Source organism: Schistocerca americana, chromosome 4, assembly GCF_021461395.2.
Source record: "Schistocerca americana isolate TAMUIC-IGC-003095 chromosome 4, iqSchAmer2.1, whole genome shotgun sequence".
Lineage (NCBI taxonomy): Eukaryota > Metazoa > Arthropoda > Insecta > Orthoptera > Acrididae > Schistocerca > Schistocerca americana.
In genome coordinates, this window is record NC_060122.1 from 98,002,819 (window position 1) to 98,074,907 (window position 72,089).

Here is a 72,089-nt window from a genome sequence, read left to right on the forward strand (position 1 = left end):
TGGGAGACAATCTGAGCAGCCGACTTCCGTTGTTTACAGATGACGCTGTCGTTTATCGACTAATAAAGTCATCAGAAGATCAAAACAAACTGCAAAACGGTTTAGAAAAGACATCGGTATGGTGTGAAAATTGGCAGTTGACCCTAACTAACGAAAAGTGTGGGGTGCTAAAAGGAATTCATTAATCTTCGGTTATACGATAAACCAGTCTAATCTAAAGGCCGGCCGGTGTGGCCGAGCTGTTCTAGGCGCTTCAGTCTGGAACCGCACGACCGCTACGGTCGCAGGTTCGGTCCTTAGGTTAGTTAGGTTTAAGTAGTTCTAAGTTCTAGGGGACTGATGACCTCAGATACTAAGTCCCATAGTGTTCAGAGTCATTTTTCTAATCAAAAGGCCGTAATTTCAACAAAATACCGAAGAATTACAATTATGAACAACTTAAATTGGAAGGAACACATAGAAAATGTTGTGGGGAAGGCTAACCAAAGACTGCGTTTTACTGGCAGGACACTCAGAAAATATAACAGACCTACTAAGGAGATTGCCTACACTACGCTTATCCGTCCTCTTATAGAATACTTCTGTGCGGTGTGGGATCCTTACCGGAAAGGACTGACGGAGTACATTGATAAAGTTCAAAGAAAGGCAGCACGTTGTGTATTATCGCGAAATATGAGAGAGAGTGTCACAGAAATGATACACGATTTGAGGTGGACATCATTCAAACAAAGACGTTTTTCCTTGCGGCGGAATCTTCTCACTAAATTCCAATCACCAACTTTCTCCTCCGAATGCAAAAACATCTTGTTGACACCGACTTACATAGAGAGAAACGGTCATCATAATAAAGTAAGGGAAATCAGAGCTTGTACAGATAGATATAGGTGTTCGTTCTTTCCGCGCGCTATACGAGACTGGAATAACAGAGAATTGTGAAGGTGGTCCTATGGACCCTCTGCCAGGCACTTAAATGTGATTTGTAGGGACCCACATAGATGTAGTTGTAAACTGTCGTACGGAACGACCTTCACACTGGGCGAGAAAACGCTCGTGCGCGAGGAGCTACTTGAGTTTTTTGACGTCACAGTGTGGAATTTGTACTTCCGCAGCGTTCCGTAGCGTGAAAGACTGAATAGGCCGAGTCGTATTTTCACTTCTCGGAGAGGAAAGTGGCCAATGAGGTGCAAGTTGGCGTTCTACGTCACAAGCAGAACTTGGGAGAAGCCTGACGGATTTCGTCGTTTTCAGCTGAAGCCCATGTTTGGTGAGCTTAATATTATTATTTGGAAATTTGTGGTAAGTTCCTATTGGACCAAACTGCTGAGGTCATCGGTCCCTAGGCTTACACACTACTTAATCTAACTTAAATTAACCTACGCTAAGCACAAGACACACACCCCTGTCTGAGGGAGGACTCGAACCTCCGACGGGGAGAGCCCCGCGAACCTTGGCAAGGCGCCCGTAGACCGCGCGAATCATGGCAAGGCGCTCGAGACTGCGCGGCTGTCCCGCGCGGCTTATATTATAACTTACGTCTTATGACTACATGCTGTTTCAAAGTACCATTCCACGGAAGATCCCTAAAACACGCGTGTGATTTGTTGTAATGAAATGACGGGAAACGTCATATTATTGATTAAGGAATTTTCATTTTTGGTTGATTTCGTACGGAGTTACAGAGTAACATATAGCTGGTTCACGTCCGGTTATATCTAAAATTTTCTTTCATCTTCACATTTTCTAAAAGTTTCTGGGTCTTCGGTATTAATTTAATAGAGGCAAGTTCGGTAATATTCCATATTACGTACATTTTAACAGCACTCTGTCTCAGGATTGAGCGTGTTTGATTTTTTGGACATGCTAGGGAACATGGAGTAACGAGTTGAAAGAGTGATTCCACGTCTCTGATTGATTAGATCGCAATCCTCTATCTATTTATTGATCCAAAAAACGTCCTTTATTTTGGGGTACGTAATTCCATTATAAATATTGTTCTTCATTGAGCACACAGTCTCACGCACAAACACACAAAAACTTGCATGGAGTATAGAAAATGTAACAATAATATTGCACTAAATAAATAATAATAATAATAATAAATTTTTAACCAGACATAACGTCTGAGAAAGGTTTTCTCATAATAATAATAATAATAATGATTGTTATATTTTTTGCACTTCTTGCAGTAGATACTTTGCAGTTTCTTGTTTCAAGTCTTGCACTTCACGTGTTCTAAAAACTCTGTAACGGAATAGAAGCCGTGATCTTACGGTTTAATTAAAACGTGAGAACGACGACCTAATTTTTATCTTAAATAGGCTGAGTATTGTATATCTCTATCACACTGTCTGTAATGGAACTTTGATAAGCTGATGTCCTTACTGACTGGACATGGGACTTCATGTTTGCCTTGTAACATTTTAATGGGTGTCCCAACTACTTATGTCAAAGTAATTTATAAGCACTGTATTCCAGTTAGATGATAAGATTTCCTCTAACGTGTGTCGTAATGAACACAAAGTAAAATATGTAGAATGCCTAGTTAGATGTAAGAGACGGTTTAATGGTCTTAATCCTGCAACGATAAATGAGTAAGTAAGTAAATAAATAAATAAAATTTGATGATGTGCACAGTCACGATTGGCGCCATTTCTATAGCATTCACTAAGGGAGTAACTGATTTCTTCATCGATGCTATCTGCGGAAATAGGTGAACAGCAACGACATTTTTAACTATATAGCTGGCATTCCTTGTGAAATTTCGACTACGTCACTCAATAGTCTGCCTAAGGAGGAGGAGGATATTAGTGTTTAACGTCCCGTCGACAACGAGGGCATTAGAGACGGAGCGCAAGCTCGGGTTAGGGAAGGATCGGGAAGGAAATCGGCCGTGCCCTTTCAAAGGAACCATCCCGGCATTTGCCTGAAGCGATTTAGGGAAATTACGGAAAACCTAAATCAGGATGGCCAGAGACGGGATTGAACCGTCGTCCTCCCGAATGCGAGTCCAGTGTGCTAACCACTGCGCCACCTCGCCCGGTAGTCTGCCTAAGCCTGGATGTCCAAGCCACGTATAGAGGCAGACCATTCCAGACGCCAGTGTCTGATCAAGAACCAGCGTGTCGCATATCACTGCGCTGGACAAACTGTTTGAGGTGAAGACGGCAGGTTAACACAGCTTCCAGGATTCCACGAGCGTGTCCGCTGCGATAACGTCCAACTGAGGAGGCCACACAGGCTGCAATTTCAGTACCGTGGACACGACGGTAACATTTGGGAGGGGAGGTCTTTCCTGACAAGTAAATCAAACCGTCGTAACTTCCTAGATTCCAGTGCTAGGCAAGTGCCCAGATGGGACATACTAAAAGTGTATAGTGAACACGCCCGCCTTTCCTTGCTCATAATGAAAATTTTCAAAATTAAAAAGCTGTTTTACTCTGAGTATTTATTTTCCGTTTCATTGTTTCGTTTAGACTGTTCTTTCGCGTTTTCTTTTTGTAAGTTCTGTGTGTGTGTATGGTTTACTTCATGACTCTGCGTCACTGACACTAATTTGTTTTATAGTTTACTTGAGATGATCAGATTAGAGACTTCAAGTCCTCTCTCACGTATGACAAGCGTTTTACACATACGAGACTTCTCATTACACTTTACTTTAACATAATATCTCAAATAATAATAACAGTATCAGTACCAGTGAAGAGATTACTGGAAACAGTTTACGGCTCACCTAAGGCAAAACACAATTCTTGTTATTTTACTGTCAATGCAATCAGTAACCCAGTCTGGAATAATAACACTAAGAACTTTTTCTTGTCTTTTCTGATTTTTTCCTTTGGCCACCTGTGGACGATTCAGTTTAAGTCAGCTTCTAAAACCAAAACTAATAACAATAATTCAGTTCTCCAATTCAGCTCAACGAGTAAATAAACTAACATATTATTCACATTTTCACATAAAGTCTATCCCAAACGACAGAAAACCTTATTTTATTGTAATACTTGACTAGTAGTCTACTCTTGTGGAGGGGGAGCAACAAAAGGAAACCCTCACTTGTTAAGCTACTGTTGAACACTGACCCATATCGGCAAGAGATTATCAGCTCTCAATGTTGCAAGTAACTTGGCTGCAGTGTTGTTCTATAACATTGCACTGTGGCTCGCAAGCGGTACAAAAGACATTTCGTGTCTACAGTGTTTCCCAGAAAGATCTCTGAAGATACACGGTGATTCAGTTGCCCCTCCCTATGAATTTTATGCAACCTGCAAGTTCAAAAGAGAGATTTTCGTATTCTCTCGCTCACTATGTGCAAATTATTAGTACCACAGAGAAAATGAACAGAACCTTTTTGTAGGAAACTTGATGTACACTACTGGCCACTAAAATTATTACACCAAGAAGAAATGCAGATGACAAACGGGTATTCATTGGAGAAATATGTTATACTAGAACTGACATGTGATTACATTTTCACGCAATTTGGGTGCATAGATCCTGAGAAGTCAGTACCCAGAACAACCACCTCTGGCCGTAATAACGCCCTTGATATGCCTCGTCATTGAGTCAAACAGAGCTTGGATGGCGTGTACAGGTACAGTTGCCCATGCAACTTCAACATGATACCACAGTTCATCAAGAGTAGCGACTGACGCATTGTGACGAGTCAGTTGCTCGGTCACCATTGACCAGACGTTTTCAATTGGTGAGAGATCTGGAGAATGTGCTGGCCAGGGCAGCAGTCGAACATTTTCAGTACCCAGAAAGGCCCGTACAGGACCTGCAACATGCGGTCGTGCGTTATACTGCTAAAATGTAGGGTCTCGCAGGGATCGAATGAAGGGTAGAGACACGGGTCGGTGGCCGTGCGGTTCTGGGCGCTACAGCCTGGAGCCGAAGTGACCGCTACGGTCGCAGGTTCGAATCCTGCCTCGGGCATGGATGTGTGCGATGTCCTTAGGTTAGGTAGGTTTAATTAGTTCTTTCTAGGCGACTGATGACCTCAGAAGTTAAGTCGCATAGTGCTCAGAGCCATTTGAACCATTTGAGCCACGGGTCGTAACACATCTGAAATGTAACGTCCACTGTGCAAAGTGTCGTCAATGCGAACAAGAGGTGACCGAGAAGTGTAACCAGTGACACCCCATACCATCTCGCCGGGTGATACGCCAGTATGGCGATGACGAATACACGCTTCCAATGTGTGTTCACTGCGATGTCGCCAAACATGGATGCGACCATCACGATGCTGTAAACAGAACCTGGATTCATCCGAAAGAATGACGTTTTGCCATTCGTGCACCCAGGTTCGTCGTTGACTACACCATCGCAGGCGCTCCTGTCTGTGATGCAGGGTCAAGGGTAACCGCAGCCGTGGTCTCCGAGCTGATGCTGCAAACGTCGCGTCGAACTGTTCGTGCAGATGGTTGGCGTCGTGCAAACGTCCCCATCTGTTGACTCAGGGATCGAGGCGTGGCTGCACGATCCGTTACAGCCATGCGGATAAGATGCCTGTCATCTCGACTGCTAGTGATACGAGGCCATTGGGATCCAGCACGGTGTTCCGTATTACCCTCCTGAATCCACCGATTCCATATTCTGCTAAAAGTCATTGGATCTCGACTAATTCGAGCAGCCATGTCGCGATACGATAAACTGCAATCGCGATAGGCTACAATCTGACTTTTATCAAAGTCGGAAGCCTGATGGTACGCATTTCTCCTGCTTACACGAGGTATCACAACAACGTTTCACACGGCAATGCCGGTCAACTGCTGTTTGTGTATGAGAAATCGGTTGGAAACTTTTCTCATGTCAGCACATTGTAGGCGTTGCCACCGGCGCCAGCCTTGTGTGAATGCTCTGAAAAGCTGATCATTTGTATATCACAGTATCTTCTTCCTGTCGGTTAAATTTCGCGTCTGTAGCACGTCATCTTCGTGGTGTAGCAATTTTAATGGCAAGTAGTGCAGTTACATTTTGTACTGGGATACGTTTCTGTTGGAGTCCACAGTTTTCGAGCTATTCGAGAAAAACGCATTTGATGGTCAGTTTTGAAGGGTTTTCTTAAGTAATTCGAAAACTGCAGCTTCTACGAAAACGTATTAAAGTTCAAAATTAGTTACATTAAATTTCGTACAAAAAGCTCCTGCTCATTTTTTCTGAAGGACTGATAGTTTACATGTAGCATAGGGGAACTGAATCACCGTGTATATTCAATATGACAAAATCCAAGAGAAATTGAAGGGTTTGAAACAGAGCATAAAGACGAAAATATCCAGACGAATACACGTTGAATACTTGTCGCTACAGATTGCAGTGTTTCTTATGCGACTCTTAAGGAGGTAAGCGCTTGTTTTCCTTGAGAAAACATGCAAATTGCCGTTCTGAAAAAGAAATAACTTTTAGCTACACCTAGAAATTCTTGGCCTCGGTATTTCGTGGAAGATAGCTGTCGAAGACACTGATTCAATCTTGATGGCAGGCGTGAGAATTACGACAAAATTACTAGGTTTCGCGAAGTTCGTGACGTACCTCATTATTTCAGAACCATAGTCACAACATGCTGCAAGTGACTACTGACAGGATGGCAGAGGGTTCTGGTGGAAGAGCTAATACAACCAAGTTTTACCATCCAATTTACTGGTCTCTTAATTTGTCCAAGTTTACAGGAATCATAAACTTCACCTTACGAAAGAATGGGCACCGTGTATTTAACCAATGCAATTTCCTTGCTTCACTGGATGAAACCATTTTAGTTCACAGTTCCTCTCACAGACAAATTGTTCAAAATAAAAGGAATAATTATAAGCGTTTAACATCTGTCGATTCTCACTTGAGAAAGAACACGATCTCAAGCATAATGGAGGGAAGCGGCCGTCTGCGTTTTCCATTGGAACGACCTGGCATTATCTTTAAGCAGTTGAGGGAAACCACAGAAAACACAAATCCGGATTTCTAGACGAGGTGTTGAAGCTGTCTCCTCCTATCCCGAGTCCAGCTCTTCACCATCGCACCAAATCTGTCGGTGAAGACAGTTCTCACAACATTCACTGGGCCTGCGGAAGTCATTAACTGCAATGTGTTCCTCTAGCTGTGCTCGTAGGAGGTAAGCTTAATTTAAGGTAAATTAAAAAAAATTGCAGGATGATGGATGCGTCTAGGTGAAGCCCGCAGTCTACATTAAGTATGGACGGCGCCTTTCCCAGAGAAGGATGGAAATTTCCGATATTGATAACTCGTACTTTCGGAATCAGAGGTAGGAAAGTGGAAACTGTTGGATAAGAAACGGCAGAGATTCTGGTTTCATGCGTAAACCGGAAGTGGTCGACTTAAAGTTTTGTTGTCTGTGTCGTGTATCTGATATATACAGATTAAGCCCCAAACTGTATATTCCACACCAAACTCACAAAAGTATCATACGTGTATTGAAAAGCTTGTAGATATCAGAGTTTGACAGGAGCTGCTCGTATAGGTGTCTTCGCGGCCTTTGTAAATTCGACCACTGCTGCAAAACTACTGTCCTTCTGCTGCGGCCACATCAGTCTGAAACTTGTTTCCCCATAACATAAACCTGTTTGTCACAAATCGATTATTTGTTACGAGCACTGGTCAGCAAACCAAATAAGGTTCTTTTCCTTTCCCTTTTCGTTCTTTGACCCCTGGCAATGAATTGTACTTGTGGAAAATGGCAAGTTGCAGAATGGTACTCGAAAAAGTGAAACTTGGGGCGTTGGGCATAGCATGACATCTCTGTTCTCTTCTGGGAACTCTGCAGTAACTTACTTGAGTAGCGACTGACAGCTTTCCAGTTGTAACAGTACCAGAGCGTACGTGCTTTATAACACTGTCCCCCTTTTAAGTCGGAAGCGAACACGACGACACTTGGCTTTGACAAAGCCCCGTAAGTAACAGCTGATAAACGTGGCACTGGCAGGCACTTCTGGCGTATGCGTGAGTGAGTAGCGGGCTGCCTACATCGCGCTAGTTAGGGGCGCACGTGGACGACGCCGAGGAGCGATAAGTTACTGGCTCTTTCTGGACAAGCGGTGAACACGGCGAAAGCTACGACGACAACACTTCGATCCCGCCAGCGAAAACGAGCGTTGCACTCTCGACGACATACCGGCTTCGAGAGGCATTTGCTGTAACACTACCAGTCGACAGCCACACCAGTGAATAAACGAAATTGTACCTATAAGAAAAACTGCTGCGTGTGGAGTTAGGAGCTGCCTTACTAGAAATTAATCGTGAGACAGACGCGTATAAACACTTCCTGACCTATCGATTTCGACATGAATTCAGAGAGATACGTTTTACAAGTAATTGTGTTCGTAGGTGTAGCAGAAACTTGTACCTTTCTCGATAAATTGAGGTACACAAGTTACGATTAATACGACAAGGAATGGTACACGCACAAACGATTTAAGAGGCAGGGTGAGAAACATTCTCAAACTGTTCACTCTCAGAAAAAAAAGCATCCTGCAACGAGTCAAGGAAAAAAAGAACACCTAAGAAAGAAAATCCAGGGTCGAAGAGATGATTCAGCCCATACACTACTGGCCATTAAAATTGCTACACCACGAAGATGACGTCCTACAGACGCGAAATTTAACCGACAGGAAGAAGATACTGTGATATGCAAATGATTAGGTTTTCAGAGCATTCACACAAGGTTGGCGCCGGTGGCGACACCTACAACGTGCTGACATGAGGAAAGTTTCAAACAGATTTCTCATACACTAACAGCAGTTGACCGGCGTTGCCTGGTGAAACGTTGTTGTGATCCTCGTGTAAAGAGAAGAAATGCATACCATCACGTTTCCGGCTTTGATAAAGGTCGGGTTGTAGCTTATCGCGATTGCGGTTTACCGTATCGCGACATTGCTGCTGGCGTTGGTCGAGATCCAATGACTGTTAGCAGAATATGGGATCGGTAGGTTCAGGGGGTTAATACGGAACGCCGTGCTGGATCCCAACGGCCTCGTATCACTAGCAGTTGAGATGACAGGCATCTTATCAGCATGGCTGTAACGGATCGTGCAGCCATGTCTCGATCCCTGAGTAAACAGATGGGGACGTTTGCAAGACAACAACCATCTGCACGAACAGTTCGACGACGTTTGCAGCAGCATGGACTGTCAGCTCGGAGACCATGGCTGCAGTTACCCTTGACGCTGCATCACAGACAGGAGCGCCTTCGATGGTGTACTCAACGACGAACCTGGGTGCACGAATGGCAAAACGTCACTTTTTCGGATGAATCCAGGTTCTGTTTACAGCATCATGATGGTCGCATCCGTGTTTGGCGACATCGCGGTGGACGCATATTGGAAGCGTGTATTCGTCATCGCCATACTGGCGTATCACCCGGCGTGATGGTATGGGGTGCCATTGGTTACACGTCTCGGTCACCTCTTGTTCGCAATGACGGCACTTTGAGCAGTGGACGTTACATTTCAGATGTGTTACGACCCGTGGCTCTACCCTTCATTCGATCCCCTCGAAACTCTACATTTCAGCATGATAATGCACGACCGCATGTTGCAGGTCCTGTACGGGCCTTTCTGGATACAGAAAATGTTCGGATGCTGCCCTGGCCAGCACATTTTCCAGATCTATCACCAACTGAAAACATCTGGTCAATGGTGGCCGAGCAACTGGCTCGTCACAATACTCCAGTCACTACTCGTGATGAACTGTGGTATCGTGTTGAAGCTGCATGGGCAGCTGTACCTGTTCACGCCATCCAAGCTCTGTTTGACTCAATGCCCAGGCGTAGCAAGGCCGTTATTACGGCCAGAGGTAGTTATTCTGGGTACTGATTTCTCAGGATGTATGCACCGAAATTGCGTGAAAATGTAATCACATGTCAGTTCTAGTATAATATATTTATCCAATGAATACCCGTTTATCATCTGGATTTCGTCTTGGTGTATCAATTTTAATGGCCAGTAGTGTATTACGAGATGAGCTACTGAAAGGAAAATGATACCGACCCGCCGAGATATTAGTAAACTTGAAATATTTATTTGAAACCACAAACGGTCGTTAGGCCAATGATACTAAAACAACCAAAATTTTAAAGCTTACATTTCTAGTTTCGACACACTCAGTCGTCGTTTTCAAATGTAATCACAAACCTGGAAAACTGCTTTAATAACTGAAACCACACTTCTTTCAAATATTACGAAAACTACACTAAAAGCAGACACTCAAGCAAAGGCAGCAAAACGCGCCACAAGACGTCATGATAATTTTTAGTTGATCAGTCTTCTCACACCTTAATGCGGTGTAGATGAAAACTGTATCGGGATGAAATATGTTGTATACTCTTGCATTACGTCCTGCAGTGATGCAACGATCATTTTGCAATGAGAGACGGGCACGCCGCAATCTTTTAACGTGCAGAAAGCCCAAACCTTGAACACAGCATGCAATCGTAAAGTGCCCTGCTAATGAAATCTTACAAAAACGTTGCACTGTCATTCGGAGCTAACACAAGACTATTAAGTTTTAGTGACAATGGATTGACGACTGTTTGTGATGTCCAACAGTTTAAATTTCATTCAGTCACACTCCTTGATGACAGTTATGTCGAAATACAAAATTTTAGTATAAATACTGCGGCAGAAACGATTCGACCCTTTCTCATAATTTTTATTGTAAGTTACTGTACTGGGCCAAGTTGCCGTCAGCGCTAGGAAGCGAGTCATTTAAAAACAGCGCACAGGACGAGCTGCCGATGCCAGTGTAATGGCAGGTAGCAGTGGCTGGGGTGGCAGATGGCCCATGACATAACGAACGTTGAGAAAATAAGCGCTCATCGTAACGTACGCAGTAGCCTCAGCCGCCGAATAGTGAACTGCAAGATCACTCTCAAAAAGTTCACATTTTAAACACTCAAAAGTCAGGGAATGTCTCAGCAGCCTTAAAAAAGATACGACAGTAACAGAGAAATTGATACAAGTCATAATTAGTGGTCACTGACGAGAGTTTATCAAGATGCACGAAACTCACTCCAGAATTAAGACGATATCAGTCTTAGGCCCTCGAGAGGTACCAGACGTAAGACGCTATGTATTCGAATTCAGACCTCCACAAGTAGCGAAAGTGTTAACTGAACTGTCGAACCGTAGTCAGTTTTGTCTGTAATAGGGGTGCAAGTATACTCACGCAAAGAAAATTCTACGTTATTTTGGTGCTACAATGATGCCGATACAGTGCATCTTGTGATTATCTGAATGCGTGGTGTCTGTTCCTACGAAAGTACAGACGCCACGCAGGTCGCGCAGCTGTGAAACACTACGTGTAACTTGAAGAGGGATCACTGCTGTCAGCTGCAGCGGGACATTACGCTGAATCAGCGGCGATGAGCGGAAATGTGTACCGGACCGGAATATGAAACCGGGATCTCCTCTTCTTTCGTAGGAACACACACCACGCATTCAAATAATTGATAAGCCTGGCTGGCCAACGGATCCGTTTCTTCAGTGCGAATGCACAAATGCGTCAGACCTCCAGTGGAAAGCTCAAAGTAGCGAACAGGAGTACAGATGCACAGAGACTACGGATACGTGAAAATTTCATTCTGGATTAATAATTTAAACGATTAACAATTTCACTGTCACGATAGATCAGCGTGTTCGGTCAGAGGGTTAGCTGCTGTCTGTAATAAAAAATCTGAGTTAATGGATCAACGATGAAGTGTCATAGGACGTCCGCCCCGAACAAATACAACGATTAACAGCGGACAAAATGAGATAAAAAAAGTAAGCAGGAGATCCTGGGTTCGAATCCTGGACGGTACACATTTTAGCTCGTCGTCGTTGATTTCGCTTAACGTCCCGCTACTGCTGACAGCAATGATCATCTTTCAGTTTACTTCTTGTGATTGTTCATCTATGTTGAGCGGCCTTCAGCTCTGGGCTCGAGGTTAAATATAAAAATGATATACAAATAAAGTGTTCTGTACTAAATGTGATAGTACCCCCGCTTATTCGATTACAATATTTCTCGTACATAGTTCGAAAACCGCAGCAGGTCATGGTACCACGAGACAGACGCAGCACGCTCGGTGGCAAGAAGCAGTGGAATGCTGCAGCTTTACCGGAAAGTGGCGACAGGTATGTGAAACGGTAAGACTTTCCTTTTGTGCCATACGTCGGTCGGTGCGGAATAAGTAAATCAGCGCATCGATGGAGTGTATTCTTGCTAGGTACTACGAAGTTTGGCCGTGCGGTTCTAGGCGCTACAGTCTGGAACCGCGCGACCGCTACGGTCGAAGGTTCAAATCCTGCCTCGGGCATGGATGTGTGTGATATCCTTAGGTTAGTTAGGTTTAAGTAGTTCTAAGTTCTAGGGGACTGATGACCTCAGAAGTTAAGTCCCATAGTGCTCAGAGCCATTTGAACCATTTGAACTACGAAGTTTATAGTGGTTTCCAATGGAGCCTGTAATGTTTCAACACGTAAACGTATATCAGCGGTTGTTATGAAATGACATGAGTAAACGGCAGGTGGGGGGGGGGGGGGGTTGGAGAACGGCGTCAGGCCAACCTTAGGATTGATGGACTACACCACAGAGAAAAACAGAATTAACTTTCAGTATCTTCCACCTACAGAGCAATCGCTGACGGCCGGTTCGTACAACTTAACGTGCAATGACAGACCGACAGGGGTGCGTCGAAAAGGGGTAAGGGGTTACGGCGATAATGCCCCACAAAACAAATTTATCAGAAGCGTTTGTAATTTTATATAGGAGGTGTGTTAGAAGATAAGGGGAAATTTTGTTTTTTGGGGAGAATTTTATGTATTCGTCTGCATCAGTATCAGTCCCTTCAAAAGAGCCAGCGCTTTTTTCAATGCCGGAAACACTTCTGGAGTTTGATCTCTGGGATAGAGTCTAGCTCTATTGGGTGAAGACGAAGAACAAGAAAAAGACTTTTCAAATGCAGCCGGAAACAGCTGAAATAAACGGTACTCTTCTCATTTACACACTGGTGCAGCCATAGTTTGTAGATCAGTGTTGACAATCGCAATATTAAGTGGAAAACTTATAACAATGAGTGCACACGTCGATTTCATATTGTGTAAATTATGACATTATTGAAGTTGTGGCAGCTTGTCGCTATTACAGCTCATACATTAATTGCGTGACGCTCGTAATTTTGAAATTTTTTACATATACTTCTCTGAATTTCCTTCACGTTATGTAACAGCAAGTGTTATTCACTAGTTTAAACAAATTATTACCATTATTACATTAAATCATTCGATATATTTTATGGTGAGTAATGAATTATTTATTATTATTATATTACAATGTTTAATGTATTTTATGATTATTAAAACTGTACACGTCTGTGGCACGCTGAAAATAAGGTCGGAAAATGGGGTGACACACAGAACGATTCGCTGAGAAATGGCGTACATGAGTTCCCTCCCGCCGATGGTCAGCGCAACAGGAAGAACATCCAGCCACAAAGTGCAATAAAATATGTCCAAATCGTGATAAATAGAGTGCGGCGCTGGACCGGATAAACGATAGGAACGAGAGACAGAAAGAGCGTGCAGCCATGCAGTAGCGTCGAGGGCAATGAACGAATGTTACGAGGTACGTAACGCGCACAACCAGTTGTTCGTTTAGGAGGGCTCTGTTCGTTGCGGTCTAAACCCGGCATTACACGACACTCGCCTAATGCGTACAAGTCAGGTGTAGACGACCTTGCCACCTAGCGGCAGAACGGGTGAAACTGCGATTTCAGCAGATGGTTTGTCCACTGGGGAGAAATAGGGAGAGTTGGTATGCCACGGATTCGCGCAAGCACAGGTGTGTGTGCATGCGCAGAACGAAGCACAACGAGCAGCGCGCCTTCTGCTTATTGTTTCCCCGTGTGCCCAGCAGACGTATATATAGACTACTGTCGACTCTTTTAGCTATTGCGTGAGATATTTTACACATTCTTCAGTGAGTAATTTTTTATAAATAGGGCAATGAGACAAAATTCTCTTCTTTGTATTGCCGTTGAGAAAAGCTTTATATCTGATGATAGTTTCCTATTGTTAAATGGTATGAAACACAGAAACTATAAGCTTCCTTATTGACGCGTACGGCAAGGAAATATGTCCATATGATCCTCTAGATACGCTACGCCATAATAATTTACGTCTACAAATGTTTAATTCTGAGTTTGTATGTTTTACGTAAATGTGCATTCAGTTTTACTTTCGATATGCATACATGTCATCTTAATCTGTGAAAGTACCTCACGCGTTTGATTTTCATGCATTTTTTGTATTATTTCAGCATGTCAGGAAGGGCGATGTTGAGAGAAAAGCCACAGGACTCAGAGCAGTTGTGCCGATCACCAACAGTGAGGTCCGTAGAAGCCGTTACACATCTTTCCGTTCGCACTATTGCGAAATAGCTTTCCTTATTACTGTGCCAATTGGACGAATCCCGTCTTGTACTATGGACAAGATGCATCCATTCTGACGAAGTTCCTAAATTCCTGAGAATCTTCGGGCCCCAGTTCGATAGGGAGTATATGTCCCTATCTTCACCCTTCTTCCGAGCCAGGATCGAACCCAAGTCCTACTCCTGGCATGACGTCATTGTTCTACCTTTTTCCTAACGATTATGGCGGACGCTGCCACAGGAAACGCTGTCAAGGCAAATGCTGCATAGAAGATTGCATCCTCCATGTCTAAAATGCGGCGTAACGTAAACATAGATAATCGTTTACTTGTACCAGCATGACATAAAACGAACGCTTTAGTCCACAATTCTACATAATCATAACGTAATTTCATGAAGCTGCACAAAATAACAATAAAAACTTACACTGAAGAGCCAAAGTAACTGGTACACCTGCCTAATGTCGTGCAGGTTGGTTGGTTGGTTTGTGGGGTTAAAGGGACCAGAAATGTCGTGCAGGGCTCCCGCGAGCACGCAGGAGTGTCGCATGGACTCGACTGACGTCTGAAGCAGTGCTGAAGGAAGCAGACACCATGAATTCTGCCGGGCTGTTCATAAATCCGTAAGAGTACGAGGGAGCGGAGTTCTCTTCTGAACAGTACGTTACAAGCCGTCCCAGATATGCTCAATATTGTTCCTGTTTGGGGAGTTTGGTGACCAGCGGAAGTGTTTAAACTCAGAAGAGTATTCCTGGAGCCACTCTGCAGCAATTATGTGGAATGTAGCATTGTCCTGCTGGAATTGCTTGAGTCCGCCGGAATGCACAATGGACATCAATGGATACAGGTGTTCGGACAGGATACTTACGTACGTGTCACCTGTCAGACTCGTATCTAGACGTATCAGGGGTCCCATTCACTCCAGATGGACACGCCCCACACGATTACAGAGCCTTAACCAGCTTGAACAGTCCCATATCGACATGCAGGGTCCATGGATTCATGAGGTTTTCTCCATACCCGTACACGTCCATCCGCTCGATACAATTTGAAACGAGACTCGTCCGACCAGGCAACATATTTGCAGTCATCAACAGTACAACGTCCGCTCCAAAAGCCCATATCGATGATGTTTCGTTGAATGGTTCGCACGCTGACACTTGTTGACGGTCGAGCATTCAAATCTGCAGCAATTTGCGGAAGGACTGCACTTCCGTCACGTTGAACGATTCTCTTCAGTAGTCGTTGGTCCCGTTCTTGCAGGATCTTTTTCCGCCCGCAGCGATGACGGAGATTTGATGTTTTACCGATTTCCTGTTATTCACGATACATTCATGAAATGGCCGTGCGAGAAAATCCCCACTTCATCGCTACGCTGTTTCCCGTCGCTCGTGCGTCGACTATAACACCCCGTTCAGACACACTTAAATCTTGATAACCTGCCGTTGTAGCAGCGAGTAAGCGGTCTAACAACTGCGCCAGGCACTTGTTATATGGACGTTACCGACCGCAGCGTCGTATTCTGCCTGTTTACATATCTCTGCATTTGAATATTCATGCCTATACCAGTTTCTTTGGCGCTTCGGTGTAATAAATGCGAAGCTAGGCCTGATAGAGGTTTTAATATAAATAAATGGCAGCTTTACAAAAATATCAGCTTTCACACTCAATAATGTAACCTACGTAAACAAGCCCGTATTTCCTCATAGCCGGCCGAAGTGGCCGTGCGGTTAAAGGCGCTACAATCTGGAACCGCAAGACCGCTACGGTCGCAGGTTCGAATCCTGCCTCGGGCATGGATGTTTGTGATGTCCTTAGGTTAGTTAGGTTTAACTAGTTCTAAGTTCTAGGGGACTAATGACCTCAGCAGTTGAGTCCCATAGTGCTCAGAGCCATTTGAACCAACCATTTCCTCATAGGCGCACGGAGTGGCCGCACGGTTTGAGGCGTCATGTCACGGATTGCGCGACCACTCCCGGCGGAGGTTCGAGTCCTCCCGCGGGCATGGGTGTAAGTGTGTTGTTCTTAGCATAAGTTAGTTTAAGTAGTGTGTAAGTCTAGGGGCCGATGACCTCAGCAGTTTGGTGCCTTAGGAACTCATACACATTTGAACATTTCCCCTATGTACCCTTGCTGCTCTGGTGCAGATTTACACGTTAGGTGCACAGTGTAATAGGGCTAACGAAAACGTTAGTTCACCTCGATACACTAGGGTTTCCGACTTGTGATTTAGTTTGCAGAGAGTTTTGTGCGTCCACTGCAACCACCGTTTCTTCAACATTATTTTACTTTAGCTAGTGTCGGAACACAGGACAATGAAACGTTTCTTCGCCTCACCCTCTGTCGTAACTCCAATCGCAGCGGCGACCAGAATGCATGCGGTCATTGGAGCACGAGACAAATTCCGCGACCGAACCACAGTGCAATGTGTTCAGAAACCGAAATGGAACAGTAAAATAAATATGCAAATACTGGAAATGATTGCTGAATAAACTAAGAAGTAACGGAGTCTTCTTTCTATGGGCCCCACCTCAGGTAGGATTGGTCTACAATGACAAAGTCGATGAATTCGCGGAGGAGGCCGGTGTTTTTGTCCCTGTAATGAACGGCAGTCTAGGATCCTCCAACAACCAGTTATGGATGCCGCAATTAGCTGAGGAAGAACGGCAAGAGCACTGGTGCCTTTCTGCCACAAAGGTCAACACTGCGCTGCGAGCCGATCAGTAATTAGAAGCACCCCCTGGTTCGAAAATTTCAGTTGAAGAGCAATCTGGTGACTATCTTGGCACGATTGTGTACCGAACATGGTTCTACTCCTTCCCGGTTACGGAGGGTAGGCATCAAGGATAAACGTTCCTGAGACTGTCAGAAGAAAGAACAAGAAGTCGTCAACCACTTGCTGTTTTCCTGCAGTGTTTCCGAAGCACAGTAAAACCGCTTACTGTAAAACGTAATTGAATTTTAGGTGCCCCTTCCAAAAAGAGCTCCTGTTTTATGACGTCATCAAGATCCTAAAAAACCCATTCTTGTTTTCTATGAAATTGTAAGGTCTGTGTACCAAACTTGGTGCTCCGTCTATGGTTCATCCCCATCTCTGTTGAGTTCTTTTTCCTTTGCGTTTTGTCTCTAGTTAACAAGTCAAGATCAAAAATGGTTCAAATGGCTCTGAGCACTATGGGACTTAACATCTGTGGTCATCAGTCCCCTAGAACTTAGAACTACTTAAACCTAACTAACCTAAGGACATCACACACATCCATGCCCGAGGCAGGATTCGAACCTGCGACCGTAGCAGTCCCGCGGTTCCGGACTGAGCGCCTGAACCGCTAGACCACCGCGCCCGGCAAGTCAAGATCCCTTGTACGTATGCAGACGTTGTAGAATAATTTTAAACAGTGGTTCAAACATTTTATGTTGGGATTTTTGTGTATATATGTTTTATATCTGTTCACAGCTGTTGGCAATAAGGTTTAATAAACCAAAGTCAAATAAAAAATAAAAAGCCCGCGACTGATCACTCTGTTGATGAACTAGGAAGCACTTGTTGGCGGAACCAGATTAAGTCACAGTACAGCTGATTAAAAACAAATCTTAATAACAATGGTCGAGAGCCTGACTTTGGCCACCGAGATATGCCCTGTAGCTGCCTAACTTCATTCAGAAATATTCCAAGGCCCGACCACTGGACTTGAAAACTGCTAACAATTTTAATTATTCGTCTGTTTTAAAATAAATGATGTGACGACAAAGTTGCTAAACGTGCGTGTTGTAATTGATCATACCTCAAAAGAAATGCTTTCGTTAGTTACAACACATGCTGAATGAAATAATTACTTAAATGTGATCACATCAGCGGACCCCGCCAGCACGCGGTACAAACGCTAAGGAAGAAGAAGAAGAAGAAGAAGAAGACTTAAATGTGATCACACTTATCGCATAATTCAGATATAAGTTTGCAACTCGAGGTTTTATAAACAGTATGACTGCTTAAGTAATTGAAATTTACCTATTCTACGAAACGTTTCAACACTTGTCAGCAAAAAACCGGAAAGCAGATAACTTCTCACTCGCAATCAGGAAACGCAGCTGCAGATTTTTCCAGTTTTCCACAGTGGGAGAAACGCTTGGTGCATTACTGTGGATCACCAACCTCCGAAACCAGAAATCGACAGTAGGCCGCTCCAGAATCTGCTCCTACCCACCGGGGAGCGCGCGATTCCAGTACCTAGTAGGGAGACTCCGCAATTTCGACAGATTCACAAGACTGTTGTAGCATTTGGGCTTTTCGGCCTGCCATTCCCAGAAAGAGAAGTTCTGGCATTTCCAGTGGCCATTTCCTCTCCGCGCCCACAGCACTCGTCTGGAAAGTGCTGAGTCCCTACAGTACTTCCGGAGATCAGCCTTCGCGTACAGAAAGAAAAACCGCGGCGGGAACTTTTATTTATAGTACGTACAGATACGCAACAATGTTCATTACTGGAGAAATATTTTTTTTTAATATAGGACAATTTTTTGCAGAGAAAGAACTGCGTGAAACGTTATAATTGAAAGATGTAAGAAATAGTAAATAAGAAAGCAAGAAGAATGAAGTTCTAAGTATCGTACGTCATACCGACGTGCCAAAACTATCATTACGTCTGCACTTTGCGTAAGACTGAGAGAGCATCTCCCGTTTGCGTCAGCCAAACTACCGACACAGCAGTCTACTTAACTCTTGCAATATCAAGGGCTGGCGGGGGAGGGGGGGGCGGAGAGGGGGAGGGGAGGGACCAAGGGCTGGCGGGGGGGGGGGACGACGGGGTGGGGCGGGGGCACTTCCAGCGAGCCTTTTCAAAATATTGCTTTCTACTTTGGAACTTTATATTTTGAAACGCTGAATGAAATATTTATTGTTTTTAATGATTTCTTATATCAGATTCCGTAACTCTTTTAAATTTGAAACTTCCTGCCAGATGAAAACTGTGTGCCGGACCGAGACTCGAACTCGGGACGTTTGCCTTTCGCGGGAAGTGCTCTACCGACTGAGCTCCCCAAGCATTTGTTAATAAAAAACCCAAAAGTTTAAGTGTTAGTAGTGAATGCGACTTTTCGCAACAGATGTCATATTCAGTCTTATAACTCTTCTTACACATCTACACTCATGCTCATAAATTAAGAATAACTGCAGAATGTGGTGCCACACAACGTGGCACTAAACAAAACTGGCGCTAATAGCATAGGCACATAGGGAACCCACACAACACAGACATGTAAGTCCACGATATTGGTGATAAGTTGAGAAAACCGTCCCAAAACACATGTGCTACAAAACGCCACTGTTTCCTCCGCATGTAACCCGACATCACTATGGGATATGATCACCATGCACACGTAAACAGGCCGCACAAAGGGTTGGCATACTCTGGATCAGGTGGTCGAGCAGCTGCTGGGGTATAGCCTCCCATTCTTGCACCAGTGCCTTTCGGGGCTCCTGAAGTGTCGTAGGGGTTTGAGGACGTGCAGCGATACGTCGACCGAGAGCATCCCATATGTGCTGGATGGGGTTTAGGCCTGGAGAACAGGCAGGCCACTCCATTCGCCTGATATCTTCTGTTTCAAGGTACTCCTCCACGATGGCAGCTCGGTAGGGCCGTTCGTTATCATCCATCAGGAGGAAGATGAGACCCACTGCACCCCTGAAAAGGCGGACATACTGGTACAAAATGACGTCCCGATACTCCTGACCTGTTACAGTTTCTCTGTCAAAGACATGGAGGGGTGTACGTGCACCAATCATAATCCCACCCCACACCGACAAACCAGGACCTCCACACATGTCCCCTTCAAGGACACTAAGGGGTTAGTATCTGGTTCCTTGTTAGCGCCAGATGAAAACCCGGAGAGAATCACTGTTCAGACTATACCTGGACTCGTCCGTGAATATAACCTGGGACCATTGTTCCAATGACCATGTACTGTGTTCTTGATACCAGGCTTTACGGGCTCTCCTGTGACGAGGGGTCAGTGGAATGCATCTTGCAGGTCTCCGGGCGAATGAACCGTGTCTGTTCAGTCGTCTATAGACTGTGTGTCTGCAGACAACTGTTCCATTGGCTGTGGTAAGGTCCCGAGCAAGGCTTCCTTCAGTACTCCGTGGCCGTCTGCGGGCAATGATGGTGAGATATCGGTCTTCTTGTGGTATTGTACACTGTGGACGTACCGTACTGTAGCGCCTAGACACGTTTCCTGTCTGCTAGAATCGTTGCCATAATCGTGAGATCTTACGTTGTGGCACACGGAGGGCCCGTGCCACAACCTGCCGTGTTTGACCAGCCTCCAGTCGCCCTAGTATTCTACCCCTCATAACGTCATCAACATGTGTTCTTGAGGCATTTTCACACACAGTCACAATTAGCACGTCTGAAAACGTCTCCACACTTACTCGCTGCACTGTAGTCTGACATGCACCAACACACCTCTGCGTATGTGGACTGCTGCCAGCGCCAACGTGCGACGACCTCAGATCAAATGCACCGCATGGTCATACCCCGAAGTGATTTAAACCCGCAAACCGGCCACCAGAGCGATGTTTCACCATGTATCAGCATTATCATTAATTTATGAGCATGAGTGTACTTAGCTTTAAAACGTATGATGTGAATGAAAATCAACGACTATTAACGGATTTCGCGTCTTTTTTTAAATTTCTTGTGGTGGTTGCAAACATTACGGAAAATGCGTTGGAATTGCTAAGATTGTGCTAAATGATATTTTCGGAATCTGGCCGGCCGAAGTGGCCGTGCGGTTAAAGGCGCTGCAGTCTGGAACCGCAAGACCGCTACGGTCGCAGGTTCGAATCCTGCCTCGGGCATGGATGTTTGTGATGTCCTTAGGTTAGTTAGGTTTAACTAGTTCTAAGTTCTAGGGGACTAATGACCTCAGCAGTTGAGTCCCATAGTGCTCAGAGCCATTTGAACCATTTTTTTTTTCGGAATCTGCACCCTACTTACGCATCAGTACCTATTTACAAAGTGTATTGTTAACAAAGTTTTTTTTTGGTGCTCAACTGTTGATACACTACACAATTAGAATGCAGACAATTGTACGTAGAAGCAGAGCTCTAGCAGAGACCAGTTTACAACTAAGAAAGAGACAGGCGATTCGTCTGTCATTCCGATGCCGCACTAAACCGATGGTTTGCAAAGGTGTTAATCACATGTTTGACTGCCATCCTATTTTCCGTAATTAATTTCCTAATTTATCAAAAAAATGGTTCAAATGGCTCTGAGCACTATGGGACTCAACTGCTGTGGTCATCAGTCCCCTAGAACTTAGAACTACTTAAACCTAACTAACCTAAGGACATCACACACATCCATGCCCGAGGCAGGATTCGAACCTGCGACCGGAGCAGCAGCGCGGCTCCGGACTGGAGCGCCTAGAACCGCACGGCCACCGCGGCCGGCTCCTAATTTATCATTTCTTGCTATGATTTAAGTTTGTATTTGTTTCTCTAGTGGGTATTTTTCACCAGTTCTTTTCAGTGAGTGATTCTTATCTCTTCTATGAGCATTACCCCTGATATCAGCGAATTCCCACAACAAAGTTTAGCACATAAATTAAATTTAGATAGAAAAAAATCCCAATGAAGAATAAATGGTATATCAGTTCAACATTAAAACAAACGAAACTTAGGTGATTTAATCAGAAGGAGCCAATGAGGCTGCTTGGCAAAGCTTAAATGACTCGTAACTATCTTTTATATACTCGGTTCGATGCTGATCAGTGTTCGTGATGAGTATTGCTTTAAAATCATATGCTTCACCGTTTTCGTTTTTATTGTTACCGTTCACGAAAATGTAGCTTCACACTAGCGAATGAAACTGATATTCTTAGGGCTTTTTGATAACAGTAGATACGTGCCAGGATCCTCTGCCAAAGCGCCGCCACTTCCATTTTCATCAAAATCTGTTTTCAGCATGTCGTCACAGGGTCCAAGACAAATAAAATGGTAAAAATGACTTTGAGCACGTTTGGTCAAGAAAGTCCAGAAGATAAGAAAAGCCTCATGTGCTGATGGCGTTATAAAAGATGCAGCGTCAGCGTAGACGAAATGATAGGAAAAGTTCAGGGGAATCCGTTTTCTAGCAGTGAATATCGAATGTGTTATGCTGAAGATAATGGTCTAATAAGTGTGAGAGTCTAAAGAAAGAGTCTTTTATAAAGAACAAATAATTTGTAGACGTGAATAAACGATATTCGAACTATTTTGTGTTTTTAACTCTCAGAAAATTCCGCTTTACCTTCGTGGAGGTACCGTAATTAAGACAGCTTGGGAACGATTGCTGTAAAGAGAATGAGAAAAGAAAGATGAGGTAGAGATGACACGAACAGATTTAAGCTTTGTTGATGTGGATAAAAGCAAGACAGTGCCCATAAGAATGAAATAGAACCATATAGTATGTAGAGTAATGGTGAACTCGGACCAGGTACATCGTTAAAGTAACTTGGGCTAACTGTACGCAGTGCGTCGGAAGTATTAAATTACTATCTGATCAGAAGTGTCCTGACACGTTTATACGGGGCGCCTTCACTTTCCGCCTTTATGATGGTTTGAGCTCTGCTGTGCTCGCTTCTAGTGCGTTCTCTGGATGTCTCTGGAGGAATGGCAGCCCATTCTTCTTCAAGAGTCGAAACCAGAGAAGGTAGTGGTGCTGGATGCTGGGGCCTGGAGCTAAGTCGACGTTCCACCTCATCCCAAAGTTATTCTGTTGGGTTCAGCTCGAGACTCTAGACAAGCCAGTCCACAGAGTACTGCCTTACGGTGCTCCTTATGGCAGGGTCCATTCTCATTCTTACACAAGTGACCATCGTCTACGAACCGTTCCTTCAATGTACGCAGTACACAGTATTGTAAGATGTGTTCATATCCTTCCGCATGTTGCGTTTACTTAAGCACAGTTAAGGTACAACCCCCCAAGAGCGAAAAACACCCCGTACTGTAACACTGCCTCCTCTATACTCTGCTTTTGGCACTACACATGATATCAGGTGACGTTATCCATCGTCAACCAACTTAATAGCTTTAACAGCAAGCTGTTGTGGCAGCCCACATATTCACTACACGTACTAGTACTGCGAGGTACGCGCATCCACTGGATTGTGGTTGACTGTACCGATACAGCAACGTGAACAAGTTACTTCCCGATAAGGACGGATATGTGACTAGCGTTGTCAAGTAATACAAGTTGAAAGCCGAAATCCATCGACAAAAGTTTGGAGGTAGTTCAGAGATATTTACTGAGCATTTTGATATAAGGGGCTGAAACTAGTTACAGAGTACTTGTATTTTGTTCGATTTTTTACCGTGACTTATCTTTATATTGCAATGTAAATACCTGCACAACAATACAAACATCGATCGTATGCGTTCGATGTCTTGTGTGGAAATGTCATGTGGCTAGGGCCTCCCGTCGGGTAGACCGTTCACCGTAGACTTTCGAGTTGACAACATCCAGTCCTTGAGCGCAGAAAATCTCCGACCTAGCCGGGAATCGAACCCGGGCCCTTAGGGTTGACATTCTGTCGCGGTGACCAACAGGTACTGGGGGCGGACTGTGTGGAAATAACGTTGCTCCATTCGTACACGGTACTTGCTATTGGTGCATTACTCTGTGATTTATGTCCGACGTTTTTATTATTGCCTATTAAAAGATCCTCGAGTATTTTTTTTAGAAAAGGTAACTGGGGCAACAAACCGAATATACAGGGTGAAGCGAAACTCGCGCAGTCGGGCTTCGCAGCGCGACTCCTCAAATGACAGCGATAAAAAAATGTCTATCTCAAAATTTCGTCCAGTGAATACATCCAGCAGAAAAAGGACGTTAAAGACTGGTAATGTGGCAACACTGTACCCACACGCATGGTTACTATCCCTGTCAGCTCAAGTCACTTCTGCTGTACAGTTTGTGCGGTGGGTAGAGTTTTGGATTGGCATGCAGGAGATCGATGGTTCGATCCTCTACAGAGACATATCTTTTTTATTTGCTAAGTGTAGTCCAGGTGGTATGGTATCTAGCATCTTAAATCTCAAGAGCAACTGCAGTAGGTCCTCTAAAAAACATTTGCACTTACATACTACAAATGTAGAACTGGAAGATTGCTCGGCTTCTTTCTAAGTCGTGAGCGTGAATTTATTCACACCACTTCATGTACCAGTTGCGAAACCTGTTTTCTTTGAACCCTCCTCCAATGGCCCTATAGATTAGTACCAACTATTATTCTTGCCTCGTTCAGGTCCATTCCATTCCATTAGGGCCTTAATTTAGCAGTAGGACTAGCAACGTGCTTTGCGAATAATATCCAAAAAAAGTGTCAAATCTTATGGGACTTAACTGCTAAGGTCATCAGTCCCTAAGCTTACACACTACTTAACCTAAATTATCCTAAGGACAAACACACTCACCCATGCCCGAGGGAGGACTCGAACCTCCACCGGGACCAGCCGCACAGTCCATAACTGCAGCGCCCTAGACCGCACGGCTAATCCCGCGCGGCGAGTAATGTCCAAACTCGGTCACTATTTGTACGGGTATGTGTTATCACCATGCTCCCACTAATTATGCCTTTCAACATTGAGTCTGGTAACTGCATGCTGTTTAGTATGTACCTCAATGCATTTCTATTATTATTATTACTATTATTATTATTATTATTATTATCATTGTTACTGTGGACGCAGCTTTGATGCGAAGGGTCCAGAGCTGTACGATCCGGCGGATTGCGCAATGTAGAGCATCTGTTGTTCTGAGGACAACGTATTCTGAAGGTCATGCGGTCATTAATATGGACATTATTATTGTCACTGGTTGCTAATGTGCGACATCTGAGCGCTCATATTACTTGTAATATAAATGACAAGTAGACGCTGCGTTATTGTACTGTGCTGTCCGCAGCTCGCGCTCTTGCGGTAGCGTTCTCGCTTCCCGCACACGGCGTCAGGGATTTTTCTCTGCCTCGAGATGACTGGGTGTCGTGTGTCTTTCATCATCATTGACTCGCAAGTCGCCGAAGTGGCGTCAGCTAAAAAGGACTTGCCGTACTGGCGGCCGAACAACCTCGCATGGACTCTCCCGGCCAACAATGCCATACGATCATTTCGTTTCATGTACTGTGCTATCATCTTTAGCATCTCGAAATAGATATTGTTTTTGTAGTTATTCTGTCCTGTGAGAGGTCATTTGTTTCAACTGTCTATTTCTTCTTTGTCTACCCACGTATTTGTTATGTTCAGCGTTACAAAATGTTGTAAATTTAGGATACATGTGACCTAGGAAATTTGTGTGTATTACGGTATGAAATGTCAGAATGAAATTAGCAAATAAAAAAAAAGTGCCCCAACCCAGGATCGAACCTTCGACGTCCTGCATACTAATCCAAAACTCTACCGATTGCACCAACTGTATAACACGGATAATATATGGTAGCAGAACTAGTAACCCTACATGTGGTTACAGTGTTGCCAGATTGCCACCCTTTAACGTCCTTTTTTCTGCCGGGTGTACTCGCCGGACGAAATTTTGTGACAGACATTTTTTTATCGCTGGCGTATGAGGAGTCGCGCTACGAAGACCTGGTGTGCGAATTTCGCTTCGCCCTGCTAAAAATTACATTATTATACTGTAACGAGTCAGTTTGTACTAAAATACTCTAAAAATATCACTGAACACCTCCGATATTTTGGCGCGTATCGTACACCCTGCACTTAAAGGAAAGTTGGTAGCCCTGTTTCTACGTCTGGAAGATGACGTCTATTCAAATTTCGCGCCAGTCGCATAACAGTGGCTCTAGTAGCGCCACTATGAGGATGCAAATCAGGTTAGCTTTAAATATACGCTGTAACGGTCGTGAGTGTTAGTTACCTTTGAGAGTGGACGTGGTGAGTTGATGTCAAACATGAAGGCCTTCAAGGCGACAAAGACACCATCATCAACCGTTCACTGAATTTGAACGAGGTCGCGTAATAGGGCTTCAAGGAGCTGGATGTTCCTTCTGCGATAAAGCAGAAGGCTTGGCTGGTATGTGGCCACTGTACATGACTACTGGCACCGATGGCCACCAAAAATGGACTGCTGGCTTCGCATTTTGAGTGGACTTGACTGCAGAGTATTTACGGTAAGAAATTGTAAGATAGCTTCTTTCTGATTTGATGATGATACATTTGAAAAGAAAACATCGCGTTATAGGATGGACAGATTCTGACAAAGACAGTCCAGTTCTCTAAACTGACTGCCATTAAACAAAACGCAAAGTTTCAAGAATACATTGTACAACGATAGTTTCCTAATCGTTTTGAGGACACTGTCTGTCTTACACTTGCTGTCGAGCTGTCTAAGAGACAGTTTGCCGTTTCCGTTGCAGCGCCCCTTTGCACGTGCAGACGTAACTGGCTGACCTGTAAGGTAATTCCCGTTTTAACCACAAATTCTTATACGTTAAAACTGTTCAGATGGCTACACGGCTACCATCAGGTAGACGTTCGAAGTCTTCATTATGAAATTAAATAAGTCACGATTCCGTGGCAAGTTGAGTGCGAAACTACGTGAAATTGTCTGCGTCTATCTGCATACCGGCAGTTTGCACTAGATAAAGATTGTATTATGTCTTCAGCGCGCCAAAAATAAGTGAATAACACTCAAAATTTGTTTTGATTGCGATGTTGTTGAGAAACGTGGAATATAAAACGAAGTCGTAGCAGTGCCTCTGCGTTGCCATTTAAAGGCGGCGCGTTGGCAGCTTTCTCGTCTTCCCTCTCTCCTCCCTCAGACAGCACGGCGTGGCGACGGTGGAAATGTGAAGCGAGATCGAGAGCTTTAGCACACACGTCCAGGCACGGCCGGCGAGCCGAAATGCTTCAGTGTAGTTTCGCACTTTTCGTGGGACATGCTGGGGGCGCAGGCACGCTATTGCAGCCCAGCACGTAAGTTGCTGCGGTGGGGAAGGAGAAAGGGTGGGGAGTGGGGGGGGGGGGGGGTATAAGGACAGAAGGCGAGAGAGACGAGGGGACGGGGAGGGGAAATAAACTCCACTTTGTTCTCGCAGGCAGGCAATACACTAAAATCTACGTTGCAATCACACTAAAATACCATAAAGCGCTATTATAGATGATTCCTTTGTTTTCAACGCTCTATATCTGCCACAGTATCACATGCAGAAGTACGACTGATGCATGAATAGAACCGTTAAGTCACCAAGTTTGCATTTTACGCCGTCACAGTCTTCTCCTAGAAGAAAAACCACCCACACAGCTTCGTCTTTGACACTGCACAAATCTGGTTCACACGCCACAACTTCATGCCTTCAGTGCCTCACAGTCTCACATCGCGATGATTAACCTCTCCAGATAAATCGAAAGTTGTTTCAACGCTGAATATCAGCTCCGAACCTAAGTGTTCATCGTCAAGTGCTTCCTGCATTGACGTGTGGAAACGAAGGCTCCAGGGCACGAAACTTCCATTCTCCCTCTCGACTGTAGCATCTGGCATACCTGGCCGACCGATATTTTTCTGTTTGCAGAGACAACCACTGCCACTAAATTGTTGATACCAAGGCAAAGTGCTCTCTTTATATGGCGGTTTTTTCCCATAATTCCTTCTGAATGCATATCGCACTGTTGTAACAGATAAACATCTCGCATACTCGTATTCCAAGACACAGAATCAGGTTTCTTGCTGTGTTGCCATTTAGTCACGGCACTGGTGAGCACAGCGCAAACCCAGAGAGGTTATGATTCTGTCCTTGCATCTGTCATATTTGTAAATGCAATACTGTAGAGCATATAGAACTTTGAAAACGAGTGACTCGTGGATAGTGACCCTGTTTTGCTACGGCAGCGTGTATTGCTTCTGTGCTCAGTTTTGCAGCAGGTGATACTCTCCAACTTCCGCCAACTATTTCACTCCCAGAGAAGTGCCGGGCTATGCTGAGTGTACAGTACTACAGGGCAAGACCAACTGTGCATAGCTCCTCCAAGTACTGATCAGCCTTCCACCACTTTACTGGTAACCATCCCACTCCACATTACCCTATTCTCCACGACAATCGCCACTTCCCTGACAACCTCAGGAAGGCTAACCATTTTTCTTTCCACCTATCTGAGGTCTTCTCCATTTCTCACGATCCCCGTCTTGATTACTCCTTCTTCCCTATCACCCTTCAACGCACTGATACGTCTGTTCCACTGCTTGCTCCTAGTTTTCAGTACTTGGATCAGTAACCCACCTCAGACATAAATCCTCCCCTCACCACACATGACACCACACTCGTCCGCTCCAAACGCAACACTGCCCCTGGTCATGATGGTGTCATCTACCGCCACCTCAAGGAAGCCCCTCCATCCTTCCTGGCTGCCCTGTACAATGTCCTCCTCTCCACTGGCTTTTACCCTGACCTGTGGAAAACTTCCTGTGTCCTGCTTTTCCCTAAGCCCAACAAACTCCCCCTCCAACACCTCTTCCTATCGTCCCATCTGCCTCACCTCTGTGTACAGTAAGGTCTTCGAGTCCATCCTCTCCTGCTGTATTCATCACTACCTTAACTAGCACCACCTACTTCCCCTTACCCAGTGTGGCTTCTAGCCCACCTTCTCAGCTGACAACCAACTCCTTAACCTTACCAATCTTCTTTCCCTCCAAGTTAACTCCCATTGCTCTGCTATCTGTGTTAACCTCCAGAACGCCTATCCCTTCAAACTCCAGACCTATGCTCTCCCTATAAATATAGTCCATCTCATTGCTTCCTTCTCCTGTCGCCCCTCCTTTGTCACTACCCATAATTCCAACTCACGAACTTTCTATCCTACTGCTGGCGTGCCCAAAGGCTCCATCCTTTCCCCTCTCCTCTATCTCCTGTATACTGCTGATATACCCAAACCTCCCCCACCTCATCATCTCCTCCAATTTGCTGATTACACCGCCTTCCTGGCGCTTTATCCCACCCTTCAACGGTTCTAATGTACCCTCCAAACCCAACTTGATAAGTTCACCAATTGGTGCAACCAGTGGTTCCTTTGTATCAACCCCTCCAAGACCCAGGCAATCATCATAGGCTGCACCATCTGATCCTTCCATGATTTCTACATAACCATTTATGGTCGTGTTATCTACCTTACTCCTACCCTAAAATATCTTGGCCTCACCCTTGACTGCCACCTCACCTGTACTCCCCATCTTACTATCAAACACAAAGCCTAACAATAGACTCTGCATCGTGAAACTCCTGGCTGGCCAGACATGAGGACTGCATCCTTCCACCGTCCTTCACACCTTCAAATCCTTTTGTTATGCCAGTATTGATTGAATTTCCGCCTCTCCCAGGTTCTACAAAGCCTTCCAAATCCTAGAGCGTCATTGCCTCGCCCTCTGTATCCACCTTCCGCCTCCCACACACTCTTCTACGACCTCATCCCTTCCCCCCACCTTCTTCTTTTCCTTGAACACATCTGCACCCTGTACATCATCTGCAGACTCGATCCCCTCACCCCCTGGCATCCCCCTTCCTCACCACCCCCAGCCAATTGCCACACCTTTACCGTTGTGTCCTGCCCTCTCTCCATCTCCACACCCTCCACCTCCTTTCCCAATACAACTTCTGGAACCTGCCCCTCCCAGATGATGAGCTTCGCCCTTACATCTACCCCCTTTTACTAACTCTAATCCCACTGTCCTCCCCCTACTCCTCAGGACCCCTCTCCCCTTCCCATCCCTTCCGCTGAGCGGTTTTCCTTTCGCCTATCCCCCACCCTTTCCTGTGCATCCCTCTCTGTCTCTGCACTCCGTCCTGCCTTGTTTTCCCTCTTCCTCTCCCACCCCGACCGCCTTGTGCCTCTTGGTGCACCCCCTGCCCTCCTTCTTCCTCTTCCTCCTGCCTCCCCAGCCCCACCCCCCCCGCCACCACACCTTCTTCCCTCCTTTTCCCTCCTCCGGCCTCCAGTTCCTCGGCAGGTCCCTACCAGTAGTTTTTATTCTTCGTGGATCCTCCATCATTTCCATTAGTTTTTGTTGGTGTCTCACTCTGTATGATTTTTATACTGTGGCTGGCTTACTCCTGTGATTTTAAGTGCACCACGAATTGCCGGCTGTGTTCTTTTAACCTTAGGTCGACTTTTTAGCTGTCCCCTTGTGAATATACACGTATTAGTGTATATTTTATCTTCCATTATCTCCATTTCTGTGTTTTTATGTCCCTGTTTTACTCGCCCTTTTATGTATGAGATCCACCTTTTTATATGTTTGTAAATCCACTCAGCTGAAGAGTGGTGGGCTGTGCCACTGCCAGCCCTCCCCTCCTCATATGGGACAGGGGCATGAAATTACAATAAAAGAAAAAAAACAACTTTACACCCAGCCATTTTGGTCACGTGGGCAGGTTCCCTTTCGAAGCAGTGCACTTCACTGCTGGGCAACCTGCTTGCAACACAGAAAATGATCACGGAAAATGCCTTCACGGGTGGCCACTAGGGCTCGTTTTTAACGTCATTAATCTACTGGCAATGACAACCAGTAAGAGTATTGAAGGAAAGACTGACAGAATGTGCACTGTCAGATTAAAGCAGGAGGACAAGACGTCCATACCAAAGATGCAGAAGTTAAATCCACACAATAAATATCGTATTGCTGATATGTGGAGCAGCTATGGGGAAAAAATTGTTCCAACTGCAGAATTATGATCTGGCTGGACTTCTTATTCCCGATACGAGAAAAAGAGCATAGAATATTCCGTATTGTTTTAGGCCTGACGGAAGTGCAGTGACTGATTTATTCTTAATTTGGCACGTTGTTAACACATCGCTGACTTTCGAGTATGTATTATCTGTTGCTCCAGGGCAGTGTACATATCAACACGTGCAGTCTCCGAGCTATTTGGTTGCATGCAGTTTGAAGGTGGTCAGTCTGTGTTTTCCTGTTATTATCTGGACTTCGTATTTTTCCCCATTTTGCGGTATGTCTATTTACGCTAAGAATTGTTTAGAAGCAGAAAAGCTGAAAATTTTTTCGTATAAAAGCCTCTGTACTAGTAAGTCCTGTAAAAATGAGGACGTACTCGTATTTGAGTTACTCCAGGAGGATTTTCTACCTGATATTGATACATAAAATGAAGACAGTAGTGATTCTCAAACAGATCAGGTTCTTGAAGAACTCGAACTCGACAATTCTTATGGCAAATAAAGGAAAAATTACACAGCGCTGAATATCAGTCATGAACAAAATACTTCCACTTATTTTCTAGAAGGAGAAGAAACCTAAATTTGAAGATAGCAGTGATAGCAAGGGACATCTCCCAACTCTTTCCAGAGCAAAAGAAGTAAAAGTGATTGTTACTTGCAAGTGAAATTCGAACACAAAACCTTACAGCTCATGCACAGATTTTATTTCGAGTCCAGAAAGGTGTGAAAATTGTACTGTTTATAATACAGAAAATGTTCCCGATGTCAAGTGTTTTTATGTGCCAATGAGAGGAAGAACTATTTTTATCATTACCGTTTCCCACGAACTAATGAGTTTCAATGGCTATACCATTGTGACCTGACTGGACTCTCAAACAGCCATACTGCCTATTTTAACCCTAGAACAGTACTGGGGGGAAATATTACATTGTTACTAAACCATTGTAAATTTTACTACTCCATATTTTATTAAAAGGAAGTTGTAATTTATACTTTATGCACTAGTTAATTACCATTATAAGGCTTCCAGAGGTATGCCACTTACTAAATAAGTACAAAATTTCCCGTTTCACACCCTACACTGACAATACCGGATTGGCGGAAACCGCGAAATGGTACCAACTGCAGTCGTAAATTTTTCGAGGGTTTAGTAATCAAGGGTTAACTAGAAAGAGAGAGAGAGCTGGTTACTTTAAATCGTTTATTAATAATAAATTAGAGTCAGTTCTTTTCCGAGATCAACGCGCGCTGAAACCTAAAAGAAACAGCCTTATAATCAGTAAACAGACTTATAATTTAACATGATGCAAACTAAGTGCTCAGTGTTTTTAATTACTGTGTTCTCCCTAATATAATCTTATGTCAAAATTCTTCTTTAAACAATTATCTGTTCTTCTGGGACGGAAAACGGAAAAAATGTTCAATAACTTTAGTGATTTCAGTCAGACTCATCTTCATAAGTTTGACTGAAATGACAATAATCTGTAGATAAGTATCAATATAGTTTTCATTTAGACCCACTTTGTCAAGAAAGTAATTTTTCTTGGAAATCATTTCGTGAAACTGTTTATTTCATTCCTTTGCCCTTTGGACGTTTATGAAAGACAGCCCCCTTTTGATGTTGACATTACGGCCTGGAATTCCAATGTAATATTCTGCCAGCTATAGTAATTCCCAATAAAATTCTTCATTATTTTGTACTTTAAAATATGTTGTCCACTTGCCACGTGCCAAACGCTTTTTACACGCAGAGTCCTATTTTTTGTTGCATGAATTTCGTGAAAGAATTTACTGTCATCAGCTAATGTCATCCACTGAAAATGCTTTAAATGAGTGCTAAATTCACATGTAGAGGACTTTAAATAGTCTTGCAATCATGTACACATTACCTGCGTTTTCTCAGAAATCTTCTTGCTGATTTTGATGTGGCTGTAAAATCGCCTTAAAATTCCGAGAAGTTTGCTTTGACAAAAGTTTTGCTCCAGTCGTTCAATTATGTGGTTGACGATTCATGAACGCCAGTCGGTTACCTCACTGGCGGAAATATCTGACGGTTCAGTGTGTTTTATTGAGCTTCTGTCTATAACCATAAAATGGTTCAAATGGCTCTAAGCACTATGGGACTAAACATCTGAGGTCATCAGTCCCCTAGACTTAGAACTACCTAAACCTAACTAACTTAAGGACATCCTACACATCCATGCCCGAGGCAGGATTCGAACCTGCGACCGTAGCAGCAGCGCGGTTCCGGACTGAAGCGCCTAGAATCGCTCGGTCACAGCGGCCTGCTAGTCATAAAAGAGTACAAGAGCCGTAAATAACACTTACGGAAGTCGTCCTCGAACAAGTCTTTCAATTTTGACGCTTTCCTACCGAAGGCGAATTCGCAGTTGGATGTCTCAACACGGGTAGGAGGGGGAGGGTTGTCATCGGCTCATCGACACATTATGCTTTGCCTCGCTCGCTCTGCGCCTGCCTATTGTGTGTTAGACCCTTTCGGCCTACGGAGAAAAATATGAGACACGGACATAAGAACGGCACTGATTTGTACAACCGAGGGAGATGGCGCAGTGGTTAGCACACTGGATTCGCATTCGGGAGGACGACGGTTCAAACCCGCCTCCGACCATCCTCATTTAGGTTTCCTGTGATTTCCCTAAATCGTTTCAGGCAAATGCCGGGATGGTTCCTTTGAGACGACTTGCTTCCCCATTCTTCTCTAATCCGATGGAACCGATGACCTCGCTGTTTGGTCCCCTCCCCCGAACCAACCAACCAGCAAACCAACCAACCTGGTGCGTACATCTGTACAGGGTAGTCAGAAACGCTCTGAAAAGTTTGTAAGAGAGCTGAAGGATGGCTTGTGCTGAGGAATAACTATTAAGAAAAAAATTCGGTACGTTGCGCTGCTTTCGAGTTATTTGTATTGAAGTTAGCCAATCAGGCAGTTTCGCGCGCAGATTCAAGCGGTTCGCCTGATACAATTAGTGTCAGTTGTTCTCATAGCGTAGATCACGGAGATCACGGCGCACGAGACTGCTCAGCCATTGGCTCGGGTTCGATCCTTACTACTGTCTCACGTTCACTTTTTGTATCGCTCTCTTGTTCGGTTTAGGTAAACAAACGAAGAACACATTTGGCGACTGTGTCTGTGGCGGGCCGCTTGAATTTGTGCGCTCGACGGCCTGATTGCGAAACTACAAAGCTATTTAGCTCGGAAACGGCGTAGAGATCGATTTTTTTCGTATTTCTCAGCACAAGCTACTCTACAACACCCCCTTACAACTTATTCAGACTATTTCTGACCACCCTGTATGTCCTTATGATATATCTCATTATTTGTTGCGCTTATGTCGTTACCTTCGAACGGCTCTTAATTGTGCATTCTCTACTTCATCGCAAAAAGCATAACAAACTCTGGACAAGTCGGACTTGCATGTTTGTGACCGGACACGAGCGTGTAAAGCCGGACAAGTGCGACTAAAGCAGGACATCTAGCAACCCTACTCTCCTGCCACTTTTTGAAAATAAAACAAATGAAGGTCAAAAATATGTACTTCTTGTTTTCTTTGTACTAGAACAATTTCCAAGCGACGTGTAATGTCACAAAAAGTCGAGTAAAGTGTAAAAATAATTTCGAGCCATAAGGGGTTGAAAAATGCCGACCTCAAAGATGATATAGCGATCAGGGCGCTGAGTAAACTAAATGTGCATCCACATACTTTACACTGTGAATAAACGTCGCCACAGTGATAGTGTTGGCGGAGATCGTCAAACTGAAGGGCCGATCAGAGTTAACTGATGGTAGGGCGCTGGCGTGTGACAGCGCTCCAATTGCGAATACTGGGGCGTGCGGGGTTACTACCTACCTTCTCTGTTCGTCTGGCGTAAACTCGGACGTGCTGCCACGCTGGCCAGGTTTCCAATTCGCTTTGTAGGGCAGCAGCATGCCTATATAACGGTTTCCAGGGACAACAAAAGACTGATTTTCAATATTTCGTATGATTATTGACCGCATTTAAAAATTTAAAATGCTGTCATAACGTATCCATCAAGAGGTATAATTTACGTTAAAAGTGATGCACAATGAGCCAAGTATTACTGTTAGAATCTGTGTTGGCTTTGAGGCAGTTTCAGAGCGCATATTAGCCAAAATAATTCATTCAGTGTTCGAGAATCAGAGCACTTACCGAGTTCCACCAAACTTTAACACAGTTTAAGCCTTTATGAAACTTTTTCTCGGTAACTTCTTCCACAAAATGACGAAGGAGAAAAGCTTATCACTTACTACATATTATGTCATTGTACGACACATACGCAGAGGGAAAAGTAAATCGAAACACTAAGAAATATTTAGTGCAGTGTAATGAAATTTCAGGAATACCTTTGTGTAGGTAACATACACTACTGGCCATTAAAATTGCTACACCACGAAGATGACGTGCTACAGACGCGAAATTTAACCGACAGGAAGAAGATGCTGTGATATGCAAATGATTAGCTTTTCAGAGCATACACACAATGTTGGCGCCGGTGGCGACACCTACAACGTGCTGACATGAGGAACGTTTCCAACCGATTTCTCATACACAAACAGCAGTTCACTGGCGTTGCCTGGTGAAAAGTTGTTGTGATGCCTCATGTAAGGAGGAGAAATTGCGTACCATCACGTTTCCGACTTTGATAAAGGTCGGATTGTAGCCTATCGCGATTGGGGTTTATCGTATCGCGACATTGCTGCTCGTGTTGGTCGAGATCCAATGACTGTTAGCAGAATATGGAATCGGTGGGTCCAGGAGGGTAATACGGAACGACGTGTTGGATCCCAACGGCCTCGTCTCACTAGCAGTCGAGATGACAGGTATCTTATCCACATGGCTGTAACGGATCGTGCAGCCATGTCCCGATCCCTGAGTCAACAGATGGGGACGTTTGCAAGACAACAACCATCTGCACGAACAGTTCGACAACGTTTGCAGCAGCATGGACTCACAGCTCGGAGACCATGGCTGCGGCTTTCCCGGCAGGGTCAGGGATTTTCTCTGCCTCGTGATGGCTGGGTGTTGTGTGCTGTCCTTAGGTTAGTTAGGTTTAAGTAGTTCTACGTTCTAGGGGACTGATGACCATAGATGTTAAGTCCCATAGTGCTCAGAGCCATTTGAACCATGGCTGCGGTCACCCTTGACGCTGCATCACAGACAGGAGCGCCTGCGATGGTGTAGTCAACGACGAACCTGGGTGCACGAATGGCAAAACGTCATTTTTTCGGGTGAATCCAGGTTCTGTTTACAGCATCATGATGGTCGCATCCGTGTTTGGCGACATCGCGGTGGACGCACATTGGAAGCGTGTATTCGTCATCGCCATACTGGCGTATCACCCGGCGTGATGGTACGGGGTGCTAATGGTTACACGTCTCGGTCACCTCTTGTTCGCATTGACGGCACACTGAATAGTCGACGTTACATTTCACATGTGTTACGACCCGTGGCTCTACCCTTCATTCGTTCCCTGCGAAACCCCACATTTCAGCAGGATAATGCACGACCGCATGTTGCAGGTCCTGTACGGGCCTTTCTGGATACAGAAAATGTTCGACTGCTGCTCTGGTCAGCATATTCTCCAGATCTCTCACCAACTGAAAACGTCTGGTCAATGGTGGCCGAGCAACTGGCTCGTCACAATACGTCAGTCACTGTGGTATCGTGTTGAAGCTGCATGGGCAGCTGTACCTGTACACTCCATCCAAGCTCTGTTTGACTCAATGCCCAGGCGTATCAAGGCCGTTATTACGGCCAGAGGTGGTTGTTCTGGGTACTGATTTCTGAGGATCTATATACCCTAATTACGTGAAAATGTAATCATATGTCAGTGCTAGTATAATATATTTGTCCAATGAATACCTGTTTATCATCTGCATTTCTTCTTAGTGTAGCAATTTTAATGGCCAGTAGTGTATTTAAGTGATTAACATTGCAAGATCACAGGTTATTGTAAGCGCGAGAAGAGTCATTGCAAATGTGAACATTAATAACCGGGGTAACCTCCAGAATGTCGAATGCTACCAAGCAAATGTGCACGAATTGTGTCGTACAGGTGCCGGTTGTCACTTTGTCGGACGGAATTCCATACCTGTTTCACCTAATGGGCCAATAAAAGGGGCGGTTAATGCTGGTTGTGGATGACGCTGGAGTTGTCGGCCGATAATATCTCATATGTGCTCGATTGGACATACATCTGGCAATCGAGCAGGCCAAGGCAACACGTCGACACTCTGTAGAACATGTGGGCGAGCGCTATCCTGCTGGATAACGTCCCTTGCAATGCTGTTCATGAATAGCAGCACAACAGACTGAATCGCCAGACTGAAGTACGAATTTGCGGTCACGTTGCGTGGGACAACCACGCGAGTGCTCTTGCTGTCGTACGGAATCGCACCTCAGACCATAACTCTAGGTGTAGGTCCAGTGTGTCTAGCACGTAGATGAGTTGGTTGCAGACCCTCAACACACGGCCACAACCAGCCTTCATCAGACGCACAACACACATCCACCCTATCCTCCAATGAGCTCTCGCTTGACACCATTGAAGTCGCAAATGGGGGTGCTTTGGGATCAGTGAAATGCACGCTACAGGGCTTCTGGCTCGGAGGTTTCTTTGAAGTGACCGATTTGTAACAGTTCGTTGTATCACTGTGGTGCCAACTGCTGCTGCAGATGCAGTACGATTTTGCCACAGCCATACACCGAGCATTATGGTCTTTCTTCTCGATAGTGCCACATGGTCGTTCGGAGTCTGGTCTTCTTGTGACCATATATTCCCGTGACCACCGTTGCCAGCAGCCATGTACAGTGGCTATATTCCCGTCAAGTTTTTCTGCAGTACCACGGAACGAACATTCAGCCTCTCGTAGTCCAACTACACGACCTCGTTGAAACTAGTGGGGTTTTGATAATGGCGCCTTTGTCGCCTTTAAGGCATTCTTGACTAACATCAACTTACCATGTCCAACCTCAAACGTAACTGACGCTCATGACCGTTACAAGTGTATTTAAAAATGGTTCAAATGGCTCTGAGCACTATGGGACTTAACATCTGAGGTCATCAGTCCCCTAGAACTTAGAACTACTTAAACCTAACTAACCTAAGGACATCACACACATCCATGCCCGAGGCAGGATTCGAACGTGCGACCGTAGCAGTCGCGCGGTTCCGGACTGAAGCGCCTAGAACCACTCGGCCACCGCGGCCGGCCACACGTGTATTTAAAGCAAACGCGATTTGTATCCTCATACTAGCACCAGTCTTATTCGACTGGCGTGAAGTCTGAACAGACACCATCTTCCAGATTTAGAGACACACCTATCACCTTTCATTTAAGTCGCAGAACTCCTTGGTGTTGCGATTTTTTTCGCAGCACTGTAGTTCAGGAGATATAACGTCATAAACATTGAGGTTCCTGAAAAACTAGCGGTTACTTAAAGTGAAGCGCTAATTACCCAAACAGTATTCATGCAGTTTTCACACTGAGAGCATTTTGCAACTTGCAACGTACTTTAATGATAATTTCAAACCTTTTCCATACTTCTTCTCGCTTACATACCTAACGTCAAGTATTTAACACATTAACTCCATTTTTTTGAGTAATCAGACGTCTGCACCTGGTTTATACGTAGGATTTACTGATCTACTGATATTACGCTATAAAAATAGTACATAGTCTACAAACTAAAGGAAATGGAAGGTACACCCGAAATGGGCGTTCGGTGGGCGCCCTGTATTATTGGGAGTAGGGTTACCAACCATCCTGTTTATCTGGATTGCACCGGTTTTTAATACTCTGTTTCAGCCCCCGGTTGCAAATTTATAAAACAGTAAAAAAAAAAAAAGAGAGAGATTTTTAGACCAACATGTCAGGCTGTTGTTATCTGACATGTCGTTTGATGGGCTGAAATTGAAACAGGGCATAAATACGGAGAAATAAAAGCAGGTTGCCGACACTGAAGGCGATTGTCGACTGTAGTGGCACGCCGACTTGATTTTCAGCTTCGCTCTCAAATGGCTCTGAGCACTATGGGACTTAACATCTATGGTCATCAGTCCCCTGGAACTTAGAACTACTTAAACCTAACTAACCTAAGGACATCACACAACACCCAGTCATCACGAGGCAGAGAAAATCCCTGACCCTGCCGGGAATCGAACCCGGGAACTTCAGCTTCGCTCCTCTAGAGTGCGTACCGCGCATCGAGTCGGCCATGGTTGTCATTGATAGCAGCTACTGTGACTGTAGAGAACGTATTGGATATGCATAAAGATTGATGAAGTAAACCACGTAAAAATGTTTCTAAGCGAACTGCTCAAATCGGAGACCAGATCGATAGTTCTACAGAAAACTGTAGCTTATAGGCGGTACGATTTCATGAAGTATCGTTCTGGAGTTGAATATTCAGAACTTTTGAAAATTGTGCAGTACTTTTCCCAACCCTGACCACAATGCAGCTGTGGAAAGGAAAGTTTGCTTACTAAATATACAGTTGATAGACGAAAGAAGTAAACTTTCTGTACTATGTGTGAAGAATTGGTTGATTGTCAGTTATAACTACAAAGATCTCATTTGTTCTGAATGCTCTGATAACATCAGATCCAAAAAAAGAGTTTCGTTAGAAGGTTCGAGGAAGCGAGAAATATGCGTTTGTAGAAATGTAAGGGGCTATGGTTGGGCTAAAAGATATCACTTGCGTAGTTCAGGGAGACGAAAATTTAATTGTAATAGGGCACTGGAATTGTGTGAATTAGGTGGAATTGTACAGTAATAGAAGGAAAAATTGTAGGTGAATATGAACTGGGGGAAAGGAATTAAAGAGGAAACCACCTGGTAGAAATCTGTGCAGAGTATAATTTAATCATCACCGATAGTTGATAAGAATCATGAAAGAAGTTTGTATACGTGAAAGAGGGCTGGAGTCACCGGAAGGTTTCAGATTGACTACATAATGATGAGACAGAGATTTGGGAACAAGAGATTTTAAATTTTTTAAGACATTTCCAGGGTCAGATGTGGAGTCTGACCACAATTTATTGATTATAAAGTGTAGAAAAAAACTAAAAAATTGCAAAAAATAGGAAGTTAAGGAGATGGGACCTGCATAAGTTGAAAGAACCATAGGTTTTTGAAAGTTTCAGGGCGTGCATTATGCAGCGATTGACTAGAACAGGGGCAAAGAAAACAGTAGAAGAGGCATGGTTAGCTTTGAAAGATGAAGTAGTGGAGACAACAGAGGATCAAGTAAGTAAAGAGGCAAGGCAATGTAGAAATCATGGGGTAAAACAGGAGGTGTAGAATTTAATTGATGAAAGGAGAAAATCTAAGAATGCAGCAAATGAAGCACGCGAAAAGGAAGATAAACGTCTAAAAAGAGAGACTGACGGGAAATGCAAAACGGCTGAGCAGGAATGGATAAAGGACACATGTAAGGATTTAGAAGCATATTTCGATAGGGGAAAGATAGATACCGCCCACAGGAAAACAAAAGAGTCCTTTGGAGAAAACATTTGTAACTGTATGAAAATCAAGAGCTCGGATGGAGAGCCAGTCGTAAGCAAAGAAGGGAAAGCTGAAGGGTGGAAGGAGTATATAGAGGGTCTATACAAGGGAGATGAGTTTGAAGGCTATATATAGAAATGGAATAGAACGTAGGCGAAGATGAGATAGGAGATATGATACTGTGAGAAGAATTTAACAGAACACTGAGAGACCTAAGTCGAAAGAAGTCCCCAGGAGTAGGCGAGATTCCACCAGAACCACTGATAGCCTTGGGAGAACCATCCATGAGAAAACTCTTCCATCTGGTGTGCAAGATGTATGAGATAAGCGAATACCCTCCGACTTTAAGAAGAATGTAATAATTCATTTTCCAAAAAAAGCATTTGCTATGAGTTTGATTGCTAATAGCTGCAAAATTCTAACACGAATTCTTTACAGAAGAATGGAAAAACTGATACCAGCCGACCTCGTGGAAGACTTTTTGGATTCGGGAGAGATAAAGGATCATGGGAGGTTATACTGAGCCTACGACTTATCTTAGAAGATAGGATAAGGGATGGCAAACCTACGTTTATAGTATTTCCAGACTGAGAGAAAGGTTTTGATAATGTTGACTGGATCATGGGTAACACACAAGAAGGGAAAGGTCATTTAAAACGTATACAGAAACCAGAAGGCAATTATAAGAATCGAGGGTCATGAAAGGGAAGCAGTGGTTGAAAGGAAGTGAGACAGGATTCTAGCCTGTCCCGGATATTTAGCAAGAATTAAAGGAAATAATCGAAAAATTTGGAGAAGATACAAAAGCTTTCAGGTTTGCCGGAAACGTTATAATTCTGTCAGAGGCAGCAATGGATTTGGGAGAGCAGTCGAACGGAATGGACAGTGTCTCGAAAGGAGGATATAAGATGGACATCCACAAAGGCAAAACAAGGATATGGAATGTAGTCGAATTACATCAGGTGATGCTGAGGGAATTAGATTAGGAAACGAGACACTTAAAGTAGTAGATGAGTTTTGCTATTTGGGCAGCAAAGTAACTGATGACGGCCGAAGTTGAGAGGAGACTGGCAATGGCAAGAAAATCGTTGGTGAAGAAGAGAAATTTGTAAAACCAGGTTAATTAAGTCTAAAAATAGTGATCGAGGGCTTATTTCTTGCAATTGTAGATAAATTTGTTAACATCGAGTATAGATTTAAGTGAAGTCTTTTCTGAAAGTATTTGTATGTATGGTTGTGAAGCTACCAACACCACCATTGAAAACAATTAAATAGGTCTCAGCAAATACACGATTAATGGCAATAAAAGAAATTTAGAAATTTGGAGGAATTTAAAAAATTTTAAACAAAAGTGTCCTGGAATATCATTAGAACATAACAGATATGACGGACCCGTGTAAGGCGGTCACAAATCACCCACTCAGGGATGCTCAGGCTAGACAGAATACTGACCAATTTTAATTACGCCCGTAAACACAATTCCACTCTCAGGCTGGTCACTGCTCCGATTTTTAGCCAGCGAAAACTTGTTATAAGATGGCTTACCTTGCTGACAGAATTAGAGCTAACCTCGTGCAAGGAAACATTACACTACACAGTCCTGAATGAGCGACCACATGATCAACCAACAAGAAGCATGAATTTACTCGTAACCCACGACAAAATAGCGAAACAATTAAACTGCCAAAACTACACCTCCCATCGGACAGTAACGAGAGGAGGAGGAAAGTTCACTGTCTTCAATTACACCGATGCCAGGGACAGGAAACCCGGTCGCCGGAGGCCATAAGGCAGAAGAGACGCTGGTTACACAAATTTATTACTTAATGATTAAAGCTTCCACGAACTTAACTTGCAATTATGCTCGAACAGGCAGTACACGACCTCCGATGGCAAGGACCCACACATCCGACCGCCACGCGTCGCCAGCGTACCCAACACGCCACGGTCACAAGACAACACTTTGTGTCACCGGAGTTCACGTCTTCTCTGCAACGTTGACGGGTAGTGACCGCTCCTTCATGTTACGTGTCTCCTTTTAAACTCCACTGTTGAAACGGAGGATTTAAAGAAGCTTGTTAACGTCCCACCAAGGCGAAATGAACAGCAACTACTCGTTGGGCGATTCTGTATACAACCAACACGCGGGGAGCTCTTCCGTCAACTCGACCCGCTCGTTACACACAACCGACATACATCACGTGCCGACTCGGTACAACCGACCACGTCTGCTTCGAGCTGGAGAGACACACTGCAGTGGAAAATGGACGATAAACAGATTGGACAAGGAGAGAGCAGAAGATTTTGACGTGTTGTGCTACAGAAGAATGTTGAAGATTAGATACGTAGATCACGTAACTAACGAGGAGGTAGTGAATAGAATTGGGCAGAAAAGAAATTTGTGGCACAACTTGATTAAAAGAAGGGATTAGTTGGTAGGACACATTCTGAGACATCAAGGGACCAACAATTTAGTGCTGGAGTGAAGTGGGGGAAGGAGGGGGGGGGGATAAAATTGTAGAGGGAGAACGAAACACGAGTGTTGTATGCAAATTCAGAAAGATGTAGGTTGCAGTAGCTTTTCGGAGATAAAGAGATATGCACAGGGTAGAGGAGCACGGAGAGCTGCATCAAACCAAGTGTTTGGACTGAAGATCACAACAACACAAACTGTGGTGTCACCGCCAGACACCACACTTGCTAGGTGGTGGCTTTAAATCGGCCGCGGTCCATTGGTACATATCGGACCCGCGTGTCGCCACTGTGTGATCGCAGACCGAGCGCCACCACAAGGCAGGTCTCGAGATACGGACTAGCACTCGCCCCAGGTGTACGGACGACTTTGCTCATGGACGAAGCATTGCTCATTAGCCGAGCCGATAGTTAGAATAGCCTTCAGCTGAGTCAATGGCTACGACCTAGCAAGGCGCCATTAGTAACATTGCATGTATCTAAAGAGTCTCACTTGTATCGCCACAATCTCCAGATGTACCAAATGGATGGATTAAAGTTAAGTATTCCAGAAGCTACGTACTTTTCTTTATAGCATTCATTACGTATCCTATTTCAGACCTCACGCACCCTGCTTTGGCTTAGCGTGCCTGTCGGCTTCCTCTCATTGTGTCTAGGCTGTCTTGTCTAGACACAACACAAACCATGGTAGGTCACATAAAAATTATTTCCTTTTGGAAATATGGCAGCGCTAGTTGCGATGTTATTCAATCTGTATATTGAGCAAGCAGTGAAGGAAACAAAAGAAAAATTCGGAGTAGGTATTGAAATCCGTGGAGAAGAAATAAAAACGTTAAGGTTCGCCGACAACATTGTAATTCTGTCAGAGAGAGCAAAGGACTTGGAAGAGCAGTTGAACGGAATGGACAGTGTCATGAAAGGACGGTATAAGATGAACATCAACAAAAGCAAAACGAGGATAATGGAATGTAGTCGAATTAAGTCGGGTGATGCTGAGGGAATTAGATTAGGAAATGAGACACTTAAAGTAGTAAAAGAGTTTTGCTATTTGGGGAGCAAAATAACTGATGATGGTCGAAGTAGAGAGGATATAAAATGTAGACTGGCAATAGGAAGAAAAGCGTTTCTGAAGAAGAAAAATTTGTTAACATCGAGTATAGATTTAAATGTCAGGAAGTCGTCTGTGGAAGTATTTGTATGGAGTGTAGCCATGTATGGAAGTGAAACATGGATGATAACTAGTTTGGACAAGAAGAGATGAGAAGGTTTCGAAATGTGATGCTACAGAAGAATGTTGAAGATTAGGTGGGTAGATCATGTAACTAATGAGGAGATATTGAATAGGATTTGGGGAGAAGTTTGTGGCACAACTTGACTAGAAGAAGGGACTGGTTGGTAGGGCATATTCTGAGGCATCAAGGGATACCAATTTAGTATTGGGGGGCAGCGAGGAGAGTAAAAATCGTAGAGGTAGACCAAGAGATGAATACACTAAGCAGATTCAGAAGGATGTAGGTTGCAGTAGGTACTGGGAGATGAAGAAGCTTTCACAGGACAGAGTAGCATGGAGAGCTGCGTCAAACCAGTCTCAGGACTGAAGACCAGTACAACAGTTGGGGGCCTGGTGGTGGAGTGCGAGGCAGTGGGACGCAGCGGCCAGCTAGCAGGTGCAACCTGTTTGCGGCCCAGCCGCCAGCTGGCCGGCCGGCGCTCGCAGTGCCGCGCAGCCGCCGGCTGCCCGCCGCATCGATCGCCGCCGCGGCCGCGGCCGCGCCTCCGCTGCCACGTGTCCGCAGCTGGCCGCCGCCCGGCCGCACGCACTACGCCACCGCCCACTCCACGTCGCCGGCCAGTACGCGCACGCACGTTCCCGCCGCGAGTGGTGCGGGGAGGCGCGCACCTACCGTCGCGTTTCCGCGCATTTCTGACCGGCAGGCGGCTGGCCCGAGACGGCCGAAAGTCGGCCGGCGAGTAGCGTACAGCGGCAGCGGCTCGCCCCCGCGAGATCCGCCCCCGGGGGCGGCGCGTGTGGCGGCGGCGGGCCTCCATCTGTTAGCGCGCGGCCGGCCGCCGCCCCCCCGGACGACCGCTGCCGGGCGGCGCTCGATATCGCCGCCGAAAAGAAGCGGCGGGGGCTGGCGTGGGCGGCAGCGGGGGCGGCGGCAACAAACAAGGTGGCGATCGATGTGGCGTCGTGACGCGCGGCGCGGGGCGACGGGGGTGGGGGCGGGCGGCCGGCTGGTCTTATCGCGGAACAGGTGGCCGCTTATCTTGCCCAGCCGCGCCTGGCGTTTCGCCGAGGTTTCGCGCGCTGGCTCCCGATCTCGCCAGTACTGTCCTCTGTCCTTCGGTCGCGGCGCAGAGGCTTGTAATAGGGCAGGCGAAAGCGCCGCTCGCTTCCCGGTCTGGGTGGGACATACGCGCTGACTCCCACGCGATGTGACACGTGCAGCTGCGGAAATGGATAAAAGCGCGACCGGCAACAGCAAGTGCGCAGGAGTGTCTCAGTTCAAGTCCGCTGTTGCAGGTATTACTCGCAAACGTATCGTGGCGAGCATTGAGAATAACGCTTAAACGGCGAACAGGATCAGAGCTGTTGGCTACTGTCACATGGTAGGCGGTGCACACTCTGCCTTTCCGTCGACAGTCAGGGAAAACAGAACTCCCCTGCAGCGGTTCTGAAGAATCTCCCAGCACGCACACGCCACTGCCAGATCACGTGTTAACATTTTCTCCAAATCGACATTTTTCACAGCGCAAGTACACTTTTACGTTTAGTTCTTCCAATCTCGCATAACAGCTACATCACTTTCGGCAGCCAGACAACGTGATAACAAGGGAGGATTATGATTTAACGACCCGTCACCGGTCATTCTTGTCTCGGAGTAGTGTTGCTCACTCCAAAAGTGGACGTCACGGATCCGACTCCCACCATTAACGTAGCAAGTGTGTTCTAAACACGCTGTGCCTACTCTGTGTCTGCAGAATGAGGCCATATGTTTGAGAATTTCGAATGAAATGTTAAAGAAAATGCCTCAGAATTGTTGTAGATGTACGAATTTAACATTACGTATGTAGAAAAAGCAAAGTGTGTGACGAAGACGGCAGGCATCACAACAGCTGCTCCCGATTGCCTTTCACTGAACTGATACTGCTCTGAAATTTGATGTACGACGAGAACGTAAGAAGCAGGAAGATGCACAGACGTTAATGCGTAAATACTGTGTCTCGTTGTTGTTTAATTGACAACAGATGAGTAGCATACGCGTACGTAGAAAGCGGAAGAGAAATGCCGAAGTTGGGAAGTTGCATCGCTTCACCACGACATATTTCACAGTCACATCACTGTTTCTACGGTGTTGGACGAAACTCGAGACCGTGAGCAATATTCCAGACACCCTTTGGTACGTACGCGTCCCTGACTTCGCCACGTACACACTGTTTCGAGCGCCGTCTCAATACGAGTTCGAGCCCCAGCTATTACGGTCGGAGCTGCTGCCAAGACTTGAAGGAGAATCACCGCTACAGGAGGGGTCTGTACGGAAAGCAGCGGCTGTCGGGGCGGGGTGCAGGAGTCCGGGACGCGGCGGCTGACGTGGGCGCGCCAGCATATGGCAGGGAACGTGACACGCGGCGCGGCGCCCCACTTGTTGCGGCCCACCTTCTGGATGATGAAGCAGCGCGGGCTGAAGGCGGTGCAGATGTAGGTGCCGTCGGCGTCCAGGCAGGCGGCCAGCGGGTCCTGCGCGGGCTGTCGGCGCTGCTGCTGCGGCATCCTGCTGCCTGCTGCCTGCTGCTGCTCCCGGCTGCCCGCGACCTGTTGAGCCCGCGCGCCGACTGCCGCCGCCGCCTCCGCCGCCCGCGCTGCCCCCACCGCGCCGCCCCCACCACCCGCGCAGCATCCGAGCGCCGCCGTATCGAGCCGAGCGCCCGGCCTCGGCCGCCCACCCGGCAAAAATTACGCCCGCGCTCCTGCTAATTGTTGTCCCTGCGCGGATTGCCGCCACGAGTAAACACTGCCGTGGCGCTGCACTGTGCCGAGCCCCTAGTGGCGTTTCCACTGTGCGACAATCCCACGCTGATACAAGCTGACAACTATTGAACTATACTACTGGCCATTAAAACTGATACACCAAGAAGACATACAGATAATAAACGGGTATTCATTGGACAAATATATTATACTAGAACTGACATGTGATTACATTTACATGCAATTTTGGTGCATAGATCCTGAAATGTCAGTACCCAGACCGACCACCTCTGGCCGTAATAACGGACTCGGTACTCCTGGGCGTTGAGTCAAACAGAGCTTGGATGGCGTGTACGGGTATAGCTGCTCATGTAGCTTCAACACGATACCACAGTTCATCAGAAGTAGTGACTGGTATATTGTGACGAGCTACTTGCTCGGCCACCATTCACCAGACATTTTCAGTTGTTGAGAGATATGGAGACTGTGCTGGCCAGGGCAGCAGTCGAACATTTAATGTATCCAGAAAGGCCCGTACAGGACCTGCAACATGCGGTCGTGCATTATCCTGCTAAAATGTAGGGTTTCGCAGGGATCGAATGGAGGGTAGAGCCACGGGTCGTAACACATCTGAAATGTAACGTCCACTGTTCAAAGTGCCGTCAATGCGAACAAAAGGTGACCGAGACGTGTTGTAAGATGGCAAGAACTATGCCCCTTACATGAAGTCATTAAAGATCACCGAACTCACGTTGAGCGAACAGTAGGGCTGAACAAAAATGACTGACAAGACACATTGCATCTTGTAGAGGCTATAGTATGGACGTATTGCAACAATTAATGTTGGGTGATGGCTTTAAACTAATTCACGCGACGTGAAAACTTTGTGGAAATGCGTCGATTTACTAGAGGCTAGTTTATCCCAGGGAAGTATTCAGAGTTGACCGCGGCCAGGTGGTGGCGTGCGAAGGGAAGTGACAGTAGGCAGCTTAGGGCAGCTCAAACTCTGAGAAACCGGTAACAGGGTGTGCCCTCCAGCTGCCTTAAGATGAGTGACAGTGAGTGGGTGGTTGACCCCATGCTGGTGTACCGGGAAGCAGATGGAGAACTTGTACGCCTGTTGATAAATGTCCGTCGTCCCGTTTTCAGTGAAACATGCGAGAAAGCCCGCAAAGCTACGGTGGAGCGGTCAACAGAGGCCAAAATATGATTGTTCGTGACTATAGAAACTTTACGCTGAATTCACTGTCCACAGAGTCTGAAGTAAATCAGGTGAAGAGCGACAGAATGAAATATGCCGGCCTCCGATGGGAACATAGGACCAAGGAATCTGAAGTACTCTCCTGGGAGTCACAATTTCGGAAAAATTGGTGTTTTATACAGGCTGTAACCTTGATGGGTGGCCTGGGAGGAGCTAAATAGCAGAAGTTGAGAGGAAGAGAAATTTTGTGGGAATTTGTTCATTTCCCAGAGCAGGCATTGGTCAGCGCTGGGAAGCGACACATAATTGGCGCTGCAACTGGCGTAAGTGATTTTGCTGGAGTGGAAACCGAGGCGAAGAGCGGACTGGCAGAAGTCTCTGTAAAGATCTTCTGTTCCCAGCTTGCCTAGAGTGCGGATGTATCGCTCTTTACTCAGCTTGCCTGAGAGTGAGCATCTCTGCAGTTTAGGACTTAGCAAACGGAACGATTGAGCTTGGAGATAGTATTCGTTCAGCTATGTACTGAGCAAGATAGCTAGGAATGAATAGACGAGCGCAGCCTTGCAGCACCACGAGGTCAGCTGACGTCCGCACAACGACGCCGCCCCGCCACGCTGGATTCGGTGATATTGCACCCGCTCCGGCTTAAGTTAGGCCACTAATTTGTTGGATCACGCTGGCAAAGTTTCCACGAGGGTTTCGTGGGCCGTGTATTGTAGAATTCTTCTTGCACTTCGCATTACGCCTGGGTCAGTAGATAGGAAATAATTTTGATTTATCGCGTTTTACTCCACATAAACGCAATTTGTTCCCACTGCCTTTTAGGAGAGTCGTGTAATGTGATGACTGAAGGTCGTGAGTTAAAATAAATTTGTGCTAATCGACTGCATCTGATTTCCATCAAGTCGTTGAAATGGCAAGTCACTTTCTTAATTAATTTAATGTTCAACATTTGCATCTGGTGTTCAATAGCTGAATACAACATCAATGTGCATCTCATTTTAACTAAAAGGGATCAATTCTGAATCAATTAATGTCAACACTGCAACCGCAGTTCAATCAGGAGTCACAGGGCCTTATTACTTTCTTTGCATTATCCGATACTGCGGCAGTTTTGCACTCTCTGTTGATCTGTTAGTCAATTAGCTGGGGTGAACACACGCCAAAACCAGATAAGTGACGGGTGGTGTGTTACAGCGTAACCAATGGCACCCGATACCATCACGCCGTGTGATACGCCAGTATGGCGATGAAAAATACACACTTCCAATGTGCGTCCACCGCGATGTCAACAAACACGGATGCGACCATCATGATGCTGTAAACAGAACATGGATTCATCCGAAAAAATGACGTTTTGCCATTCGTGCACCCGGGTTCGTTGTTGAGTACACCATCGCAGGCGCTCCTGTCTGTGATGCAGCGTCAAGGGTAACCGCAGCCGTGGTCTCCGAGCTGACAGTCCATGCTGCTGCAAACGTCGTCGAACTGTTCGTGCAGATGGTTGTTGTCTCGCAAACGTCCCCATCTGTTGACTCAGGGATCGAGACGTGGCTACACGATCCGTTACAGCCATGCGGATAAGATGCTAGTCATCTCGACTGCTAGTGATGCGAGGCCGTTGGGCTCCAGCACGGCGTTCCGTATAACCCTCCTGAACCCACCGATTCCATATTCTGCTAACAGTCATTGGAACTCGACCAACGCGAGCAACAATGTCGCGATACAATAAACCGCAATCACGATAGGCTACAATCCGACCTTTATCAAAGTCGGAAACGTAATGGTACGCATTTCTCCTCCTTAGACGAGGCATCACAATAACGTTTCACCAGGCAACGCCGATCAACTGCTGTTTGTGTATGAGAAATCGGTTGGAAATTTTCCTCATGTCAGCACGTTGTAGGTGTCGCCACCGGCGCCAACCTTGTGTGAATGCTCTGAAAAGCTAATCATTTGCATATCACAGCATCTTCTTCCTGTCGGGTAATTTTCGTGTCTGTAGCACGTCATCTTCGTAGTGTAGCAATTTTAATGGCCAGTAGTGTAGTAAGGATCCCACACGGCGGAGCAGTATTCCGAAAGAGGATGGACAAGCGTTGTGGAGGCAGTCTCTTTAGTAGATCTGTTTCCTCCTGTAAGTTTTTTCCCAATAAAACAACTTTTTCTTTGTGTTCTTTCCCGTTCACGTTGTTCATAATTGTAATTCCTGGGTATTTAGTTAAATTTACAGCCTTTACTTTTGACTGATTTAACGCGTAACCGAAGTATAACGGATTCCTTATAGCACTCACGTGGATAACGTCCACCTTTCGTTATTTAGAGTCAATTCCCAATTTTTGCACCAGACAGATATATTTTCTAAGTCGTTTTGCAATTTGTTTTGATATTCTACTGACTTTACTAGATGATAAACGACAGCATCATCAGCAAAAATACCTAAGATGGCTGCTCAGATTCTATCCTACATCGCTGGTGTAGATAAGGTGCAGCAGAGGGCCTGATCGCTAGTGCTCACGCCACGCCCGCTTTCCAGTATGCGGAGGCTGTCTTGGAACCCGGTACCAGTTGCAGGTTAACAATCTAGCGGCTTCCAATGGCAACAAAAATTTTATTTTCAATAGTTCGCATAATTATCGACCGCATTCAGAAATTTAAAACCCTGTCATAACCTGCTTGTTCAGAGGTTTAATCGTACATTGAAAGTTTAACACGGTAAGACCGATATTACAGTTAGAAACTGTGTCTGTCTCGAGGCAGCACAACTGATGGCGCGTAAATACCCAGACTGTATTCATTTGAGAACGACAACAGTCAACAACTTTCAACAAATTTTACACATAAATTTAGAGTTTTACGAAACTTCTTCTCGCTCATATACACCCCGCCTCCCAAAATCATGAATGAAAAAATGTTTATCATTTATTATGTTTTCTCTGTTGATGTAGACAAACTTCAATATCAGGGACGACGTTTTAATTTATTACTACAGTATTACCGATTCTGTTCGCAACACAGTTTGCAGGCAGTATCCAGATATACCACTGGATGTATCTGCAAAATCATATCGTTGTATGACACACAGTTAAGGAGATATGACGTCATAAACCTTTAGATGCGGGAAAGACTAGCTTTTCCTTAAAGTGGAGCGAAAATTACCCAGGCGATATTCAGCCAGTGTTTCAAACCTTTCCTAAACTTTTTCTCACTTACGTGGTTTGTTATGGCTTGGCAAGACAGCCAAGCCACTATGAGGAAGCCGAAAGGCACGTGTTTAAGCTCACGCAGGCTGGCGTGAGGTCTGGAACAGGACAAGGTAATTAGAATAGCCAATAACGTACGTAGCTGCTGGAATACTTAACTTTAATCCACAATTGGTGAACATCGCTCGTGACGGTACATGTTTTACAGCATCAATAGTAACTGGTAATGGCGCCTTGCTAGGTCGTAGCAAATGACGTAGCTGAAGGCTATGCTAACTATCGTCTCGGCAAATGAGAGCGTAATTTGTCAGTGAACCATCGCTAGCAAAGTCGGCTGTACAACTGGGGCGAGTGCTAGGACGTCTCTCTAGACCTGCCGTGTGGCGGCGCTCGGTCTGCAATCACTGATAGTGGCGACACGCGGGTCCGACGTATACTAACGGACCGATTTAAAGGCTACCACCTAGCAAGTGTGGTGTCTGGCGGTGACACCACATGGTTAAATGCAACTATTTAACACACTCAATCATTTATAAAGTAAGCAGACATAAGATGGTGTTTTGTACATGGAATTTCGATTTTTTAAAGAGTGGGTGGTACTGGTCGTTCAGATTGGAGATGGGGGGCCGGGTTCAAATGGTTCAAATGGCTCTGATCACGATGGGAGTTAACATAGTTGGTCATCAGTCCCCTAGAACTTAGAACTAGTTAAACCTAACTAACCTAAGGACATCACACACATCCATGCCCGAGGCAGGATTCGAACCTGCGACCGGAGCGGTCACGCGGTTCCAGACTGAAGCGCCTTTAACCACACGGCCACACCGGCAGGCGGGGGGCCGGGTATCAATAACTGATCGAAACGGGATGTGGACGAGACATACGAGGCCAGTTCGAGGGTTTGCGACTTTCCCACGATGCCAATTGTTCTCCAGCACACACTTTAAAGAATCTTTTGTAAGTGGTGGCCGAAGGCAGCGTTTTACGGACAAGTACTTTTAGTGGGAACAGGAAATGACTGTATGTTCAAAATGATCTACCCCCTCCTCCCCCCATACTCCCGTTCGCCAGTAACGCTTCCGTGTAAATCTCCGGAGCAATAAATCGTGTAATTTTGATCGTGCGCTGCACATGACTAAGAGTGCGTGGAATTCGCGTGACGCAATGGAAGCTCCGAGGAAGCACAAAAGGAACATTTCACGTCTTCAGTACGGTTTTCCATCTCTCAGCGGCATCTCCTCATAACATTCATTGCATACTGTCGTAGTGGTGGAGGGAGATACAGAAAATCTCAGCCATACGACGTACCGTGTTCTCTAACGCAGCTGCAAAAGTCTGACTTTGTTGTCTGATGCTTAACTATCAGAGTGTATTTTCCGCGGGGCTCTTACTTTATTTAACATGTATGTCGAGTATTCTTTGTTCATCATGTCATGCATGATAAAACAAGATAACAATCACTAGGAGTCACGTCGCCATCATCGTGGCTTAAGGTTCAGTACATGTCGAAAAACCCATCTTTGTTCTCTCCACATCAGGCTTTCGTATTTTTATCTGGGACAGAAATGTTACAGCAAAAAATTTGAAATACTTCCAATATTCTGGGTCCGACTAAGATAATCAACGCTTCCTTCGATTGTTGCAAAACTATGGAAACTATACCTCCTCTTGCGCCATCCCTCTTAGCTCAACTCGATAATGTGGTAATAGCCTTGTCGTTATTTACAGTTGTGTGGCTATGACGGAACTGGAACACTTTGTTTACATTTGTGATATGTAAGCAGGTTCGAAGATCTTACCCCTATTATCTAAGTTGCAATCATGATGAACTCACAAGCTATGTCCCCCGTACCTAGGACATCATTCATTGTCCAAGAAGCCACATCTCATTTCTTGCTACGATGGCTTTCATCAAAAGGAAACAGCCAATCACACCCCCGTACTACATCAGTCATTAAAACGAAACAGCCAATCACAATGTAGCCCAGAGCCGCCATCTTGGCCATGTCCAAAAGTATCGAGACGAACTGAAATTTTTGCCGTGCCCAGAAACAATTAATTATTTATCAAAAATTACATAAAGGTATACCTCACAGTATTTGTGAGCAAAAAGTCCAAAATGAATACAAACACAAAGTGCTTACTGATGTTATTTATGTATTTCTGGGTGTGTCTTTCATGGAAGTACGCATGCCATGCATGCGAATGGATGTTACTGTGATGCTGCGAATACCCAGGACAGCAAACACTATTCATTACAGTTCATTCTATCAGCTGGATGGATGATGTGGAACCACATCCTAAGAGTACACAGTAGCAATGGAAGTGACTACGAATCTTCAGTATCTTTTTTTGAAATTTATATCTTGATCACTTTTATAGATTTTTGGATAATGCTTTAATTCTGATAAAGTGGGCTTGACCTTTGAAAGTCTCAATTTCGGTGTTCTTTTCCATTCTAAAAGTGATTGAGCAGACTTTTTAACATTGATTTACAGTATTTCCATAACTATGCAACACAGGCAAACACAGACACACACACGCACACACACGCACAAACACACACACACACACACACACACACACACACACACACACACACACACACACCTGAATTTTGCGCAACGTTCAAAATTTCTCCAAATGAGATGATTTATTTTTCGAAAGCGTAAAGGTATTGACAATGCCACTTTGTTACCAAGTCAACATGCACAAGTTCCACCTGAATTGTATAAACTGCACCCTGTTCGAAAGAATCAGAATGATATTACTTGAACATCATGTTCATAAGTATCCAGACAACCTGCATTATCTGTCAAAAGTATGAAAAAAATGTGTATGTTAAACACTGTGGACACACACACTATCAAAAAATACAGAATATGAGTAATACATTATACATACATCAAAAAAGTTTTGCATCGCCTCGGTTCCGAGAGTTCCGGAACCGGTACAGAAAATTGGAAGAGAGATCAACATAAACATCATTTCTGCCCTTTTTATTGCTCGTGAAAACCACACATTGCATCTTGTACCGCCATACAGCGAGACCTTCAGAGGTGGTGCCCCAGATTGCTGTACGCACCGATACCCCTAATACTGGTCCAGATTGTCCCACTCCTCAAACGCGATTCGGCGTAGATCCCTGGTTGGTGGGTTACGTCGTCCATAAACAGCCTTTTCAATCTATCCCAGGCATGTTCGATAGGGTGTATGTCTGCAGAACATGCTGGCCATTTAAGTCGAGCGATGTCGTTATCATGAAACACATCATTCAAAAAATGTGCACGAGGCGCGAATTGTCGTCCATGAAGACGAATGCCTCGCCATTATGCTGCCGATATGGTTGCACTATCGGTCCGAGGATGGCATTCACGTACCGTACAGCCGTTACGGCGCCTTCCTTGATCACCAGCGGCATACATCAGCTTCACATAATGCCACCCCAAAACCGTAGGGAACCTCCACGTTGCTCCACTCGTTGGACAGTGTGTCTAAGGCGTTCAGCCTGACCGGGTTGCCTCCAAACAAGTCTCCGGCGACTGTCTGGTTGTAGGCATACGCGACACTCATTGGCGAAGAGAACGTGATGCCAATCCTGAGCGGTCCATCCGCCACGTTGTTGGGCCCATCTGTACCGCGCTGAATGCTGTCGTGGTTGCAAAGATGGACTTCGCCATGGACGTCACGAATGAAGCTGCGCATCATGCAGCCTATTGCGCACAGTTTGAGTCGCAACACGACGTCCTGTGGTTGCACGAAAAGCATTATTCAACATGGTGGCGTTGCTGCCAGGGTTCCTCCGAGCTAAAATCAGTAGGTAGCGGCCATCCACTGTAGTAGTAGCCCTTGGGCGGCCTGAGCGAGGCATGTCATCGACAGTTGCTGTGTCTATATCTCCTACATGTCCGGACAACATAGCTTTGGTTCACTCCGAGACGCCTGGACACTTCCCTTGTGGAGAGCCCTTCCTGGCACAAAGTAACAATGCGAACGCGATGGAAGCGCGGTACTGACCGTCTCGCCATGGTTGACCTACAGACAAAACGATCCGTGTACCTCCTTCCTGGTGGAATGATTGGAACTAATAGACTGTCGGACCCCTCTGTGTAATAGGCGCTGCTCATGAATCGTTGTTTACATCTTTGGGCGGGTTTAATGACATCTCTGAACAGTCAAAGGGACTATGTTTGTGATACAGTATCCACCGTCAACGTCTATCTTCATTGTTTTTGGGAACAGGGGTGATGCAAAACTTTTTTGGATGTTTGTATTTTCATATCTTTATTTATAAAAAAAAAAAAAAACACAAGCACCTAAAATTCTGCTTCATCAGTAAATTTTATCTCTCTCTGTTTTATACATCACTAAAAAATGTTTATGCAAATAATGTACTGCCGGATCAGTAAATTTTATCTCTCTCTCTTGGTTTCATACCTCACAAAAAATATTTGTGTCAAATACCATACTGCCTCACCAATAAATTTCATCACTTTCTTTAATGGTTACTTTCTGTAACAGTACAAAATATACTTGGTTACAAATAACGTGCTAAGTGGGAAATTTACTCTTTATTTTAGGCCTAAATTAGTCTATGTAAAAAAAAAAAAAACGAACTTTTGAGGGAGGCTGAGACTTTAAACTATCCAGAGTCATGGTGCGTATGCTCTCTAAAAAGTTTACAGATTGTATTTCCTTTCCTTACCGGAATTAGATATGAAATATTACCAAGACCTAAGCGTAACGCTCCAAATATAAGGTGTAAACACATAAAATGGCCAAGAAAATAATAGATAAGGCTCCACACAGAAAATTGTCTGTAATATGTACTCAGATACGTAAAGGGTGTTTATATTTTGACTGCAGGCTTCTTTGAGGCTATGTTACTTGTGGTACAATGATGGAGCTATGAGCACCTGGTATTTTTACACGTTTTTCAGCAACGCTCTGCATCGCCAAGCGCCATTTTAGGGGCAAAGAAGATGATGCAGCATATCCTACACTAGAAAAATGTATTCGATGTTATTTACACGCTGATATTATTTATTATTACATTTGATGTAGGCCTACTTGAGAATCTGTACAAAAATGAAGTTTCGAGGAAAGCTCTGACATTTACAAACCAGTAATATAGTGACAACGCTCTTTAAAACGTTTACAGACTGTATTTCTTTTCATTTCCGTAATCAGTTACTGAATACTCGCAATACTGAAATCTAATCACAATGCGCCAAATATAAGATGTAAACACACAAAATAGCCACAGACAAACGAAACTGATCAAGCGCCATTTTAGGGGGCAAGAAAGCATTTCGGTTGTACCTTTAATTTCTTGTATTACTTAAATGCTTACTCGTATTTTCATAATCCGCAAATTTAGCTTGATAATGCACTGAATACGGGATGTAAACATACGACATGGGTAAACAGACTTATAGACAAGGTTCCAGGCCCAAAGAAGTACGATATCGTGAAAATACGATCTTTAAACGAAAAATAAATATTTATCAAATACATAAAGATTTAAAGTATAAGGGGCGTTCAAAAAGAAACGAGCTGGATGCATAATTACAGAAACCAGTATCTATATGTTAGAAGTATTGCCCCTGGCTGTTGAGACACTTGTGCCACTGTGACACTAGGTGGTGAATGGGTGTCTGATAAAATTCCCGGGACTGAGATGTTAACCATTTCCGCACGTACAGCTGGACGTCGTCGTCCGAGGTGCAACGTTTGCTGCTATGCCGAGGATCTTCCTTAGGATCAAGATGGCCCCCTTCTGATTCACTTCCTGCAGCACGGGACAACAGTGAATGCCCAGCGTCACGCCGGCCGAGGTGGCCGTGCGGTTCTAGGCGCTTCAGTCCAGAACCGCGCTGCTGCTACCGTCGCAGGTTCGAATCCTGCCTCGGGCATGGATGTGTGTGATGTCATTAGGCTAGTTAGGTTTAAGTGGTTCTAAGTATTAGGGGACTGATGACCTCAGATGTTAAGTCCCATAGTGCTCAGAGCCATTTGAACCAACGCAGCGTCACTCGCAACCCTTGACCACCGTTCGCCAAGCGATAAAATCAAAACGACCTGGCAATCTCACCTGTGGGCTCATTCTACTCCACGACAATGCAAAGCATCATACGACCAACACAGTTGCGGCAATCCTGTAGAAATTCAAATGAGAGGTTCTCGTCCGCCCTCCATACAGTTCGGACCTCTCTCCCTGTGATTACGCTATTTTTGATCCCCTTGAAAAGGCTCTGAGGGGCAAACGACTCACCTCGGGCGACGACGTCCAGCTGTACTTGGGAACAGGTTAACATCGCAGCCCCGGGAATTTTATGAGACAGCCATTCACCATCTTGTGTCACAAGGGACAAGTGTCTCAACAGCCAGGGTCAGTACTTCTAACATACAGGTACTGGTTTCTGTAATTATGCCTCCGGGTCGTTTCTACACTCCTGGAAATTGAAATAAGAACACTGTGAATTCATTGTCCCTGGAAGGGGAAACTTTATTGACACATTCCTGGGGTCAGATACATCACATGATCACACTGACAGAACCACAGGCACATAGACACAGGCAACAGAGCATGCACAATGTCGGCACTAGTACACTGTATATCCACCTTTCGCAGCAATGCAGGCTGCTATTCTCCCATGGAGACGATCGTAGAGATGCTGGATGTAGTCCTGTGGAACGGCTTGCCATGCCATTTCCACCTGGCGCCTCAGTTTGACCAGCGTTCGTGCTGGACGTGCAGACCGCGTGAGACGACGCTTCATCCAGTCCCAAACATGCTCAATGGGGGACAGATCCGGAGATCTTGCTGGCCAGGGTAGTTGACTTACACCTTCTAGAGCACGTTGGGTGGCACGGGATACATGCGGACGTGCATTGTCCTGTTGGAACAGCAAGTTCCCTTGCCGGTCTAGGAATGGTAGAACGATGAGTTCGATGACGGTTCGGATGTACCGTGCACTATTCAGTGTCCCCTCGACGATCACCAGTGGTGTACGGCCAGTGTAGGAGATCGCTCCCCACACCATGATGCCGGGTGTTGGCCCTGTGTGCCTCGGTCGTATGCAGTCCTGATTGTGGCGCTCACCTGCACGGCGCCAAACACGCATACGACCATCATTGGCGCCAAGGCAGAAGCGACTCTCATCGCTGAAGACGACACGTCTCCATTCGTCCCTCCATTCACGTCTGTCGCGACACCACTGGAGCCGGGCTGCACGATGTTGGGGCGTGAGCGGAAGACGGCCTAACGGTGTGCGGGACCGTAGCCCAGCTTCATGGAGACGGTTGCGAATGGTCCTCGCCGATACCCCAGGAGCAACAGTGTCCCTAATTTGCTGGGAAGTGGCGGTGCGGTCCCCTACGGCACTGCGTAGGATCCTACGGTCTCGGCGTGCATCCGTGCGTCGCTGCGGTCCGGTCCCAGGTCGACAGGCACGTGCACCTTCCGCCGACCGCTGGCGACAACATCGATGTACTGTGGAGACCTCACGCCCCATGTGTTGAGCAATTCGACGGTACGTCCACCCGGCCTCCCGCATGCCCACTATATGCCTTCGCTCAAAGTCCATCAACTGCACATACGGTTCACGTCCACGCTGTCGCGGCATGCTACCAGTGTTAAAGACTGCGATGGAGCTCCGTATGCCACGGCAAACTGGCTGACACTGACGGCGGCGGTGCACAAATGCTGCGCAGCTAGCGCCATTCGACGGCCAACACCGCGGTTCCTGGTGTGTCCGCTGTGCCGTGCGTGTGATCATTGCTTGTACAGCCCTCTCGCAGTGTTCGGAGCAAGTATGGTGGGTCTGACATACCGGTGTCAATGTGTTCTTTTTTTCATTTCCAGGAGTGTATTTAAACGCCCCTTATACAAAACACTTGCATGTTGCTTATCTTAATACACAAGTACATCTCTGATTGCGAATGACAATTTGATTTTGCACCAAAATAAAATTATTTATCAAAATATCTAATGATTTTGACTACAAAACACACGTGGCACTACTGTTGAAACCTAACTGTCCTGTAACAGCAAAAAAAGAAGAATGTATTATGCTCACATAATGTCCCTAGTGATAAAACTTGCATGTTACGTAATGCTTGTCGATGATTTAAGTTCAATATTTGTATCACGTTTTGCAAACCACATTGGAACCTCAAATTAAATATTTGCACATCCAAATTATTACTGTTACTTACCGAAACACGCAACTCACTTACTGGTACTTCTCATATAACTATATAAGTTAGAGGCTAACTGATAAACTTAGTTTCATCCCAGACTTTAAATAAATCAGAAATAGTGTGTATTAATTAACAAAATACATAAAACTTTGTTCTATAACATTAAAAAACGTACATGGACACTACTGGTGATCTAATTTACAGGTTAAAGTGCACTTGCTGATGAGAATAATTCGATCATTGTAGCAAAATAAACAATGTTATTCCAACGTCTAAATTGTTTGAATTGTATGTCAAAAACTCGCCTCAGAACAGCTAAAACCAACATCAAACTTGACGAAACATTATAGTGACCCTCATTCGCCAGCGCTAGGGCATTAACTTCATCTTGCAGTACAAAACGATTGTTATCCTCTACTGATAATGCTAATCGAGACTACTTGACATTTCACCTCCATACATCGTCATTCTACAGTAAAACTGTACAAATAACACAAAAATTGTATCAAATTGCCCCAGAGATTGACACATTACAGCAAAATCGTAACAACTTGGCCATACATCATCATGCTATAGTCAACTTGTAAGAAATTGTCCCATACATCAACATATTACGGCGAAATTCTAACAAATTATCCCATACATCGTCATGTTACATAAAAACTGTAACAAATTGCGCCCTATATCACCGTATTTACAAAATACATGTGAGTTCCATATACTATACTGAATCTAATTTGTAACACTGACTTGTTCTTTCTACAATGGGAAGGCAGGAAATGAACAAAATAACAAGTACTTCAATAGAAATGTTTTATTGATTTATGCACATCCATTTATACCAATCAAAGAACTACATTATTTTTTCTGCATTCTGCATTTTTCCATACACGCTCTAGTAGCATAGACTTCTTTTCATAATACTCTTTGTAAACTCTTAGTGTCGCAAGATGTGGTACCCATTCCCTTCCCTCTTTGGTCATTTATGAATAACACAATATACTGGCAGTTATTGTCTCTGAATTCTTTGTGTAATGTCTCAGTGTCTGCAAAAACAATTATATCCACTTCTTAACAAGTTTCCCATCTTTGAGTGGAGCATCCAGCTTCAACTTTGCAGTTAGTTTGTGGATACCTTCTATTAGTGACTTCTACTAATAGACTCCGTTCTTGTGACTCTTTAAGATCCATGTAACTAAATGAGCTTCGCATTCTTCGTCCAGAATATATATGAGGGATATTTTCCAGAATTTTGATACATCAGAGTTGTTAGGGGAACTTCATACAATTTATTAGCACTTTCTATGGGTATCCCACCTGTTACTGTTTCCAAAGTTCCTTTTACTTAATTTCCCCTTCTAAAGTTATAGTTGGATATCCAAATAAAATAATGTGGTTATCAGGCCAGGCGATTATAGCTGACACAAACAAATGGGCATTCAGAACTGATATGGCATTCTAATTCCACAATCTGAAGGTGGGTGTCAGCTACTGGATCTTAATATACTATTGTAACACGAGTAGCTAGCAGTGTGTGTGTGTGTGTGTGTGTGTGTGTGTGTGCAGTGGATGCCAGTTACTGTACTTAAAACAATATTTTGACACTAGTAGCCGACGGTGTGTATGTGCAGTGGATGTCAGCTGCCTAGATCTTAAAACTGTATTGTAACTCCATTAGGTGACTGTGTATCTGTAGTGAGTCTCAGATACTGGACCTGGAAACTACACTGATGGAAAAAAAAAAGAACGAGGTGTGCAACATAAACGAAGGTTGCTGCGTGTGTTTCTACATCTGAAAGATGATGTCCGTTCAAATTTCACGCCAGTCACATAAGAGTGGCGGTAGTAGCATCAGTATGAGGTTGCAAATCAAGTTTGCTTTAAATACACGTGAACCTTTAAGGTTGATGTTACTCAAGAATGCCTTTAAGGCAGCAAAGACACCATTATCAACACTTCATTCAGTTTGCGTGAAGAAGTGTAATAGGGCTATGAGAAGCTGGTCGTTCCTTCTCCGATGTTGCAGAAAGACTTGAAGGAATCTCGCCACTGTACACGAATGCTGGCAGCTGTGGTCACGTGAATGTATGGTCGCAACAAGAGGGGACTCCGGGCGGCCACATGGCACTACCGAGGGGGAAGACCGTCGTGTACAGCCTATCTCTCTGGAGCATCCTACTGCATCTGCAGCAGTAATTTGACCAGCAGTTGGCACCACAGCCACACACAGAAGTGTTACAAATCGGTTACTTCAGGGACAGCTCCGAGCCAGGCGCTGTAGCGTACAGGGGTATTATAAATGATTGAAGCGATTTCACAGCTCTACAATAACTTTATTATTTGAGATATTTTCACAATGCTTTGCACACACATACAAAAACTCAAAAAGTTTTTTTAGGCATTCACAAATGTTCGATATGTGCCCCTTTAGTGATTCGGCAGACATCAAGCCGATAATCAAGTTCCTCCCACACTCGGCGCAGCATGTCCCCATCAATGAGTTCGAAAGCATCGTTGATGCGAGCTCGCAGTTCTGGCACGTTTCTTGGCAGAGGAGGTTTAAACACTGAATCTTTCACATAACCCCACAAAAAGAAATCGCATGGGGTTAAGTCGGGAGAGCGTGGAGGCCATGACATAAATTGGTGATCATGATCTCCACCACGACCGATCCATCGGTTTTCCAATCTCCTGTTTAAGAAATGCCGAACATCATGATGGGATTGCGGTGGAGCACTATCCTGTTGAAAGATGAAGTCAGCGCTGTCGGTCTCCAGTTGTGGCATGAGCCAATTTTCCAGCATGTACAGATACACGTGTCCTGTAACGTTTGTTTCGCAGAAGAAAAAGGGGCCGTAAACTTTAAACCGTGAGATTGCGCAAAACACGTTAACTTTTGGTGAACTGCGAATTTGCTGCACGAATGCGTGAGGATTCTCCACCGCCCAGATTCGCACATTGTGTCTGTTCACTTCACCATTAAGAAAAACTGTTGCTTCATCACTGAAAACAAGTTTCGCACTGAACGCATCCTCTTCCATGAGCTGTTGCAACCGCGCCGAAAATTCAAAGCGTTTGACTTTGTCATCGGGTGTCAGGGCTTGTAGCAATTGTAAACGGTAAGGCTTCTGCTTTAGCCTTTTCCGTAAGATTTTCCAAACCGTCGGCTGTGGTACGTTTAGCTCCCTGCTTGCTTTATTCGTCGACTTCCGCGGGCTACGCGTGAAACTTGCCCGCACGCGTTCAACCGTTTCTTCGCTTACTGCAGGTTGACCCGTTGATTTCCCCTTACAGAGGCATCCAGAAGCTTTAAACTGCGCATACCATCGCCGAATGGAGTTAGCAGTTGGTGGATCTTTGTTGAACTTCGCCCTGAAGTGTCGTTGCACTGTTATGACTGACTGATGTGAGTGCATTTCAAGCACGACATACGCTTTCTCGGCTCCTGTCGCCATTTTGTCTCACTGCGCTCTCGAGCCCTCTGACGGCAGAAACCTGAAGTGCGGCTTCAGCCGAAGAAAACTTTATGAGTTTTTCTACGTATCTGTAGTGTGTCGTGACCATATGTAAATGAATGGAGCTACAGTGAATTTATGAAATCGCTTCAATCATTTGTAATAGCCCTGTACATTCCACTGACTCCAAACCACCGCCACTTGCGAAGTCAAAGTTATTAAGTGAGAGCTCACTGGAGAGCAGGGTGGAGGTCTGTTGTGTTTCCTGATAAAGCTGTTTCTGGCCTGGTTCCTGTGATGGCCGTCTGTTGGTTAGAAGAAGATCAGTTGAGGACCTGCAACCAACCTGTTTGCATGCTAGATGCACCTGGAGTTATGGTCTGGGTTGCGATTTGGCACCTCTGACAGCAAATTTGTGTGTCAGTCTGGTGATTCAATGATTCATCCTGTTGTGCTGACATTCATGAACAGCGTCCCGGGGATTTTTCCAACTGGACGACACTCGCCCGCTTACAGATGTTGTAACTTAACATGCTTCACAGAGTGATGACATGTTGCCTCGGTCTGCTCAGTCTCCAATCGACCACACGTAAAATATCATCGGACGACACCTCCAGCGTCGCCCACGTGCTGACCAACTAGTTGCAACAGGCATGGAACTCCATCCCACAAACGACTTCCTGGAATTTCATTTCTCCAAATTAATTATTTTTTGGTGATGCAATTACTTTTCCATCAGTGTATATTACGGCAGCAGGAGCTGACAGTGTGTATGTGAAGCAACATCACCTACTGGATCTTAAAAGTGTATTCAGCACCAGTAGCTGACAGTGCGTATGTGCAGTGGGTGTCAGCTATTGAATTTTAAAACTTTGTGCTAACACCAATAGCTGACAGTGTGTGTGTGTGTGTGTGTGTGTGTGTGTGTGTGTGTGTGTGTATGTGGCCAGTAGCAAGGATCTAGCTGGGAGTTTGTCAAAGGGGAGGATCCAGGTTGTTAAAGAGGACCTTGAAAAGACTCATGTTTTCCATTTTATGCTGAAAGCACAAATGTTTATACGAGGTGCAACAATAAAGTAATGAGAATGATGTGAAAAAACAGGTTGGTTACAGTTTTAGTCAAGTTTAGTGTTGTCTCCTTCAAAGTAGTTCCTTTCTGATTGCACACACTTTTTCCAGCGCTTCTGCCATTGGTGGTAACAGTTCCTGAACTCATCTTCTGTAATATCCTCCAAGACCCTCGTCACAGCGTTTTGGACATCTTGTGGTGTTTGTAAATGGTGTCCCTTGACCGCTGTTTTGACTCTTGGAAATAGAAAAAAGTCGCACGGAACGATATCTGGTGAATAAGGTGGCTGTGGTAGTACTGAAATTTGTTTTGAGGTTAAAAATTGCTGTACTGACAGAGCAGTATGGGATGGCGCATTATCGTGATGCAGAATCCAATTATCAGCAATGTTGGAACGGACGCGAAGAACTCTTTTACGAAGTCTTTCTAAAATTTCTTTGTAGTAATATTGGTTAACTGTTTGTCGTGGAGGCACCCGTTCTTTATGAACAATTCCCTTGGAATCAAAGAAGCACACAAGCATGCATTTCACTTTTGACTTCGACATGCGAGCTTTTTTTGGTCTGGGTGATCCCTTTGAGCACCATTGCGAACTTCGGTGTTTTGTCTCATTTCATCATCATTGACTCGCAAGTCGCCGAAGTGGCGTCAACTAAAAAGGACTTGCAACACGGCGGCCGAACTTCCCCGGATGGGGCCCCCCGGCCAACAATGCCATACGATAATTTCATTTCACTGAAAAAACCAACTTTCATTACTAGTGATAACACGGCTCAACAATTCTGGATTGATTTCCGTTTGCTCTAACAGATCGGCTGCCACATTGTTCCGTGTTTCTCGCTGTTGTGGTGTGAGAGTTTTGGGGACCATTTTTGCACAAATCTTTCTCATACTAAGATCTTCAGTTGTTATTAGACAAACCGTTTCTCGATTGATGTTCAGTTCTTCTGCAATCATTTTCACGGATAATCTTCGATCAGATCGTACGAGTTCACGCACCCCGGCCAAGTTTACATCCGTCCGTGAGGTTGATGGTCGTCCACAGAGGTCTTCATCTTCAACATTTGTTCTGTCTTCACTAAACATTTTATGCCAACGAAAAACTTGAGCTCTTGACATAACCTCCTCTCCAAAAGCCTTCTGGAGCTTACTGTAAGTTGTCGTCCCGTTTTCGCCCAATTTAACACAAAAAGAAATGGCATACCGTTGCGCAATATTATGCGGTTCTATTTCTGTGACGAGAGACGCAAACACACACACTGCAGCAACCCCTCAGACATAAACGTTTTGCTTGCCTCTTGTATTTTTCAGTTTCACTACTTACAACTAGGTCACGTGTAAATTCATTTACGTGACAGAAAGTTCAGACCTCTCCCCAGACACCGCTTTTGCTACATCCTTAGCAATATGTATCACCTGCGCAATCTCGAACTGTTATGTGACACTATTAGCTGACTGTGTATATGTGTGGAGGGTGTCAGCTGCTGGAGTTCCCTCGATTATTGGATCTTAAAACTGTATTCTAACACAGGAAAATTAGAGTGTATGTGCCCTAATCTGACAGTGGGTGTCAGCTACAGCTTCTCAAATAGTATTCCGAAGTTGTGACAAACTGGCCCATTTTTCATCTTTGCATAAAATTGTAATAGCCCCATGTATCACCATTGCTACACAAAATAGCAACAAATTTCAAAAACATACATCACCATTGTTACATAAAACTGTAACAAATAGCCTCATACATCACTCAATAAGCTGAGACATGTTCCATCAAGTTGAGACTTATTCGAACAAGCAAAAGAGACTAGGCAGCAAATTGAGACTTGTCAATGCCAGCAAGTCAAGACTTGTTCCAACAAGCTAAACGCTTTGGTAGATTCGGGATGTCACATGCACAAATCAGTAGCCTATCTATGTCGTCACGATCCACAAATCCCCTTTAGTATATGAAATCACATGTAGGTCGTTGATTTTTACCACATGATGTTACAACCCAAGATGGCAGAATCCATGACATCACTGTGGCTTTACACCAGTCATGAAAACGAAGCAGCCAGTCACAGCACAGTATCTTACAAAAAATTGAACTGAATGCCATTGTGGTGTCATGGTTTCCATTTTTTAACTGCACAGTAATTCGTGAAATCAACGTCAAACATTCCAAGTCCAAAAATGCAGTTTCCCATATGAATCATAATGTGAACTCAAGTTCATTATCCTGAACGAACATTACCAAAAATGTACAGCAAGTCTTTAAACACGTGAATGTAAATATCGACTGCAGCAAATAACTATAGTTCACAGCTGCCTCAAATCCTGCAGTCAAAATTAGAGTACATGTATTTGCACAAAATCAGTCACTAAAAACATTACCGAAAACGCAGTCAGATAATCTAAGTCCAGTGATTAGTCAGAGAGTTTGGAACTAGAATTCAAAAAATTATTCCAAGTCCACTGATGTGTTAAAGTACTTACTTCACGTGGCTGCTTGGCTGTGCTGCACAGCCAGTCGACAAAAGCTCATTCACTAACACTGGTCAAAGAATTCTGGCCACCGAAAGATCATGAAGTTACACACTTAAATAGTCACCATCACCCATATATAAAACCAAATACACTCACACATAATGTATTAGATACAATGTTCTTGTACCATGTCTACATTGGTTTTGCGATGTGACGAAGTTATATAAACTTATAAATACATATGAAATAATAAATTGACGTTACTCATCCACTACGTATATTTGGAAAGGATCTGAGAAACTCACGGGCTTTCGCACTACATATGTATGGAGAATTTATGGTACTGACACAATTCCATGTAAACATTTGAGAAATTCTACTGTAATTCATGTGGCACACCCCTGATTTTTAAAAAGTGTTTAAGTGGTTTGTTCTAATGTAATCTGATGTCATCAGCTTTCATATCACAGATCATACTGTTACAACAGGTGTAATCTGATCGCATTATCAAGTGGCTCCAGTGATTGAGTCGTTATTAATTTTTATAATGTATGAGAATTAAAACAATAATTGTAAGATGGCAGGCCTTCTGGCCCTTCCACAAATGCTAGTAGTACGGATGATGTGAGTCCATCTTCCATAATTATGTTTGACTCTGCATTTATGCAAATTGCATTTGATATGCAATTGACATACTTTGCTATTCAAATCAGAGACAGGATGCTCTGTACCGTCATGTAAGGGAAATAATTTGCTTGCATGACGAATTTTTTAAATAATTTCTTCTTCCACCTTGCGACTTCTGCAGAGGTTTATGCTGCCAGCCTAAAGCCGTGGTGTGCGAGGGCAGAAAGCTGACGAATTCCCAGAAATGTGGCCAGCCTACACAATAGCAGCGCCGGCCCAGTGGTGAACAGACTGGGGTGTGGGAGGGACAGATGCTGTAGTTTATAGTTTTGTCTGCCAGGGCTTTGTGGAAGCTGGCATCCATTATCCCATCTCAACGGAGCGGGGGACGGGGGGGGGGGGGGGGGGGGTGCACCACTGAGGCACCTCACGTTCACGTAGACCTCCTAATTTTCATAGTTCATCGGTTTCCCACACACCCGAGAGCTTCCCACGTAGACAGCTCACTAAGGCTGTGATTGGAGAGTTGACTCTTACGTCAACTCATGGATTGCAATAATGATTGATGGGAAAAGCTGTCATTCGCGGCTATGGTGACGTAATTTTGTAGTGGGAGATTTGACGTTTCTGTTTCATAGCCATGACTGGCGAAAAAGTTGTTGTTGGCTGTGATTGGCTGGTCACTACCGCAATGGAGCAGAAGCACTGGCAGAAATGTGGTGAAACGAACACAAGAGAGCCGTCCTGATCGTCACAGGACTCTGTCACTACTTCTGTAATTTTTCAGAGAGTAGTTCTTTAGAGTCTTACCTATCTGCTCAGCCAGACCAAAACAGAGTTTGGAGCTATATTGGACTCCATCAGCCTTATCGCAGTGCAAATCACAACCGACATTCACATTCCGAACTTTGCTGTTAGTGGAAATATACACTGCTGTAGCAAACAGGGAATCCGTTAATTGATTTTACAGCGGATGCACTTAGCATCACTTTAATATTATTGGCTACGGGGTGGTCTAGTGTTCTATTATTGACACGTTACCTCTGATTACAGTTAACTTGTATCTTATTTTGGCCCCAGTCACATAAAGCTGAAATACTAAACACCTTTTTCCAAAGCTGTTTCACCGAGCGAGGTGGTGCAGTGGTTAGACACTGGACTCGCTTTCGGGAGGACGACGGTTCAATCCCGCGTCCGACCATCCTGATTTGGGTTTTCCGTGATTTCCCTAAATCGTTCCAGGCAAATGCCGGGATGGTTCCTTTCAAAGGGCACGGCCGACTTCCTTCCCCGTCCTTCCCTAATCCGATGAGATCGATGACCTCGCTGTTTGGTCTCCTTCCCCAAAACAACCAACCAACCAACCAAAGCTGTTTCACAGAGGAATATCGCACTGCAGTTCCTTCTCTAAATCCTCGCACAAATCAAAAAATGGCTGACATCGAAATAAGTGTCCAAGAAATAGAAAAGCAACTGAAATCACTCGACAGAGGGAAGTCCACTCGACCTGACGGGATACCAATTCGATTCTACACAGAGCAGCCGAAAGAACTTGCCCCCCTTCTAACAGCCGTGTACCGCAAGTCTCTAGAGGAACGGAATGTTCCAAATGATTGGAAAAGAGCACAAGTAGTTCCAGTTTTCAAGAAGGGTCGTCGAGCAGATGCGCAAAACTATAGGCCTATATCTCTGACATCGATCTGTTGTAGAATTTTACAACATGTTTTTTGCTCGTGTATCATGTCATTTCTGGAAACCCAGAATCCACTGTGTAGCAATCAACATGGATTCCGGAAACAGCGATCGTGTGAGCCCAACTCGCTTTATTTGTTCATGAGACCCAGGAAATATTAAATACAGGCTCCCAGGTAGATGCCATTTTCCTTGACTTCCGGAAGGCGTTCGATACAGTTCCGCGCTGTCGCCTGATAAACAAAGTAAGAGCCTACGGAATGTCAGACCAGCTGTGTGGCTGGATTGAAGAGTTTTTAGCAAACAGAACACAGCATGTTGTTCTCAATGGAGAGACGTCTACAGACGTTATAGTAACATCTGACGTGCCACAGTGGAGCGTTATGGGACCATTGCTTTTCACAATATATATAAATGACCTCGTAGATAGTGTCGGAAGTTCCATGCGGCTTTTCGCGGATGATGCTGTAGTATGCAGAGAAGTTGCAGCATTAGAAAATTGCAGCGAAATGCAGGAAGATCTGCAGCGGATAGGCATTTGGTGCAGCGAGTGGCAACTGACCCTTAACATAGACAAATGTAATGTATTGCGAATACATAGTAAGAAGGGTCGTTTATTGTATGATTATATGATAGCAGAACAAACACTGGTAGCACTTACTTCTGAAAAATATCTGGGAGTATGCGTGCGGAACGATTTGAAGTGGAATGATCATATAAAATTAACTGTTGGTAAGGCGGGTGCCAGGTTGAGATTCGTTGGGAGAGTCCTTAGAAGATGTAGTCCATCAACAAAGGAGGTGGCTTACAAAACACTCGTTCGACCTATACTTGAGTATTCCTCATCAGTGTGCGATGCGTACCAGGTCGGGTTGACAGAAGAGATAGAGAAGATCCAAAGAAGAGCGGCGCGTTTCGTCACAGGGTTATTTGGTAAGCGTGATAGCGTTACGGAGATGTTTAGCAAACTCATGTGTCAGACTCTGCAAGAGAGGCGCTCTGCATCGCGGTGTAGATTGCTCGCCAGGTTTTGAGAGGGTGCGTTTCTGGATGAGGTATCGAATATATTGCTTCCCCCTACTTATACCTTCCGAGGAGATCACGAATGTAAAATCAGAGAGATTCGAGCGCGCACGGAGGCTTTCCGGCAGTCGTTCTTCCCGCGAACCATACGCGACTGTAATAGGAAAGGGAGGTAATGACAGTGGCACGTAACGTGCCCTGCGTCACACACCGTTGGGTGGCTTGTGGAGTTTATATGTATATGTATATATATATGTAGGTGCCTCACATCTGTTTGTTCAGATAAATCGCCTACTGGATTTTGCCTTTGGCTCTGTGTATTTCTGTCTGTAGATTTACCAGTAACACACGAAACTTATAATTTTCATTTAGCTAATATTTGAATTTCATGTTCATGTTTGTCTTCGAATCAATGAATCTCATTGTAATAATCTAGGCAATAATTTCTCTGTTGAGCTACACAATTCCACTGCATTCTTACTCATCATTATTTTGGAGGGGAAATGATAATCAATCTCTTAATGAATTTATGTGAAGGCTAGCTGGCTTAAGATGGGTTGCATTAGGGCAAACTAATTCAGTACGTTCCCTTGCATACATTTTATGTGCGACCTCATAAGTGTAGTTTGTATCAGAGCTACACTCTGGTCCTAATTTGTATGTCATTTAGGGACACCTAGACGCAACCACAGGTGAACTTCCATAATTGGCGACCCGTGTACTAGGATCCGACTCTCCCCGAATTCTCTGATTAAAATACAGAATTTTTTTCCTCAACGCTCACCCACAAAATTTTTGTTTTTTGTCTTTTCAACGTTAATTCCGCGCTATCTTTTAAGTACTAGCTCCTTTATTATTCTTATTTTCGATTATTCCCATTTAAAGAGAGCGTTTGAACTTGAATTCCTTTATGATGATTGTTTATGTTTTTTCTGAGCCCAAAATTTCTTCATGTATTCACTGTGTTGTTTCTTTCGCTCCACTGTCCATTTGCATCCTGGTCTCTTCTGTGTTGTGGTGTCAAATTTATGTTTTTTGATGATGTTCCTGACTTCCGTTCTATTTTCTGCATCGGTTACTGTTATGTGTGCTTGTCCGAGGTCCTCTTCAGCTTCTTTTATCCATTTTGTTTTTCCCCTGCCTGAGTTGATGACTTTAAGAATTCGCTTTGAAATTCCGTTTTCATTCATCCTGTGGATATGTCCGTAGAACTGCATTCTTCTTTTCCTTATTGTATCCGTAATCTCGTCTGTGTATTTATATAATTCTGATGTTGGTCTCTTCTTCCAGATTCCTTGCTCTTGTATCAGGCCAAAAATTTTCCTGAGAATTTTCCTTTCTTGTTTCTCTATTTCTTTGATTTTAGTTTGCCCACCTATTTGTGTTGTTTCAGATGCATACAGTGCCTCCGGAAGTACGACAGTGTTGTAGTGCCTCAGTTTTGCGTTAATGGATATGGAATTTTTGTTATAATAGCTCCACGTGAGTTTATATGCTTTCTGTAGTTTTTTTATTCTTTTCTCATTGGCCTTTAGGCTGATCCCTGATGGCTGGATGATTTCTCGCAGGTACTCAAAATGTGGTACTTGTACGATTTTCCCATGGGTTGTCACAATAGGCAATTTTTCTTGTGGCACTCTTTCTATGTACTGGGTTTTCTGATACGAGATTTGCAGGCCAGTTCTTTGTGCAATATCGTGTAACTTCTCTATGGTGTTAGTGGCTTCTTTTCTATTATTTGTGAGGATTGCAAGGTCATCTGAAAAAGTTAAACACTTCACATTGAATCTACACTCCTGGAAATTGAAATAAGAACACCGTGAATTCATTGTCCCAGGAAGGGGAAACTTTATTGACACATTCCTGGGGTCAGATACATCACCTTATCACACTGACAGAACCACAGGCACATAGACACAGGCAACAGAGCATGCACAATGTCGGCACTAGTACAGTGTATATCCACCTTTCGCAGCAATGCAGGCTGCTATTCTCCCATGGAGACGATCGTAGAGATGCTGGACGTAGTCCTGTGGAACG

The 72,089-nt window shown here is 44.7% G+C and overlaps 1 protein-coding gene and 1 non-coding gene across 2 annotated transcripts; one reads left to right on the top strand and one right to left on the bottom strand.

Annotated features, from left to right (window-relative positions):
* Window positions 1–2,964: 2,964 nt before the first annotated feature.
* Trnaa-cgc lies at window positions 2,965–3,037 on the bottom strand. Its single transcript has one exon. It is a non-coding gene; the product is annotated as a tRNA-Ala (tRNA).
* A 9,005-nt stretch (window positions 3,038–12,042) lies between these two features.
* On the top strand, window positions 12,043–46,139 carry LOC124613279 (nematocyst expressed protein 3-like). Its single transcript, XM_047141973.1, has 4 exons — window positions 12,043–12,122; window positions 44,728–44,987; window positions 45,071–45,275; window positions 46,121–46,139. The coding sequence occupies exons 1-4, from the start codon at window positions 12,043–12,045 to the stop codon at window positions 46,137–46,139; spliced, it is 564 nt and encodes a 187-aa protein (XP_046997929.1).
* The last annotated feature ends 25,950 nt before the right edge of the window (window positions 46,140–72,089 follow it).

Excerpts from the sequence above, each read along its gene's own strand:
- LOC124613279 (XM_047141973.1), top strand. The coding sequence starts at position 12,043 with ATGGTACCACGAGACAGACGCAGCACGCTCGGTGGCAAGAAGCAGTGG. Across the intron at positions 12,123-44,727 it reads TTACCGGAAAGTGGCGACAG|GACTGAAGACCAGTACAACA; the intron begins GTATGTGAAACG and ends AACCAGTCTCAG. Across the intron at positions 44,988-45,070 it reads CCACTCCACGTCGCCGGCCA|GCGGCTGGCCCGAGACGGCC; the intron begins GTACGCGCACGC and ends TCTGACCGGCAG.